This window comes from Myotis myotis, unplaced genomic scaffold (genome assembly GCF_014108235.1).
Source record: "Myotis myotis isolate mMyoMyo1 unplaced genomic scaffold, mMyoMyo1.p scaffold_m19_p_73, whole genome shotgun sequence".
Classification (NCBI taxonomy): Eukaryota; Metazoa; Chordata; class Mammalia; order Chiroptera; family Vespertilionidae; genus Myotis; species Myotis myotis.
This window is the reverse complement of record NW_023416383.1, coordinates 24,830-95,826: the sequence shown is the minus strand read 5'-3', so window position 1 is coordinate 95,826 and position 70,997 is coordinate 24,830. Positions and strand designations below refer to the sequence as shown.

At 46.3% G+C, this 70,997-nt stretch overlaps 3 protein-coding genes across 3 annotated transcripts; all 3 read left to right on the top strand.

Moving 5' to 3' along the window:
- Positions 1-15,150: 15,150 nt before the first annotated feature.
- LOC118660978 (zinc finger protein 416-like) lies at positions 15,151-21,317 on the top strand. Its single transcript, XM_036318522.1, has 3 exons — positions 15,151-15,403; positions 18,504-18,627; positions 19,567-21,317. The coding sequence occupies exons 1-3, from the start codon at positions 15,401-15,403 to the stop codon at positions 20,757-20,759; spliced, it is 1,320 nt and encodes a 439-aa protein (XP_036174415.1). The 5' UTR covers positions 15,151-15,400; the 3' UTR covers positions 20,760-21,317.
- Positions 21,318-35,378: 14,061 nt separating this feature from the next.
- On the top strand, positions 35,379-66,071 carry LOC118660975 (endophilin-A3-like). Its single transcript, XM_036318520.1, has 9 exons — positions 35,379-35,608; positions 41,511-41,579; positions 43,615-43,687; positions 47,877-48,020; positions 50,996-51,129; positions 56,839-56,997; positions 62,843-62,946; positions 64,058-64,164; positions 65,978-66,071. Exons 1-9 carry the CDS (start codon positions 35,387-35,389, stop codon positions 65,989-65,991), a joined length of 1,026 nt encoding a protein of 341 aa, XP_036174413.1. The 5' UTR covers positions 35,379-35,386; the 3' UTR covers positions 65,992-66,071.
- A 1,285-nt stretch (positions 66,072-67,356) lies between these two features.
- Positions 67,357-68,524, top strand: LOC118660976 (zinc finger protein 773-like). The gene is made up of 2 exons (XM_036318521.1): positions 67,357-67,459; positions 68,076-68,524. Exons 1-2 carry the CDS (start codon positions 67,357-67,359, stop codon positions 68,522-68,524), a joined length of 552 nt encoding a protein of 183 aa, XP_036174414.1.
- The last annotated feature ends 2,473 nt before the right edge of the window (positions 68,525-70,997 follow it).

The window sequence follows — 70,997 nt, the reverse complement described above, 5'->3', positions numbered from 1 at the left end:
TAACAATTAAAACATGCAAATAGCCAAAGCCGGTTTGGCTCAGCGGATAGAGCGTCGGCCTGCGGACTGAAAGGTCCCAGGTTCGATTCCGGTCAAGGGCATGTACCTGGGTTGCGGGCACTTCCCCAGTGGGGGATGTGCAGGAGGCAGCTGATCGATGTTTCTCTCTCATCGATGTTTCTAACTCTCTATCTCTCTCCCTTCCTCTCTGTAAAAAATCAATAAAATATATTTTAAAAAAAACATGCAAATCAAAAGTCTATAATAAAGTTTCTTACTTTTTTAAAGCCAAATCTACTTTTTTAAAACCAAATCTACTTTTTTAAAGCCAAATCCTGCCCCGTTAGCCTGGTTAAGAAAACATTCCCAGCATACTTACAGACCCGGGCTTCTGAAGTTGATCCTGGGCATTGCATGTGGTGAATTTCCCTCACCTTTTTTCGGTAAGTTTTCCACACTTTTTTGGTGAAAACTTCCTTTTTTCGCTCTAGCAAAACTTTCATTTCCAGATTACCACCTTGTTCGGGCGCCAGATTTCGTGTGTGTTTCCTGCCACATCCTGCGTGGATCAGGGTTCGGGATCTGAAAAGAGGAGCCGCACACAAATGAGAGAGAAATGACATGAGATAATTTTGAAATATTGGGGGACCAGGCGGGCAAGTCCAGAAGGACTTCCACTGATGCTCAGGCCGCTCCAATCTTTTATTGAGCTGGAGTAGCCCTTAGGTAAGGAGATTTCAATGACACACAGATTAGCTCATCAGCAGACAATTTCCAGAAATAGGCAGAATATCTAATCAACAAGGATTTACATAAGTATCTAAGGAATTAAGTGAACTAAGGTGGGGATGATGCTTCAGCTACCATTATCTAGATTAACTGGGTGGTATCTAGATTAACTGGGTGGTGCACAGCCCTGACCTTTGCTAGGGCTTCAAAGGTTACTAAGTTTTGGAGGTCTCTTCTATGCTCAGCTAGTGAAGACAATAAATAGTCTCTGGCACTTTCCTGTGTTGGTAGAGTGGCTTCGTGTGCTAGGTGTCCTATAGGGCCCAGTGGCTCAGCCTCCCCAATTACCTGAGGTGGACACTCTTGGTGTACCCCTTTGTGGGCTTTGTGCACAGTCTTGTTATAGTTAAGCCTTGATTGTTGCAGGTATCACTGGGGGGAATTGACCTTCAAGCCAATTGGCTGTGAGAATCAGCTGTGTCTGCAGTGGGAGAACTTCTGTGCTGAAGACACCCTTATGGGGCAAGACTTGCTTCAGTGGGGCTTTGGTGCTCACTGAGTCTGCCCCCTGAGTGTGTCCCTTATGGATCTGAGGAGTTGTAATCTGGATGGTCCCACTCTGACCACTGGGTACACTGGCTCTTGGATTTAAGGAGGTGCTAATTTAGCCTCTGCCTGAGGCTACTCAGCAGGAGCTACAAAGAGATCTGCAGATTCCCATTCCTTGTATCGGGTTTGGAGGTGCCCAGATGAGGCCCAGCTGTGAACAATGCAAGCTGCTGTGGGGCCTTAGGCCTTCTCTTGGAAGTTCTGGGTCTGTCTGGCCCAGCTGCAGTTTGTTAGGTACTTCTCAGATTGCAAAGGGCCAGGGCATTCATATGCAAAAGCCTCTTCCACAGCCTGGGTGGGGCAGGGTCTCAGGGGATCAACAGGGCAGAGCAAACAGCTATGGCTGATCCTCAGCCCTGCCATAAGGGGCCCCGCTTCTCAGTGTTCCGGTAATTGCTGCAAGCACCTCTGAGAGAAAGCCGCCCGCAAGTTCCAAGTTCTGCCCACTTCCAGACAGTCCAGTTTCTCCCCGTATGAGTCCTGGGTCCCCAGAGACTTCCTAGAACTGGAGTTCAGAGCAGTCGGGAGTTTGTGATTTCCTCCTGATTCAAAAAGACAGCCACATCCTCAAGTGCCAGCCCCTTGCCTCGCGCGCTCTCCAGCCTCTGTACCTCTGCACTTCCGCAGCTCCTCTGAGTCTCAGTGTGCTTTTTTCTTTCCTTCTAGTTGTAGAATTTCCACTCAGCCAGCCTTCCTGTAGTTCTGGATGATGTCTGCTTTGTCTTTTAGTTGTATTTTTGAAGTTGTTGTGGGAGGCAGCAATTTCCAGTGTTTACCTATGCCGCCATCTTGTTTTCTCCCTGTTTTTCATAATTTTATAGGCACTATTTGATGTTTACTCTTTAACAAGTACTGGTTTCCTCCATGCTACAGTTATTTTGAGATTCAATAGTGCTGCTTATTTGAATCCTTAATGATTTTTATTGCTGTGTATATTATAGCTAGTTTATCTATTGATCTGTCTATGATTTGGATTGTTTTCAAGTTTGGGGTATTATAAATAACTAGTGGCCCAGTGCATGAAATTAGTGCACAGGGGGTGTCCCTCAGCCTAGCCTGCACCCTCTCCAATCTGGGACCCCTCAGGGTATGTCCCACTGCTGTTTTAGGCCTAAACCAGCAGTGGGACATCTCTCTCACAATCCGGGACTGCTGGCTCAGAACCTGCTCACCTGTCTGCCTGCCTGATTGTCCCTAACCACTCTGCCTGCTGGCCTGCTCGCCCCCAACTGCCACCCCTGCCAGCCTGCTTTCCCCCACCTGCCCTCCCTGCTGGCCTGCTTGCCCCCAACTGCCCCCCTGCCAGCCTGCTCACCCACAACTGCCCCTCTCCACAGGCCTTGTCACCCCCAAAGCCCCCCCCCCACCAGCCTGATCACCCTCAACTGCCATCCCATTGTGGCCTGATCACCACAACTGCCCTCCCCTCTTGGCCTCTAACTGCCTCTACCTTGGCCCCACTACCATCGCTTTGTCCAGAAGAACATCCGGAAGGTCTCCTGGAAGGTCTCCCAGTCTAATTAGCATATTACCCTTTTATTAGTATAGATAGAGGCCTGGTACATGGGTGGGGGTTGGCTGGTTTGCCCTGAAGGGTGTCCTCTATCAGGGTTGGGGTTCCCTTGGAGGGCAGGGCGGCCTGGGAGATGAGCCTGTGGTGATTTGCAGGCCAGCCACGCCCCCATTGGGGTGGGAGTCCCCACTGGGGACGGTGCTTGCCTGGGCAAGGGGCTGAGCAGTTTGCAGTCCAGCCACACCTCCACGGGGTGAGAGTCCCCACTGGGGGGCATTGCTAAACTAGGTGAAAGGGGCTGAGGGCTGTTTTCAGGCTGGCCACACCCCCTTCAGGTGGGGGTCCCCGCTGGGGTGTCTGGCCAGCCTCGGTGAGGGCTGATGGCTGTTTGCAGGCTGGCAATGCCCCCAGCAGGGACCTTCACACCATGGGGGCATGGCCAGCCTTGGTAAGGGGCTAAGAGCCATTTTCAGGCTGGCCACACCCTCCAGAGGGGACCTTCACCCCCATGGTGGCATGGCCAGCCTGGGTAAGGGGATGAGGGCCATTTGCAGGCCCCTCCCTCGGCAGCCTGCCTGGGCGATCCAAGCCTCCTGTGCACTCAGGCTGGCTCGTGGCCACCGCCCACAGGACCCTCCTTCAGCAGCTGGCCAGGGTGGGTGGGAAGCTTGGGTTGCCCCCAGCAACCGAAGCCTCCCTCCCACTCTGGCTGGCTCCATAGCCTTTGCCATCTTTGTCCTGCTAACTTGCATATTCTCTCCTGATTGGCTGTGGGGCTTTGTGGAGGTACGGTCAATGTACATATTTGTCTATTATTAGTGTAGATCTGCTGGGAATATTTGTGTTCAATTCTCTATATAGACATGTTTTACTTCTCAAACTGTTGCACGGTAGATGAATTTTTTACATTTAAAATAGTGGAAATCTGACCCAAATGGGTAATTGATTTTGCCTTCCCACTAACCCACAGCATATAAAAATTCCAGTTTTTCTATAACCCTTCCAGCACATGCATTGGTTACCCTTTTTAAAAAGCAGCCCTGGAAATGAATATAGGGTTAACTCCTTTTAATTCCATCTACCTAAGAAATTTTTATAGTGAGTGTTTTTTCATGCATTTATTTAACTTGTCTTTATCTCCTTTGTTAACATGTCAGCTCAGAATCTTTTTCAAATTATTTAAATAAATTTATTATTTTAACCAGAAGGAGGACTGTGCAGCTTGTAAGACATAGGTTTGAATTTCATTCACTCCTCAATGACTCAAGTGACTTCTTTGCCCTATAGAACCATAGGTTTTGAATACTGGAATCAAAATTGTTTTTCTCAATTTTTATCCTATGTTTAATTTAAGCCAACTCATACCTTATACTGTTATGTTTAATCTGCATTGTTTACATTCTACACAACTATTTTTAGGTCTAAGAATTCAATAATACATTAAGGGAAGTATAGGTTTGTAGTATTTTTAAATTCCCCTGGTATAAATACTCTCATCATTACCAGGTTCAAACTGCCAGAATGATGGCACTGAGCATGGGCGCGATATTTCAATAACACATCATTATATTTAATTTTTAACATACTGATAAATTTGCTCATGAACATTCGTAATAAAACAGTAAAATAATAGGAAGTAGCAAGTTTTAAGCATTTTTTAAAAGTTTAAATATAATTGAGTATAAATGTAGCTTTTGATGATAATCCTCACAGGAGGATATTTTTCCATTGATTTATTTTTATTTATTTTATTTTATTTTATTTTATTTAACAAGCATGCAAGGGAGGAGTAGAAACAGAGAGAGTAAAACATCAGTGTGAGCAGGACACATCACTTGGTTGCCTCCTGTGTGCACCCTAACCAGTGCCTGTGAGGAACTCTGTAATGGAGGTACATACACTTGACCAGAGTCAACCCGCAACCCTTCAGTCCTGGGGCCAACACTCTATCCACTGAGCCAAACCAGGGAGGGCTAAAATGCACACTTTTTAAAATGCCCTTTTGATGTTTCTATACGTGCCTGCATTCCTGAAACCAAGTTCCTCCTGCTCTCCTCAGTGCTTGTTTCTTGGCATATAAAATAACTGATACATGGACACATTCTGACTTTAAAATAGCTTATTTGAAATATATCCATATGAATAAAATACTTATGAAACCCCATGAATCCTATTCCAGCCTTCTATTATTATCTACCATGATGGTTGTTCTTGTATCTATTTATCTGCAGGTACATTAGTGGGTTACCTAACCCAAAATCCCGGATATGTCTGGCCATGCCCAGATGGCTCAGTTGGTCAGAGCATCATCTCAATAATGCCAAGATTGCAGGTTCCATCTCAAGTCAGAGCACATGCAAGAACATTTCTGACCCAGGAAGGCCCAATCTAATCCACTGTATAAAATTATAGGAACAAAAAATTAATGTGTGTGTCTCTCCCTATTTCTCTCTAAAATCAATATACATGTTTTATTCACCCAATCAGTCCACACACATGTGAACACCAGCACAGCTCAGGGACCCCATAGTGACCAGCAGCCAAGGTCCTCATGAGGGTCAAGCGTGCACCAATCCAGACAACAGTATGGGAGGTGCCCCTGCTGTCAGTGTGGAAGGTGGGGAACCCAACCTGATCTGCACAATCACCCACAGGGGATGATGACATCTGTGCTCCCTGAGACTAAGAGGCTGGGAGTAGATCTGGGTCTTGACATGCCCCTTGTGATTTATCCACCTTCCAGACAGGGGTTGAGACAGGGCTGTTTCAGAATTCAAGTGGTTGAGGAGCTCATATTCCTTCAGGTGTCAAGGCTGGGAGCAGCAGTGGCAGCTGGGCATGTGGGTGTGGGCAGGAAAAAGCTCAGGGCAGTTGCAGGGAGAGTTGGTGCTGGGCCATGTGTGTGGCACTGAGGACCCCTCTAGTCCCAGTTCAGGCTGGTGACTCCTCTGGTCTTTTGGGGCCATGGTTAGTGGGAAATGGAATGTAAGTTACCAGGGTAGTCATGACCTAGGAGTCAGCATGTCCTTCAAGAAAACTTGTGCCGAAACCGGTTTGGCTCAGTGGATAGAGCGTCGGCCTGCGGACTGAGGGGTCCCGGGTTCGATTCCGGTCAGGGGCATGTACCTGGGTTGCGGGCACATCCCCAGTGGGAGATGTGCTGGAGGCAGCTGATCGATGTTTCTCTCTCATCGATGTTTCTAACTCTCTATCTCTCTCCCTTTCTCTCTGTAAAAAATCAATAAAATATAAAAAAAAAAAAAAAAAAAAAAAAAAAAAAAAAGAAAACTTGTGACCCAGGAAGGGCCAACCTAGTCCACTGTAATGAAGGCTCCAGGCATTGACCGGCCCAGGGAGGGAGAGGAGCTGTCTCTGTAGAGGCTCATGAACTATCTGCCCAGCATGATGTGCAGCAGGCTGCTGAGACTCAGGGTCCTCTCCTGGGATGCAAGTGTCTTGAAGTTTAGCCACTAAAAGTTGTAGATATTTATCAATCTAAGGGAAAATGGTCCTCTTCTTTCCTTATTGGGTAAACATCCACCATGGCCTGCCAGTGTGGTTTAAGGGTAAGAGTGTCAGCCTACACACATGAAGGATGGTGAATTAAATTCTTGGTCAAGGGCAAGTACCTGGGTTCAAGGTTTAACCCCTGGAAACTATTGCAGGCTCATGCAGATGAAATCTGTTAGGTCGGAGGGAGCCCAGGATGGGATGCATGCAGATGTGTGATGAGATAATGGACCCTCCCTGGACCAGATGGCCACACAGATACCAGCTCATGCCTGGAATCCACAACAACCCCCACACAAATACTGACTCCTTCCTGAATACTGTGCTGAACCCCACAGTGGGAACTTCTTCAGCTGAATACCTGAATACCGAGATGACCCCCGTGGCGGGAACTTCCTCAGCTCATGCCCCCCTCCCCTCATTAAACACCTGTATAAAAAGGAGCCCCTCCTTCCTGTTGGAGCGAATTCACTGGCCCCACCTTTGGGCTGGGGAGTCTCACCCTGGGACGTGGATTAAACTTTTTCCTTTTCTCCTCTCTGACCGGCTTGATTCTCTTTGTTTTCTGCGCCACCTCCTGAGCCACCTTACAAAATCCAATTGATGTGTGTCTCTTACTTCCAAGTCCCCCTCTTTCTCCATTTCCATACTTCCACTCTGAATAAAAATCAATGGAAAAATATCCTCCTTTGAGGATTATGAAAAACAAAAATAGAACCATCCACCACTGCTACCCTGACAAGGGGCCTCTGCCTGCACACCTCACCCCTCCTTGTGCTCTCTTGACTTTTCCTGGGATGGTCCCACTGCAGCTTGGACAAGTTCTGTTTTTCCCAGGAGTTGGTAGAAAGGAACCCCAGGCAAGGCCTGGGAGGGACATAGGTTCTGTGTCTGCCTGAGAGGAGCTGGCCAGGGCTCTTCTGTCTCCATCCAGAGGTGTCTCCAGCCTGCTCTTCCCCACCCCCCAGGCACCTGACTCACTGCAACTGCACCTACTTCTGTATTCGGGAGAAGCCACATGATACTTTGGGCCCACAACCCAGTTCACCTTTGGAAAGTCCTGCCTCTGGCCATCACACTCACACACCTGAAGTTTTGGTAATATTTGAGTCTCTGTTTTTGCATTTTGGGAGTAATTTTCCATTTTGATTTTATTAAAAATAAAGCTAGGAAACAAAAAAATAAAAATAAAAAATAAAAAAAAATAAAGCTACCCCCCCCTATACACACACACACACACACACACACACACACACACACACACACACACACAAAGCCAGTCCCAGAGGTAGCATGGATTCCCCAGGAAATGGTGCTGTGTTTGCAGTTACGAGAACATTCTGCTGTACATTGGCAGAGAATATACCCTAATGGTTTTGTGGATCATAAGCCCCTCTAGGATGTTCACCTTAAGGTTGATGCTCAACAGGCAAGAACTCAAAGGTAGAGGAAGGATAATCCCATAATCAATCCCAGGTTATACCAACAGCAGACTAAAAGATCACAAGAATCAAATCAAAAATTTGAAATATGAAGAAGCAAAACACACCCAACCAGAAAAACAAAAAGAAAAAAGAATCCAAAAATATGAAGATAGTGTAAGGAGCCTCTGAGACGACTTCAAACATACCAACATCCGAATTATGGGGGTGCCAGAAGAAGAGAGAGAGCAAGATATTGAAAACCTATTTGAAGAAATAATGACAGAAAACTTCCCCTACCTGGTGAAAGAAATAGACTTACAAGTCCAGGAAGCACAGAGAACCCCAAACAAAAGGAATCCAAAGAGGACCACACCAAGACACATCATAATTAAAATGCCAAGAGCAAAAGACAAAGAGAGAATCTTAAAAGCAGCAAGAGAAAAACAGTCAGTTACCTACAAGAGAGTACCCATACAACTGTCAGCTGATTTCTCAACAGAAACTTTGCAGGCCAGAAGGAGTGGCAAGAAATATTCAAAGTGATGAATGCCAAGAACCTACAACCAAGATTACTTTATCCAGCAAAGCTATCATTCAGAATTGAAGGTCAGATAAAGAGCTTCACAGATAAGGAAAAGCTAAAGGAGTTCACCACCACCAAACCAGTATTATATGAAATGCTGAAAGGTATCCTTTAAGAAGAGGAAGAAGAAAGTAAAGATACAAATTATGAACAACAAATTCACATCTATCAACAAGTGAATCTAAAAATCAAGTGAATAAATAATTTGATAAACAGAATAAACTGGTGAATATAATAGAATCAGGGGCATAGAAAGGAAGTGGACTGACTATTCTTGGGGGAGAAAGGAATGTGGGGGGTGCAGGAAGAGACTGGACAAAAATCGTACACCTATGGATGAGGACAGTGGGGGTGGGTAAGGGCAGAGGATGGGGTGGGAACCGGGTGGAGGGGAGCTATGGGGGGAAAAAAGAGGAACAACTGTAATAATCTGAACAATAAAGATTTAATTTAAAGAAAAAAAAAACATGGGTTTCACTGGGGAAAGCACAGTTTCTAGTTCACCATGGGTTCTGCTCACTCCAGTGTCTAAAGTTATGTTGGAATCCCTCAGAAACAGCTTCTTCTGTGGGAAAATTAATTTTTATCACTCAAAGACTAACCTAAGTTAAAAGCAAAAAGAGATGACTTTAATAAGAAACCGTCAGATTTAAGGGCTTAAATAAAAACAAGGTGGGGATTGTGACTATGACACTAATAATGTAGGGTTCTCTGAAATCCATGATATTAATTCTTTTAGCCTCTTACATGAAAGGAGACACATTTCCACTGAGTTCGTATGATTCTGATAACTGTTCTAGAGAGATAGCTTTAGATTTAACCCCATGTACTTGAAACATCAACACCTTGTTTAATTATCTCTTAGGAATTTGTTTATTATAAATTTTAGAGATAGAGAGGAAAGGTGGGAGAGAGAGAGAGAGATAGAGAGAGTGAGAGAGAGAGAGAGAGAGAGAGAGAGAGAGAGAGAGAGAGAAGCATCAATACGAAAGGAAACATGGATCGATTGCCTTCTCTATGCTTTCCAAACAAGCATCAAATTTGCAACCCAGTTATGTGCCCTTACCAGGATCAAAGACGCCATTCTTTAGTGGGGGTGCTTTATGGGAGGATGCTCCAACCCACTGAGCCACCTGAGCAGGGCAGCACCTTAATTCTTAACGTTTCCTTTAAGAGAGTAAATTAGGCCCTAGCTGACTTAGCTCAGTGGAAAGAGAGTCAGCCTGTAGACTGAAGGGTCCCAGGTTCGATTCTGGTCAATGGCACATGCCCAGGATTTGACTGTAGTCTAACCCCAGTAGGGGGCGTGCAGGAGGCAGTGGACCAATGATTGTCTCTTCATTGATGTTTCTATCTCCCAACTCTCTTTCTCTCTGAAGTATATATATTAAAGAGAGTAAATTATGACATTTGTGGGGTCTCAAACTTTATGTGCTTTGGAAGGCACATAATAATGGCAGAAAATCACTCTTTGTCCAATATTGGGTTATTTTGCATTGCTGACCAAGGCCTTGAAAGAAAGTCTGCATGACTTATAACTTTGTAGTTCTAATTTGCAGCCTGGTGCTTCTGTGATTGGTGAATTCAACGGTCACCCCGGATAGGAGTACTTTGTTGTGCCTGTGTGAATAATATGAATTATATTCTCTGTTCACAGTAAGTATTACATAATTCTCAGCAATGTTTAGGAGAATCCTTCCCCACATACTGTAAAGGAGCCATGTGCCATGATGTATGAAATTTCATAGGCTGCTGTCTCTTATTAAGGCTCTGAGGTTTAAATGGAACTAACATTAGAACAGAAACACTGTGTTCATAGTGAGCGGGAAAGACCAGTAAATTGGTTGAAAAGTGCCACTTCTGAACGTTTTTCCACAAATGATGAACGGTCTGTGGCTTCTGTGATGTTTGCTTACAACATTCTTAGGGCCTCCATTACTGTGTCATTGGCAGAGAAAATAAACAGTTTTTTGGAGTCCTCTGGCCCATTCTAGGGTATTCACCTCAAGGTTTCCTCAACTGGCAAGACCTCAGAGCTGAGGAAGGATAATCCTATAATCAGTCCCAGGTTTTATTTTTTGTAACCTGTCATCATTCCTGGGGATTCTGATGGCAAAAGCCTACACTGACTGCCAATATTTGTTCCCCTGAGGTAAGACTGGTCCTCCCAGGAGATTAGGAGAGAGATGGTAGAACCCATGTAAAGTTCCCATTTTAATTTCCCAACAAGACAGATATCCAGGCCTTTATTTGGAAGTGCATCTTAAGGCTTTATTAAGTATATTTAGCCGAAACCGGTTTGGCTCAGTGGATAGAGCGTCAGCCTGCAGACTGAAAGGTCCCAGGTTTGATTCTGGTCAAGGGCATGTACCTGGGTTGCAGGCACATCCCCAGTAGGAGATGTGCAGGAGGCAGCTGATCGATGTTTCTCTCTCATCGATGTTTCTAACTCTCTATCTCTCTCCCTTCCTCTCTGTAAAAACGCAATAAAATATATATTTAAAAAAAAAGAAAAAAAAAAAGAAAAGGGAGGTGGAATTCTTCGTTCTAAAAAAAAAAAAGTATATTTGTAACTGAAATGCAGCAAAATGCAGTTTTTCTAATGTGTACTATTTGGTGAGCTTGGACATATGGATATAGCTCTAAAAACATTACATGTGAAATAAATGTATCTGTCACCCATATACAGGTTAGAGCAAAAGAAACATTGAACTGCTGCCTCCTGTGCACCACCTACAGGGCATCCAGGTGGGCATGTGCCCTGACCTGGACTGGAACCAGTGACCTTTGAGGGCAAGGGATGGTGCCCAACCAACTGAAGTACAATGGCTTGACGGCCCCGGGGCCAGAGCAGCAAAGCCTGACGGTTCCGGGGCCATTTCCAGCCGGAGCCTGGCCAGAGCAAAGGCCTGGGTCCTGGGTACCAGAGGCAAACCGGTGCCAGCAGCCAAGGGAAGGGAAGGCCTATTGCACGAATCTCTTCATGCAACAGGCATCTAGTAGTAAAATAATTGGGAAGTGGCAACTTTTAATCATTTTTTAAACTTTGATGTAAGTATAATTGATTTAAAACACACATTCAAAAATATATATATATATATTTTTTAAATATATTTTATTGATTTTTTACAGAGAGGAGGGGAGAGGGATAGAGAGTTAGAAACATCGATGAAAGAGAAACATCAACCAGCCGCCTCCTGCACACCCTGGGACATCCTGTATAAAGACAGAACATGGCAGCCCTAGCCAGTTTGGCTCAGTGGATAGAGCATCAGCCTGTGGACTGAAAGGTCCCAGGTTCGATTCTGTTCAAGGGCACATGCCCAGGTTGTGGGCTCAATCCCTAGTAGGGGACGTGCAAGAGGCAGCTGATCAATGATTCTCTCTCATCATTGATGTTTTTATCTCTTTCTCTCTTTCTCCCTCTCCCTTCCTCTCTGAAATCAATAAAAAATATATTTTAAAAATAAAAGAGAACAAGGCATGATTGTGCTTACAAGACTTGGAAGATAACGTGATGGCCCACAATCACTTTCTTGTTATTGAGTCAATTCAGTCTTAACACTGTTCATTTTTTAAATGTTTTTATTGATTTTTTAGAGAGAAAGGCAAGGCAGAAACATCAGTGATGAGAGAGAATCATTGACCAGATGCCTCCAGCATTTCCCCTACTGGGATGGAGCCCCCAACCTGGGTATTTGCCTTGACCTGGAATTGAACCAGCAATATGTTGGTTGATGGGTACATGCCCAACCACTGAATCCCACTAGCTGTGCACACTATTATTTTTTACTAGAGGCCCAGTGCACGAATTAGTGCACAGGTGGGGTCCAGCTGGCCTGGCCCCAATCAGGGCAAATCAGGGCTGGGCCTATCAGGAGGAGGAGATGGCAGGAGGTTGCTGGTTGGCCCACCTGCTTCAGGGCCCCATCAGGGCCCCCAATCAGGGCTGGGCCAACCGAGTGAAGGGGCCTTGGGCAATTGGCCAGTGGGCCCTTCCCCTGATTCTCATTGGGGGGCCTATTGGAGGCTGGGAAGGCATGGGGAGGGGTGGGGGGTGCCAATCAGGGACAGTGGCCAGGGGGAGGAGCCATAGGTGGTTGGCTGGCCGGCCCTGCCCCTGATTTGGGGGGGGGGGGGCGATTTGGGATGGGGCCGAGTGGCAGGAGGGGTTGCAGGAGATTGGCCGGCCAGCCCCATGCCTTATTGGGAAGGGCAATCAGGGTTGGGACTGGGGTAGGGGCTTTAGGAGGTTGGCCATACAGCCCCACCCCCTATTGAGGTAGGGTGGTGATCAGGCTGGGGGGCTGGCCAGGTGGGGGCCAATGAGGGTGGTGGGGGACCATCGGGGGCATTGCTGGCAGGGGGGAGGGGCTACAGGACATTGGCCAGGCAGCCCCACCCCCTATTGAGGTGGAGGGGCAATCATGGGTGGGGCTGGATAGGGGGAGGAGCTGCAGGAGGTTGCCCGCCAAGCCCCATCCCCTATTGGGGTAGGGGGTGCTATCAGGGGCAGGCCAGCTAGGGGGAGGGGCTGTGGGCCTATTATGGTGGGGCAAGCTGATCAGGGGTGCAGCTGGCTGGGGGGGAAGGGCGGGGTCATTTGGCTGGCATGCCCTGCTCATGTTAAGGGGCAGGCCAGCAGAGGGAGTGGCCACAAGTTTGGCCACCAGTCCCACCCCCTGATCAGGCCTGTTTGCTGGCCACAGCGGGCATCATAGTGACCAGTTGTTAGATCGTTATGGTTGTTATGGTAGCTGCCTTTTTATATGAATAGACTAGTGGCCCAGGTGCACAAAATTCATGCACATTAAAAGGGAATTAATTGGAGGAAATATTTTAATATTGCTATTTGCCCTTTCTCTATCATAGAATTATCAGAGATGAAAGAAAAATAGTAAAATGATTATGAAAATCTCCCTCCTGTCAGAGTCTGGGGTGCGCCGTGGGACCCAGAGTCAAGTCTGCGCTCATCCGTGCACACCTCGAAATCACATGAGACCCAGACCCAGCTGGCCCCACCCCCGTCAAGCCCAGTAGGGCAGGGGTTGTGGCCTCAGGTCCCCCGGCCTGGCCTTAGGTCCCCCGGCCCTGGCATCAGTGCAAGGGGCGTGGCCTCAGGTCTCCAGGCACCAGTGCTGGGATAGGGGACGCAGTCTCAGGTCCCCATCAACCCCTGCCGGGGCTGGGGGCATGGCCTCAGGTCCCCTGCCCCTTCCTCAGGTCCCCCAGCCCTGGTGCCAGGGTCAGGGGTGCAGCCTCAGGTCCCCTGTCAAGCCGTGCCAGGGCTGGGGCTTGGCCTCAGGTACCCTGACCTAGCCTCAGGTCCCCCAAACCCAGTGCCAGAGGGGGTGCGCCCTTAGTCCCCCAGTCCAGCCTCAGGTCCTCTGGCCCCCGCGCCAGGGGGGGCAGCGCAACCTCAGGTCCCTTGGCCCTGGCCTCAGATCTCCCAGCCCTGACGCCAGAGGCAGGAGGCACGGTGTAGGTCCCCCAGCCTGTCCTCAGGTCCCCCGGACCTGGTGCTGGGGCAATGGGCACGGCCTCAGGTACCCTGGGCCCGGCGTGAGGGCACAAGGGCTCAAGGGCATGATGACCATTTGCATATTAGCTCTTTATTATATAGGATTGCTGACTCTATTACAGATGTTCCCAATTTCTGCCATACTCCTCCCACCCAGCTTTTCTCCCTCTACCCTGCCCCCTCTGCTTCTAGTCCCTCACTACATTATTGTCTATGCCCATGGCCTATATATATATATATATATATGTATGTATATACTTTGTTTAAAATATTTTTGTTGATTTTAGAGAGTGGAAGGGAGAGGGAGAGATAAAAACATCAATGATGAGAGAGAATTGCTGATTAGTTGCCTCATGCATGACTCCACCCCCACACTGGGAACTGAGCCTGCAAACCATGTATGTGCCCTGAACAGAAAAAGAAACAGTATCACATGACCTCATCATTTGTAGAATATAATAGCATAAATTGATGAACAAAAAATAGATTCAGAAACATAAGCGTCAAACAGACTGTCAAACTTCAGAGGGAAGTCAGGGGAGGGAGGGGTTAAGGGATCAACCAAAGAACCATAACCTCCTGGTTCACAGGCCAAGGCTCAACCACTGAGCTACACCAACTGGGCTACATTATTTTAAAATTTACGAAAATACATATATATACATTTTTAAATATATATTTTTTTGTTGATTTCAGAAAGGAAGGGAAAAGGAGAGATAGAAACATCAATGATGAGAGAGAATCATTGATTGGCTGCCTCCTGCACACCCACTACTGGGGAACGAGCCCGAAACCCAGGCATGTGCCCTGGGCCGGAATCGAACCTGGGACCCTTCAGTCTGCAGGCTGATGCTCTATCCACTGAGCCAAGCCGGCTAGGGCAATACATATATTTTTTATTGTTGATAGTATTATTGATGTCTCCCATTTCCCCCCTCTGTATATATTCTTTGGTGGATCTCTTGCATTCCTCCCACCTTCTTCCCCTCAGAGATCTGTCAGTCTGCTCCAGTTAGCCAGGCCTCTGGTCCCATCTAGTCCCTCCCGCAGGCGTCACTTGCTGGGCCACAACACCTTTATTCACTTAAATTAGGCGAAGTCATTGGCTGGGATGCCAGTACTCCCCTGGGCGGTTGAGAAAACTACATTACCCAGAAGGAACTACACACGTGTGGGCAGAGCTAAAGGGCATTTTGCTGTCTGCGCATCCAGTTAGGGCGGGATTTCCGCCTTCCTCTTTCCGTGGGTCATTTTAGCTTTTTAGGTCTTTTGTTCACAGACCCCCAGGCTTCAGGGCGCACTGGCTGTGAGTAGGAGGAAGCCTGGGAGGCAGCGCGCCTGCCGTGCGGGGTGTGTCTGAGGCTCCTTGAGCCCCAACAGCCTGAGATTGGGGTCCCCGTGCCTCCCGGACTCCTCTCTGCTCACAGCGTCCCCGCAGCCTGACCCCATTTCACCCTCCAGCCTTGGGGACCGGCCTCTCAGGTCCCGCCGCCCAGGTCCCAGCGCTCAGAATGGTGAGTCCCTCGTGGGTGACACATGGCTGACGCGGGGAGAGGGTGAAAGGCTGCAGTGCCACCTTGTAAGGACGTGATGGTGCGACTGAACTGGGAGAATTCGGAAACCCGGGCCTGTTTTGGGTGTAAAGCAGTGGTTCTCAACCTTCCTAATGCCGCGACCCTTTAATACAGTTCCTCATGTTGTGGTGACCCCCAATTTCATTCTTACAAATTGAACATAATTAAAGCATCATGATTAATCACAAAAATATGGAATTATATGTGTGTTTTCCGATGGTCTTAGGCGACCCCTGTGAAAGGGTCGTTTGACCCCCCAAAGGGGTGTGACCCACGGGTTGAGAACCGCTGGAAAGTCAACAAAGAGATGAGGTGTGGTTTTGCACGAGGAGGTTTACTTTCACTTTCAGAACGCTGGGAGCATAGATGGTTGTGAAAAAAGGAGGGACATTTTGTGGGGTAGGGTTCTAACTTTTCCTGACATTGCTCAGAGGAAGGACAGCCTAGAAGACAGAGGACAGGAAGGTGACGTCCTGTAAATGGTCAGGTAACTGACAAGAGTGAGCCCTGAGGACTGAGCCCTGAGATAACACAGGCATCTGGAGGGCACCTCTGGGCTGGGCAAGAGCACTGAGCAGCCTGACCCTTAGAGCCATGGTTCTCAATGTTGGCTGCACATTAGAATCACCTGGGAATCTTTTTAAAATCCTGATTTCTGGGCCTCATCCTCCGGAAATTCTGTTTCTTTGTTACTAATGTTGTGGCCCCACCCCATAACAAAGAAACAGAATTTCCGGAGGATGAGGCCCAGAAATCAGGATTTTAAAAAGGTTCCCAGGTGATTCTAACATGCAGCCAAGGTTGAGAACCACTGCCTTAGAGCCTGGTGGTTGCCAGGCTCTCAACAGACCATTTTCTTTACACGAATTCCTACAAATGCAGAATGAGTTGGGTGTACTGGACGGTGAAGATAATTTCAGGGCTTCACACTCTTGTGGCCTCTGAGATAGTTGTGTCCTGGGGCTGTCCCGCTGCTCTTGTATCCCTTGGACCTGGGGACTGTGAACAGACACTAATCCCAGACTCCTAAGGTCATGACTAGGGCTTCATGTAGTGGACCTTGTATTTGGCAACCATTGTAATGTGTGCGAGGTCCTCCAGACATAGGTTCCAGAATGTGCAGACTTGGAGTGAAGAGTGAGCTGATTCAGAAACCCATAGATAGATTTTTTAAAATACATATTTATTTTTATTGATATTAGATGTAGAAAGGAAGGGAGAGGGAGAGAGGGAAACAGGAAGGAGCAAGAAACAAGGATTGGTTGCCACCTCCACAATCTCTACTGTGGATCTAGCCCACAACTTAGGCATGTGAAGTTACCAGTGCATGGGTCTATGATCAATCAACTGAGACACATCAGCCAGGACTGTACATCACTTTAATACAGGGAATCATGGTCAGGTTGGTAGCTCAGAAGGGACAGTGTGAGCATAAGGACTGGCTTTCTTGCTGGGGCCACTGTTTGTGGGAGGTGGGTGTCACAACACAGCGTAGGGACAGAAGTTGTCATGTAGAGTGTGGGGGAGAGGTAGTCATTTTGCAGTGGCCAAGGCCTTTAAAAGATGAGTGGACCTGAGGTTAATTGGAGGCTGAAGAGTAATTCAAATAACATGAGACTAGGGCTGGTACAAAACTTTTCTAAACTCTTACCAGGATTTTGTTGTGACCCTTGTTGTGACCTGGCTGTGGGTATTTGCAGTCAGTCTTGTGGATTAGCTAAGAGGCTTGAGTGGTCATCTGTGAGACTCACTGGGCATGGTGCAGAGGGCCATCGGGGCTGGGCCTTGAGTGAAGGTTAAGTGAGAGATAAAGGTTGTGGTTTGTGAAGGGACATCAAGTGCAGCATAACAGGAGATGGGCTATGAATATCTGAGATCTGATTGTTGTTTTAATAGTTGTGGTTGAAGCCAAAACAAACAAACAAAAACAGTCATGGAGAGAGGCCTACATAGCAGGACTCAGGGCTGCCTCTATGAGTGTGTACTATCAGAGTCTGGGCAGTATTTGATTGTGATTCAATTTGGCAGCCGTCCTCTGGACAACATGTGCTGAGTAATAAGTAAAAGGCCAGGAGATGAATATGGGGGCTGGGGCTGTGGAAGTGCAGGTGTGAGTGAGGTGTGGTAGAAAGACTGATGTTCACTTGGAGAGGGAAGTGAATTCATGGCCTCAGAGCCATGACATTGACATAAGAGTGAATGAAGGAAGAGTCTATTTCTGGTGGTCCCTGGATGTAACAATAAGGTGAATTTTAGGGTAATTGCCTGTAAAGAGGAGGGGTATGGGTGCTACATTCTAGGTTAAGAGCTTAGGTGCCATTTAAATAACCACCTGCCTTTTGTTGTTGAGATTGAGTCACAGTTGATGGGAATGAGGTAGCATTCATCAGTGTTACCCAGGTTTGTAAATCTCCACTGGCATGGGTAAGGAAGAAGGGTAAGAGAGAATGAGATTTTGGAGGTGGTGAACTATAATTTTGGAAAAGAAGGTGATTGGGATAAAATTCATCCACGCCTCCGCATGTTTGCAGTACGTTTAAAGTTGTGCCTCTGGGAATGAAGCTGTGTGAGAGAATTGTTCAAAGAACTATGTGCAGCAGATTGTGAAAAGTGATGGCCTCAGCACTTTGGGATTGGGGTCAAGAGGGTGAAGTGTGATGCCATGTTTTTGGTGTCTTAGAGGAAAAATCAGAGGGACTATAAGGCTAATTCCTGAGAAGATCAGTATCAAATCACTCACACTCTCTTTATTGCTAACATCCTTCTCTAACCTATGCTTTTGACACCCACTCTATTGATAAGAGGCAGTGTGGTATACATGGGAGGTCCAGAGCTCAGGTATTGTCTATCTGCTCAACTGCCTTAATTGTTGTGGGAAGAAAAATATCAGCAGGAAAATAAGACAGTGGCTTTCATGGGATGAAGGCCTGGTATTTAATCTGATGTGAAGAGCAGATGGGTGTGGAGGGTGGGGATTATGACAGATTTATAATCTTAGGAGTGAATCTGATCATGGGCTCTACTGTCCCCATTATGCCAGGATATGAACTTTGAGGACGTGGCCATTGCCTTCTCTCAGGAGGAGTGGGGGCTCCTTGATGAGGCTCAGAGACTTCTATACCGCGATGTGATGCTGGAAGTGTTTGCACTTGTATCATCTCTAGGTAAGACCTTCACATTCTCCCAGTGTCCTCAGATGATGACCTCTCTTCCTTTATTCCTCAGCCATAGCTTTCTCTCTCCCACAGCCAGAACATGGCCTCTGCTAATTTCCTCCACTTTCCTGTCAAATGTGCAGTGGCTGCCAGGGATGAGCTGGAAGGTGATCCCTGAGCAAAGGACTCCACAAACATCCCTAACACCTGTAACCTCAAAAAGTGCAGGAAGTGTTAGGGAGTCCAGAGTCTGGCAGTGAGCTTAATGGGTCCCAGCTTGTATTTTCTCTTCATGGGAGGCTGACAGTGTCCACAAGCATGGCTTCCACTTCTGCCTTCTTTCTCTGGGTAAAGGTTCTTTGTGGCAACCTGTGCCATGTTATCGTCTTTACCTACATGAACCATTGGCTGTTCTTGTAAGGCCCCCATTCGAATGTTTGTAATATTTTCTTCCCTGAATACTATAGCAAGCTGTATTGCTCTGGCCCAGTGGTGACTGCTCATTTCTGTATCACCTGTTCCTCTGCGTCAGTGCCTCTGCAGTATTCTACAACATTGACTTGCACATGTGTTATGAAGTGCACATACATGCTCAAAACCAGCTACTCCGTTATTGAGTTTACTTGGAGTAAGAGAGAACCAACCTCTTGCACAGCTCGCCCTGGTTCCCAGCAGACAAGCCATGCTGAATGCTGTTAGTTGAAGTATTAGCTGGAGATCCATATTCTATTCCATGTGGTGCTTGCCATGTTTGTGTCATATTTCTGGTGAGGCCTCCCTGTGTTGTGATCTTTATTAGCCCAGAAAGTCACGAGAGCCTCTTATTAATCCTTCCTTCACATCACTTATTTTCAGACATTTTCATGGGAGCAGCATGTGATGTGTAACACACTTTTGCAATGGGACTTCCCCTGTCACACATTCAACATTCATTTCCTCACTTTTCAGGTTGTTGGCATAAAATGGAAGATGAGGAGGCCTGTTCTATTCAGAGTGTATCTATACAAGAAGAGTCACAGGTCAGGGCTTCTAAGACAGCTCCAGCCACCCAGAAGATTCCTCTGTGTAAGCGGTGTTTCTCTGTGTTAAAAGATATTTTACATCTGACTGGTTCACATGCAGCATACTTTGAGCAGAAAGCCTTCTGTAGTGACGCATGTGTTGGAGACTTCTGTTTCAGTGCAAACCCTCACCAACAACAGAGGAATGAATGTGGAGAGGAGCCCTGGAAAGAAGCTATGGACAGGGCCTCCTTTGTGAGCAGGTGCAGCTTCTCCTTATCTTTGGTGCCTTCAACCAGCAGGGAGGTTGGGGAAGACTTGCAGTATAACTCAGAGCTTCCCCAGCACCAGGCCACTCTCAACACTGAGGAGCTCCACTGTGGCAGTGAGATTTCACAGGAATTTCTCAGTGGAAAACGTCATCAGCAGTCGGGTGAATGTGAAAACGCTGCCAGCCACAACCTGAAAGTTGTTCAGTGTCATGGTATGTGTTCTGCAGAACTGATTTGTGAGTGTAACAAATGTAGGAAAGTGTTTATACGAAACTTGAATGTCATTCGACATAAGAGAGTTCACACTGGAAAAAAGCCGTATGAGTGTAATGAATGTGGGAAGTTCTTCAGAAAAAGACGTGCACTCATTAAACTCCAGAGATTTCACACTGGCGAGAAGCCATATGAGTGCAGACATTGTGGGAAGTTTTTCAGTTATGAGTTTACCCTCAAACAACACAACAAAGTTCACATAGGAGAAAGGCCATATAAGTGTAGAGAATGTGGGGTATCCTTTAGTCAAAGGCCTCACTTCAATGTACACCTCAGAGTTCACATTGGAGAGAAGCCATATGAGTGTACAGAATGTGGAAAGTCCTTTTGTCTAAGGGCTAACCTTGCTAGACACCTCAGAGTTCACACTGGAGAAAAGTTGTATGAGTGTAGAGAATGTGGGATATCCTTTCCTCGAAGGTATCACCTCATTGAACACCAGACTGTTCACACTGGAGAGAAGCCATATGAGTGTAGAGAATGTGGGATGTCCTTTCGTCGAAGGGCTCACCTCACTGATCACCTCAGAATTCACAATGGAGGGAAGCCATATGAATGTACTGAATGTGGAAAGTCTTTTACCCCAAAAAAATAGTCTTATTAAACATCTGAGAGTTCACACTGGAGAGAAGTTTTAAATGTGTGGGGAATGTTTTATTTTATTCACTTAGAATAACAACACTGATGGCGACTCTTTGGGACCTATTTTCCTGAATTTAAACCCCTTTTTAATGGAACATACACTCTGCTAGATTCCTCCTAAGTTTCTGGTACAAGTGAGGCTTGAAGGAGGTGCATTGCACTTGGTAAGATGCCCAGAACTAATACCTGATTGATTTGTGGCTGAAGAGATTTCACCTCTACCACCTGGCTCACCTGAAGACTGTGTATCAGTCCCAACCTCTGTGGCATCAGGGGAAATGTATTCTGTGTTCTCAGTTGTGCTTGACAACATTATGATAACTCCAGCTCCTGACAGGATCTTCATTCCTTTATCTCTGAGGAGGTAATACACCTGACCCAGGGTCATCAAGGGCACCCATCCTCAGCTAAGAAGTGCTGCCTCTGTCAGGGACATGTGGTTCTCACATTAAGCTGTGATGAATTGTTTCAGGTTCTAATTCAGCAACCTGCAAACCACTTGCTGTCCTCTGTTCTGGTTTATAATCTTTCAGTAAAAGTGTTTTTTTGTTTGTACCTTTAATTTGTTATATTCATTTCCAGGGATGATTTTCAAGCACAATTGTGATCTATCATCATGTAGAGTTAACAGATATTGTGTGGATCCAAACTTTCTGTGCTTTAGGAGGGATAGCATAATGCAAGAAAATAATTCCTTGACCAATATTAGTCATATTGCATTGCTGCTCAAGGCCTTGAAATAAAGACTGTGACTCTGTGGTTTTAATCTGCAGATTTGATCTTGCCCCTATGGGGCTATGTAGGAGACATCTAATTTTTTTTTCTCTCAATCTCTCTCTTTTTGTCCCCCTTCCCTTGCACTCTGTCTAAAAATCAATGGAAAAATATCCTCAGATGAGGATTACCAAAAAAAAACCCAAGCATTCACTCTGGTGCCCTGAGATGGGGCCTCTGCCTGCACCGCCCTCCTTTGCTCGCTCTTTCCTGCCCTTTCCTGGGATGTTCCCACTGCAGCTGGGCTCACTGTGCCCTTCCCAGGGTGTGGCAGAGAGGAGGCCCAGGCAAGGCCCTGGGAGGGATTTGGGTTCTGTGTCTGCCAGAGATGTGCTGGCCAGGGCTCTTCTGTCTCCATTCCAGTGGTCCCTCCAGCCTGCTCTTCCCCACCCCCAGGCACCTGGCCTGCTGCAAATGAACCTACTGTGGGAGAATCCACCTGATGCTTTGGGCCTCCAAATCAGTTCACCTTTAGAAAATCCTGCCTCCAGCCAACCCACTCACACCTCTGAGGCCCACTGGTGTTTGAGTCTCTTTTTTTCATTTTAGGGATTATTTTACACTTTAATTTTTTAAAAAGAAAGCATGCCACTCTCCCACCCCATTGCACAGCCAGTCCTGGAAGTAGCATGGGCTCTCCAGGATATGGTGTATATTTTCAATGGTGAGAACATTCTGCAATACCAGCATTTCCAGGAGAGGCTTGGTCTCCATAATAATTCCACATTCAGAGGATGAGTTGTGGTTGGCGTGCCCCTCCCTAAGTTTTGCCTGTGCATGGAAGACCTGAAATGAGGGGATAGTTCCTGGATTCTGGGGAATAGTGTGTTGCTGGGGTGTGTTTGAGGGGGCAGAGAGGTTGTGTGCCTGTGACCCGTGTTTCTGCCAGCTCATGGGCCAGGTTCCTTGAGTGTGTGGGCTGAGGGAAGGCTGTAGGGATAAGAACTTGAATCAGGCTGGATGGAGGGTCAGTAGCCATGGGTGGGCATGGGGGACACATATAAAGATTGAGGCTGTGGATACTGTTGAGTCCAGCTGTTTCAGACGCCCCAAATACAGAGTCCCCTGTCCTTGGGAACTGGCATCTAGTGGAGGACAGTCCACAAAAAAAGTGGACCAGGATACCTGAGACAGGTGACAGCAGGTATGGGGAAAGGTGAAACCAGCATTTGTCAGTGGGGTCTTCACTGAGGAAGTCTGGGAAGGGGTGGCAGGCTCCAGGTGGGTGCCTGCAGGGAGCATGCCCTGTGCATTTGAGAATTGTAAGGAGGTCACTCTGGCTGTTTTTAACAGCAAAGATCAGAAAGTGGTAAAAAAAAATTAAAATAAAATAAAAGGTGGTCGAATAGGCACAGGTTTGTGCATCTCGTCCTGAGCCAGACTGGAAATACAATTAAATTGAAGAACATCCGCCTGGTATTAACAATTACATGCAGCTGAGCAGACAGTGTACAACAAGGAAGGGCAGAGGACGCCTAGAGGACGGCAAGAACTGGGAAGTGGGCTTGAGAAGGACTGCCAGCCAGTGGGCCCAGAGGGTGAGGAGAAACCTGTGTTGCTCCAAAGCTGCGTCCCTTCATGACGTGGGTAACACCCAACTGTGTAAGGAAAAGCCACAGGACAGCTGGCTGCCAGGGAAACTGGACCAAAGACAAAAGCCCCAAAAGGCTGCCCCGTGAAAGGAGGCCCAAGCAGCGCGGTGCTGGGGAGAGACCAAAGAGCAGTTTCATTGTTTTGGTTTGGTTTTGTCTTTGTTTTTATTCTCTAAACCCAGACACAGGACTTTTCTGTTGCAAACACTCACTCGGGGCTTTGGAGCAGAGAGAGAGGCACAGACTTGAGGTGCGTGAGGAGAGGCTAGGAGGAAAGCTGGGGGGAGAGATGTGGACAAGAGTCCTGCATTGGGAAATCCTTTTGTAAAAAATTCTTTATTTTTTAAAATTATCACATAAGTCTCCCTTTTCCCCCACTGACCTCTCCCTGGCTGCCCCTACCCCCCAGCACATGCCCTCACCCCCTTACTATGTCCAATGGTTATGCTCATATGCAAGCATGCAAGTCCTTCGGTTGATCTTTTACCCCTTTCCCCTTCCCTGCCTTCCCTCTTAGTTTGGATGGTCTGTTCAATGCTTCTATGATGCTGGCTCTATTTTTATTCATCAGTTTATGTTTTACATTATAAACCACAAATGAGTGAGATCATATGATATTTATCTTTCTCTGACGGCCTTATTTCCCTTAGCATAATGCTCTGTAGTTCCATTCCTGCTGTTGCAAATGGTAAGAGTTCCTTCTTTTTTACCATAGTGTAGTATTCCATTGTGTAGATGTACCACAGGTGTTTTTTTTTTTTTTTTTTAATTCATGTGCTGATGGGCATTTAGGCTGTTTCCAAATCGTAGCTATTATAACTACGATTGTGCTGCTGTGAACATAGGGGTGCATATATCTTGGTGTTTCTGATTTCTTGGGATATATTGCTAGAAGTGTGACATTCTTAGCTTCCAAACCTAAGCAGCCATTTATCCCCAGGAGAGCTAGCCCCTCCCAGTAGGTTCAGGGCAGGAGATACTGCATGCCATACTGCATTTTGAGCTTTACAGAGGAAACAAAGGCAGAGACCAAGCTTATGGGTTTGAATAGTCCCAAAGAGCCCTCAGTGACTGGATTGGGAGAGGGGCTGGTCCACCCTGCTATTCAGGGAATCAGACTGATAAAAACTCCAAGTTGCCAGCTAACCTGACTGGTCTCCATATAAGGACTTATGATCAACCAAGACCAGAGTAATATTTTGGGACACACATGGAGGAGCAACTCTGGGTCAGGGAGAAAACACTGATCTTATTGCCTGAAAGAGAAACAGCCCCATTCCCACCTAAAGCCCTGCCACAAACGGATGCTTGAATGATTTAAGACTGACAGCCAGAAGACAGGAAAAGAGGGCAGATTGACCCTGCTTGTTTCAACCCAAAACCTTTGGAGACGGACACAAGCAGAGAACCTGTGGATCACTTGGAGCTTCAAGCAGGGAGTTCAAAGCCAAAAGGCAGTGACTGACAGTGTCCAGCACCTCAGTACCTAACAGGAAGCCCAGAATTAGCTGACAGAAGAGTGGGGTCCTACACCACCAGCCATGAGGCATTACTACTCAGCTGAAGTGAATGACACTTCGCTTTTTTATTTTATTTTATTTTATTTTTTAAAATATATTTTATTGATTTTTTTACAGAGAGGAAGGGAGAGAGATAGAGAGTTAGAAACATCGATGAGAGAGAAACATCGATCAGCTGCCTCCTGCACATCTCCTACTGGGGATGTGCCCGCAACCCAGGTACATGCCCTTGACCGGAATCGAAGCTGGGACCTTTCAGTCCGCAGGCTGACGCTCTATCCACTGAGCCAAACCGGTTTCGGGCACTTTTTTATTTTTATTATTTTAAAATGTTTATTATTGTTTTTACTTTCATCTTATTTTTTGGAACCTTTTTCTTTCTCACTTCTCTTATTCCCGTTTTTCATGTCTTTTAGCCATTTTAGTTTTTCTATTTCCTTTCTTTTTTCTTTTTTTAAAAATGGATCTACTTTACCTGCTTTATTGATGTGTTATTATTTTAGTCTCTGTTAGTTTATTCACATATCTAATTTCCTCTTCCCTGATCCTACTCCATTTCCCCTTCTCTTTTCTTTTTCTTTACTATGCTTTTTATTTTTTCTCTCTTGTCTTGCTCGTTTCTTCTCCTAATTTTTTAACTTGTTTCACTTCTTAAATTTAGGGCTTCCTGATGTCGCCTCTAATCTCCTTTGCAAAATAATTTATTTCATTTTATTTTTTTTAAATTTTCTTTTTACCTTCTCATTTCTTTTCTCCATCCTCTGTTCTAAACTGTGGTCCTTCACCTATTTATCCAACTCCTTAATCTTATTTTCTTTATTTAAGCTACAGATTCTGCCACCCCTATTTTTTCTGGGTGTTTCTTGTTTATGCCTTTTGGTTTGTTTGTTTTGTTGTGTTTTCTTCCCCGGTATTTTATCTTTCTTTCTTTCTTTCTTTCTTTAATCCTTCCTATCATTCTTGCTGTCTTTTCTCTTTGCTTATTATCTTTTCTATGGTGGTCACTTTTGTCAGGGTTATAGGTGTCTTGAGTACATTCGCGTTCTGTTCCTTCTGTGTTGTGTCTTATCCTGTTGTGTTTTGTGCATTTGGCTCAGTGCCTCCACATCCATTAGCACAATGTTGTAATGAGCAAGCCACATAATAAGACACCCTAAGAGGAGACTCCATTTATGAAATGGACAATAACATTCAAGACCTAATTGCATGAGAATAACCCAAATGTTTCAAGTAGGATGCCTCCCTCGAATACCCAGCCCTGATGACCTGAAAGACTGCCTCACTGGGTACTACAAAACATCTAGTACATCAGTATGGGTGGCACAGCAGTTTGATTAATGCATAGAATTAATTATAAGAGAACAGAAAAAATATGGAGCCAAAGAAACAACCCCCAAATGAAAGTCAAGGAGGAATCACTGGAAAAGGAACTAAATGAAATGGATGCAAGCAGTTTGTCAGAGAAATAGTTCAAAGTAATGGTTATAAGGATGCTGAAACGTCCTGATGAGAAATTCACCAACATGTGTAAGAATCGAGGGGAAATGAGGAATGACATAGATTCAACAAATAACACAATGGAAGTTTTTAATGGGAGACTAGAAGAAGCTAAGGACCAAATCAGCAAGATAGAAGACAAGGTAGAAAAAAACCCACCCAAGCAGTGCAACAACTGGAGAAAAATTAAGAAGCAGGAGGAGAGTCTAAGACTGCTCTGGGATAACATGAAATGAAACAACATGCACATAATAGGGGATCCAGAAGGAGAGGAAGCTGAGCAAGGAATAAAAAAAACTGTTTGAAGAAATAATGAGAGCCCTAACCGGTTTGGCTCAGTGGGTAGAGCATCGGCCTGCAGACTGAAAAGTCCCAGGTTCAATTCCGGCCAAGGATATGTACCTTGATTGTGGGCACATCCCCAGTAGGAGGTGTGCAGGAGACAGCTGATCAATGTTCCTCTCTCACTGATGTTTCTAACTCTCTATCCCTCTCCCTTCTGTTGTGTGAAAAATCAAATATATATATATATTTTATTGCTAAAAGTATTACAAAGGGTATTACATATGTGTCCCTTCCCCCCCCCCCCCAACCTGTAACAATCCCCTGGCCGCCCCTACCCCCCAGTGTCTTATGCCCATGGGTTATGCTTATATGCATGCATACAACTCTTTTGGTTGATCTCTTACCCCCCTCCCTCCTGCCCCGCAACCCTCCCCAGCCTTCCCGCCGCAGTTTGACAATCTGTTTGAGGCAGCTCTGCCTCTGTATCTATTGTTCAAAAGTTTATAATGGTCTCTATTATCCATGAATGAGTGAGATCATGTGGTATTTTTGCTTCATTGACTGGCTTATTTCACTTAGCATAATGCTCTCCAGCTCCATCCATGCCATTGCAAACGGCAAGAGTTCCTTCTTTTTTAGAGCAGCATAGTATTCCATCGTGTAGATGTACCACAGTTTTCTAATCCATTCAACTACTGATGGGCTTTTAGGCTGTTTCCAGATCTTAGCTATGGTGAATTGTGCTGCTATGAACATATGGGTGCATATATCCTTTCTGATTGGTGTTTCTGGTTTCTTGGGATATATTCCTAGAAGTAGGATCACAGGGTCAAATGGGAGTTCCATTTTTAGTTTTTTGAGGAAATTCCACACTGTCTTCCATAGTGGCTACACCAGTCTGCATTCCCAACAGCAGTGCATGAGTGTTCCTTTTTCTCCACATCCTCTCCAGCACTTGTCGTTTGTTGATTTCTTGATGATAGCCAGTCTGACAGGTGTGAGATGATACCTCATTGTTGTTTTGATTTGCATCTCTCCGATGATTAGTGACTTTGAGCATGTTTTCATATGTCTCTTGGCTTTCTGAATGTCTTCTTTTGAAAGGTGTCTATTTAGATCCTTTGCCCATTTTTTGATTGGATTGTTTATCTTCCTTTTGTTAAGTTGTATGAGTTCCCTATAAATTTTGGAGATTAGGCCCTTATCAGGTATGACATTGGCAAATATGTTTTCCCACACAGTGGGTTTTCTCGTTGTTTTGTTGATGGTTTCTTTTGCTGTGCAGAAGCTTTTTATTTTGATGTAGTCCCATTTGTTTATTTTCTCTTTAGTTTCAAGTGCCCTAGGAGCTGTATCAGTGAAGAAATTGCGTCGGCATATGTCTGAGATTTTGTTGCCTTTGGATTCTTCTAGAATTTTTATGGTTTCCTGTCGTACATTTAAGTCCTTTATCCATTTTGAGTTTATTTTTTTTGTATGGTGTAAGTTGGTGATCTAGTTTCATTTTCTTGCATAAATCTGTCCAATTTTCCCAACACCATTTATTGAAGAGACTATCTTGGCTCCATTTATGTTGTTGCCTCCTTTGTCAAATATTAATTGAGCATATTGGTTCGGGCTGATTTCTGGGCTCTCTATTCTATTCCATTGATCTATATGCCTGTTCTTGTGCCAGTACCAGGCAGTTTTGAGAACAGTGGCTTTGTAATACATCTTGATATCTGGTATTGTGATCCCACCTACTTTGTTCTATCTCAGGAATGCTGCAGGTATTCGAGGTCATTTTTTATTCCAGATGAATTTTTGGAGAGTTCGTTCTAGATCTATGAAGTATGCCATTGGTATTTTAATGGGAAGTGCATTGAATTTATAGATTGCTTTGGGTAGTATGGATATTTTAATGATTTTGATTCTATCAATCCATGAACATGGTATGTTCTTCCATCTGTTTATGTCTTCCTCTATCTCTTTTTTCTACATCCTGTAGTTTTCTGAGTAGAGGTCTTTTACCTCTTTATTTAAGTTTATTCCTAGGTAGCTTAATTTTTTTGGTGCGATGGTAAATGGGATTGTTTTTATAATCTCTCTTTCTGAAAGTTCACTATTGGTGTATAGAAATACCTCGTATTTCTTGGGGTTAATTTCGTATCCTGCTACATTGCCAAATTCATGTATTAAGTCTAGTAGCTTTTTGATGGAGTCTCTAGGGTTTTGTATGTATAATATCATGTTGTCTGCAATAAGGATAGTTTTACTTCCTCTTTTCCAATTTGGATGCCTTTTATTTCTTCTTCTTGCCTAATTGCAGTGGCTAATACTTCCAGTACTATGTTGAACAGGAGTGCTGAGAGTGGGCATCCCTGTCTTGTTCCTGTTCTTAGGGGAAATGGTTTTAGTTTTTGTCCATTGAGTATGATGTTGGCTGTGGGCCTGTCATATATGGCTTTTATTATGTTGAGGTATGATCCTTCTACTCCCGCCTTGCTGAGAGTTTTTATCAAAAATGGGTGTTGGATTTTGTCAAATGCTTTTTCTGCATCAATTGATATGACCATGTGGTTTTTTTCTTTCATTTTGTTTATGTGATGTATCACGTTTATTGATTTGCGGATATTGTACCATCCTTGCATCCCTGGGATAAATACTACTTGATCATGGTGTATGATCTTTCTGATGTACTGCTGGATCCGATTTGCTAAGATTTTGTTGAGGATTTTGGCATCTATGTTCATGAGGGATATTGGCCTGTAATTCTCTTTCATTGTATTGTCTTTACCTGGTTTTGGTATTAGGGTGATGCTGGCTTCATAGAATGAGCTTGGAAGTGTTCTTTCCTCTTGAATTTTTTGTAGTATTGTGAGAAGTATAGGTTTTAGTTCTTCCTTGAATGTTTGGTAAAACTCCCCTGTGAAGCCGTCTGGTCCTGGGCTTTTGTTTGCTGGAAGCTTTTTGATTACTGCTTCAATTTCTTCCTGAGAGGGAATTTTATAGTTCTACAGGTCTACCTCAAAAAAACAAGAAAAAAATGGTAGTAAATCATCTAACACTACAACTCAAAGAATTAGAAAGAGAGCAACAAGAAAAGCCCAGAGTGAGCAGAAGAAAGGTGATAATAAAGATCAGAGCAGAAATAAATGACATAGATAACAAAAAAAAATACATAAAATCAATGAAACCAAGAGCTGGTTCTTTGAAAGGATAAACAAGATTGATGAACATCTAGCCAGGCTCACCAAGAGGACCCAAATAAACAAAATCAGAAATGATAGAGGCAAAATAACAACAGACCTCACAGAAATACAGATGATTGTTAAAAAATACTATGGACAACTCTTCTCCAATAAACTAGACAACCTGGAGGAAATGGACATATTCCTAGAAAAATACAGCATTCCAAAACTCAATCAGGAAGAATCTAAAAATCTCAATAGGCCAATAACTATGGAAGAAATTGAAGCAGTCATCAAAAAGCTTCCAGCAAAGAAAAGCCCAGGACCAGATGGCTTCACAGGGGAATTTTACCAAACATTCAAGGAAGAACTAACACATATCCTCCTCAGACTATTACAGAAAATTCAAGAGGGAAGAACACTTCCAAGCTCATTCTATGAAGCCAGCATCACCCTAATACCAAAACCAGGTAAAGACAACACAATGAAAGAGTATTACAAGCCAATATCCCTCATGAACATAAATGCCAAAATCCTCAACAAAATCATAGCAAATCGGATCTAGCAGTAAGTACATCAGAAAGATCATACACCATGACCAAGTAGTATTTATCCCAGGGATGCAAGGCTGGTACCATATCTGCAAATCAATAAAAGTGATACATCACATAAACAAATTGAAAGAAGAAAACCACATAGTCATATCAATTAATGCAGAAAAAGCATTTGACAAAATCCAACACCCACTTTTGATAGAAACTCTCAGCAAGGTGGGAATAGAAGGATCATACCTCAACATAATAAAAGCCATATATGACAGGCCCACAGCCAACATCATACTCAATGGACAAAAACTAAAACCATTTCCCCTAAGAACAGGAACAAGACAGGGATGCCCACTCTCACCACTCCTGTTTGACATAGTAGTGGAAGTATTAGCCATTGCAATTAGACAAGAAGAAGAAATAAAAGGCATCCAAATTGGAAAAGAAGAAGTAAAATTGTTCTTATTTGCCCATGACATGATATTATATATAAAAAACCCTAAAGACTCCATCAAAAAAGTATTAGACTTAATAAATGAATTTGGCAATGTAGCACGGTACAAAATTAATGCCAAGAAATCTATGGCATTTCTATACAACAATAGTAAACTTACAGAAAGAGAGACTAAAAAAACAATCCCATTCACCATTGCACCAAAAAAATTAAGATACCTAGGAATAAACTTAACTAAAGAGGTAAAAGACCTCTACTCTAGAAAACTATAGGATGTTGAAAAAAGAGATAGAGGAAGACATAAACAGATGGAAGAACATACCATGTTCTTGGATTGGTAGAATCAACATCATTAAAATGCCCATACTACCTAAAGCAATCTATAAATTCAACGCACTTCCCATTAAAATACCAATGGCATATTTCACAGACCTAGAACGAACTCTCCAAAAATTCATCTGGAATAAAAAAAGACCCCAAATAGCTGCAGCGATCCTGAGAAAGAACAAAGTAGGTCAGATCTCAATATCAGATATCAAGCTGTATTACAAAGCCACTGTTCTCAAAACTGCCTGGTACTGGCACAAGAACAGACATATAGATCAATGGAATAGAATAGAGAACCCAGAAATCAGCCCGAACCAATGTGCTCAATTAATATTTGACAAAGGAGGCAAGAACATACAATGGAGTCAAGGTAGTCTCTCCAATAAATGGTGTTGGGAAAATTGGACAGATACATGCAAAAAAAATGAAACTAGATCACCAACTTACACCATACAAAAAAAAAATAAACTCAAAATGGATAAAGGACTTAAATGTACGACAGGAAACCATAAAAATACTAGAAGAATCCAAAGGCAACACAATCTCAGACATATGCCGAAGCAATTTCTTCACCGATACAGCTCCTAGGGCATTGGAAACTAAAGAGAAAATAAACAAATGGGACTACATCAAAATAAAAAGCTTCTGCACAGCAAAAGAAACAATCAACAAAACAACAAGAAAGCCCACTGCATGGGAGAACATATTTGCCAATGTTATCACCTATAAGGGTTTAATCTCCAACATTTATAGGGAACTCATACAACTTAACAAAAGGAAGATAACAATCCAATCAAAAAATGGGCAAAGGACCTAAATAGACACTTTTGAAAAGAGGACATTCAGAAAGCCAAGAGACATATAAAAACATGCTCAAAGTCATTAATCATCTGTGAAATGCAAATCAAAACAACAATGAGGTACCATCTCACACCTGTCAGACTGGCTATCATCAAGAAATCAACAAACGACAAGTGCTGGAGAGGATGTGGAGAAAAAGGAACACTTGTGCACTGCTGGTGGGAATGCAGACTGGTGCAGCCACTATGTAAGACAGTATGGAGTTTCCTCAATAAACTAAAAATGGAACTCCCATTTGACCGCGTGATCCCACTTCTATGAATATATCCCAGGAAAACAGAAACACCAATCTTGAATTTGGGGAGACTTTGTTTGTGGCCCAATATGTGGTCTATTTTTTAAATGTCCCTGTTCATGTGGCTGCTCCTCCTCGGACCTGGGCTGCTGCTTAGAAGTTTTTTTCTGATTAGAAGTTTTCTGATTAATTGTTCATAGCAGCACAATTCACGATAGCTAAGATCTGGAAACAGCCTAAGTGCCCATCAGCAGATGAATGGATTAGAAAACTGTGGTACATCTACATGATGGGATACTATTCTGCTGTAAAAAAAGAAGGAATTCTTACCATTTGCAACAGCATGGATGGAACTGGAGAGCATTATGCTGAGTGAAATAAGCCAGTCAATGAAGGAAAAATGCCACATGATCTCACTCATTTATGGATAATAAAGACCATTATAAACTTATGAACAAAAATAGATACAGAGGCAGAGCAGCCTCAAAGCGACTATCAAACTACATTGGGAAGGTGGGGGAGGGTTTGGGGGCTGGAGGAGGGCAGGTTAGAGATCAACCGAAGGACTTGTATGCATGCATATAAGCATAAGCAATGGAAATAAGATACTGGGGGGTAGGGGATGCCAAGGTTTTGTCAAGGGTGGGAAAAAAAAAGGAGACATATGTAATACTCTTTGTAATACTTTAAGCCAGGGGTCCTTAAACTTTTTAAACAGGGGCCATTTCACTGACCCTCAGACCTTTGGAGGGCCAGACTATAGTTTTTTAAAAAAAACGAGTCGGCTGCTAAGCAACAGGCAGTGGCGGCAAAAATACCCGGCGGGCCAGATAAATGTTTTCGGCGGGTCGTATGTGGCCCGCGGGCCGTAGCTTGAGGACCCCTGCTTTAAGCAATAAAACAATTACAAAAATAAAGTAAAATCCTATATAATAAAAGCCTAATATGCTCATTTTGCCCGGTTATCCAGTCAGCCATTCAACCAAAGTGTAATCCTATCTAATAAAAGACAAAAAGGTTAATTGACCGTACCTTCGTTATGCTTCCCATTGGCTAATCAGGATGATATGCAAATTAATTTGCATATGTAGGCTCCAAGTGGTGGAGCGAAGCCAAACAGCCCCCAAGCTGGCCGAGCAGCAAGGCCTCATGGCCCCATGATCAGCAGAGCCACGAGGCCTCCCAGCCCCGGGATCAGCAGAGCAGCGAAGCCTGATGGCTGGGAGGGGGGCTCTGGCCGGAGCCCAGCCAGAGCGAAGGCCTTGGTCCTGGGTGCCAGAGAAAAACTGGTGTCAGCAGCCAAGGGAAGGGAAGGCCTATTACAATAATCTCTTCGTGCAACAGGCCTCTAGTATGCTAATAATATGCTAAGGCCGCTCAACCGCTCACTATGACGTGCACTGACCACCACTGGGCAGATGCAACAACTGGTAGGTTAGCTTGCTGCTGGGGTTCGGCCAATTGGGACTGAGCGGGAGAGGCCGGACACACTCTGGAGCCTCCTGCAGTCCCTCCCCAGCTGACCAACCTCCTGCATCCCTCCCCAGCCATGATCATGCACTTGTGGCCTGGCCTGGCCTCTGCCCTCTCGAAATCGGGCTCACGGACCCTTGATCCCCCCCCCCCCCCCCGAGTGTTTGAACCGGGCCTCTACATTTAAGTAAATATATAAATAATTGCCCCTTCCCAAAGGGTAGAGAGTGGGATTGGTTTAGGGGGAAGTTTCTTCAAACCTGTGCTATTTAAACAACTCTTGGACACGGAGAAAAAAGACAGATGGACTGGTTCCAAGCAGCCCTGCCCAGGACAAGGGGAGCTGTGCCCCAGTCCTGACCCAGCTGCCCTTGAGGGTGGCTAGTCACCCAGTCAGGCCCATAGCACTCAGCCAAGCCATATTGATTCACCCTCAGGGTAGCTGCCTTCATCCCCTCAGCTAAACTGACCCATTTTCTCCCATCTCAGAGGAAGAATGCTCCTGTCTACCCCTCTAAGGGAACGTGGGGACACTGAGGCACAGGGAGGGGTGGTTCCCAGTGCAATCCTCACTTGGATGAAGTTAGGGATAAAGGAGCTGGGAGCTAAGGCAAAGGAGAGGCTGGGTGACTTCTCTCCTGGAGAAAACAGGACGCCAGGGTGGGCGCCAGGGAACAGGGGGGCCCTTGGCCATCCCTATGGATATGCTGAGGGCCCAGAAAGAGGAGTTCTTTGAGGTGGAGGCTGGAGGGGGAGGTGTTTCTTTATGGAGTGGGTGGTAGGTCTTGGGAGCCCTCAGGGCCTTTTGAGATCAGATGCCTCAAAGATGCTGACCTGCTGGGCTCTGCTTGGACACAGGCTCAATCAGGTTGCTCCAGGCCCCTCCTTGGCTGGTCTGGGCCATGGACTCGGAGACTTCTGGTCCCTGTGCGAAATGACACTGTCAGCGACACATCGAGGGAGCTGGGTCTCCAGTCTGGTGACTTGTCGGGGGGACTGAGTTGGGCTAATGCCTCCTTGGAGATAGTTTCTCTCTCTCTCTCTCTCTCTCTCTCTCTCTCTCTCTCTCTTTAGTTAATCCTCAAACGTGGATATTTTTCCATTGATTTTTAGAGAGAGTGGAAGGGAACAGAGAGAAACATGGATGTTAGAGAATCGTATTGATTGGTTGCCTCTGGCACACACCCGGAGTGGGGCCGGGGAACCTGCAACCAGGTACACAGCCTTCACCAGAATCGAACCTGGGACCTTTTAGTCCGCAGGCCGACGCTCTGAGACACACCAGCCAGGCCTGGGGAATAGTTGCTCTCAATGCAGGTGACAGTGGGCTCAGCTCTCCAGGGAGGCGAGCGAGATATTGATCAGACAAAGACGCAGTAACCCGGACTCCAGGCAGATGGCGCCCAGAGCACCGCCTGGGGACAGAAGGAACCACCCCACAGCCCATGGGCCTCTTCCTCCCATGGGGGGTCCCTGGGTCTCTTTGCTCCCCCCCACAGGCACCTCTTGGAGCGTCCCTTCCCCAATTGCGCCAGAGGGGGGCACTGTTGCTAGTGAATGAAACCAGGTTAAGTCCCAGAAGCGCGGATAAGTGGTGCCGGTCTCCCCACCCACAGCCATCACAAAGCCGGCGCATCTCAGCCTGCGGGCAACCAAAAGCGCGATTTGCCCTTCCCCCTCCCTCCTCCCCCCTCCCCCCATCCCCTGCCCCGCTTCCCAGGCGGGTCTTCCCAGTCTCCACGCAACAATGGAGCTGGGGCGGCGCCAGTGGCCTCATTTGCATACGCCGCGGCTCCGCCAATGGGCTGCGCTGGGGGCTTTGGAACGCGGTGTTGCCAACCGCCCTGATGCTCGGGTGCTGGAGTGACCCCGGCGAGGCCGTGGCTGTGCCCGCGGCCCTGGAGGCGGGCCCGGCGGAGCCCAGCGCCGGGGGACCGGCCCTGGCTCCCGTTCCCCCGGCGCTGCGCGTCCGCGAGTCCCGGCCCAGCTTTGACACGACGGAGTTCCGGGGGCGCCCGCCATCGTTGTCGGTGGGGACGCTGAAGAAGCAGTTACTCCAAGCCAGCCAGGTGGGGGCGCGGAGCGGGGCGCAGGAAAGTGGGGGGCTGGGTCCCCGACGCTCCGGGACCTGAAGGCTCCAGATCTGCCGGCCTAGAGTGCGCGGGGGTGGAGTCAGGGTCTCGGGGCTGAGAATGTGGCGGGCCGCAGCGTCTCCGCGCGGAGAGGGGGGCGACCGGGGACCCCGCTTGTGCCTCTCCCCCCTTCCCACGTGCTGGGAGGAGGACACAGGGAGTGCCGGGTCCCCGCGGGCATATGCGGGCCGGGGACCCCGCGTCCTGCCCTCGGGCTCGGCGCTCCACGCGCGTGCGCCTGGCGGTGGACCCACTGGCCTGTGCCTCCCTCTGGGCCAGGGTTCCCACCGCCGTCCTTCCTCCCACTTGGTCTCTCCAGGTCGCCCGGGCCTGGCCCCCAGGTGGGGGGACACCTAGGCGGGTGAGTCAATAGTGTTAGACACACCCCCACGCACGCGCAGAGGATAACAGACAACACCGCGGGGGCGTCCCGGAAACTTCCGGGAGGAGGAGGCGAGGTCTTGGTCCTGGGAGAATGAAGTAGGAGGAGCAATTGGGGGTCGGGGACTGGGAGGAAAGGAGGAAGGGCGTTCTGTGCTGAGGAAGCAGGACAACTGGCCTGGAGGCGTGAGGTTGTGTGTGTGTGTGTGTGTGTGTGTACGTGGACGTTGGTGTGTGTGGAGAAGCCAGTTTGTATTCCAATCCTGCAGCCTCTTCCGGCCACGGCAGGGCTCTCCCTGTAAAACCTGTCGTATCCTGCACCCCTGGACCTGCACTCCGGCTCCCTCTCCCCACCGCCCCCCAATGTTGCTAGAAGCAGGTGAGGGACAGCCTTTGGAATACCCATTCCTGAGGTCTCACCCTGCGCCTCCACACATTGGCTCCTGAAAAGCTGCTGGGATGAGCGGATTCTCTTCTTGTTGCCTCAGTCCCAGGCCTAGGCTCTCTCTGCCCTCCATCTCTCCCCTTCCCTGGATGCTGCCTGGGTGATGTCGGGGTTCCTGCTGGGAGCCCTGGGGGACAGGAGTGCCCTTCTGGGAGATAGTCCTACAGGAGGATCAGATGGGGAGGGGAGATGGACTCCCTGCTGATCCTGGGCGCTCTGAGGGGTCTCTGAGGGCAGGCGCATCTCCTGACCTGGGATGCAGTCTGTGAGGCCAAGGCAGGGGCTACAGACCTTTTGGCCTTTCCAGCCTAAATGGAGATTTAAAAATATAAGTGCAGCCCTCGCTGGTTTGGCTCAGTGGATAGAGCGGCAGCCTGCAGACTGAAGGATCCCGGGTTCCATTCCTGGCCAGGACACATGCCTGGGTGCTGGATCCCCAGTGTGGGGCGTGCAGGAGGAATCTGATCCATGATTCTCTGTCATCATTGATATTTCTGTTCTCTTTCCTTCTCCCTTCCTCTCTGAAATCAATTAAAAAAATACGTTTAAAAATATCTATTTTTTATTTTTTATTGAAACATCAGTGATGGGAGACTATCATGGATTGGCCGCCTCCTGCACACCCCACACTAGGGATCAAGCCCACAAATGTGCCCCGACTGGGTTCATAGATTGACGCGCAACCACTGAGGCACACGGCCGGGCTCACCTCCTCTTTTGAAAACTTTGCCTTTACTGGGTATGGATGTATTAGGAACAGATCTTAGAGATGACCAAGACATAGCTATGGGATAATTCAGGTTGGTTTCTGACCACTGACCCAGCGTGACAAATGGTTAAAATCAGGGGTCCTCAAACTTTTTAAACGGGGCCAGTTTACTGTCCCTCAGACCGTTGGAGGGCCGGACTATAGTTAAAAAAAAAAAAAACCAACTATGAACAAATTCCTATGCACACTGCACATATCTTATTTTGAAGTAAAAAAACAAAACGGGAACAAATACAATATTTGTATTTGCATGTGGCCCGTGGGGCGTAGTTTGAGGACCCCTGGTTAAAATGTTAGGAAATCATTGGTATTGGAGAAATACTAGACTAAGTGATGAAGTGGTTTGGTTTAAGCCCCCATAATCTTGCAATGTTCAGATTTGGTGAAGAAATTTGGCTGGGTTTAATATCATAAGAGGGAGCAGGGTAATAAAGAATGGTAGATGTTGCCCTAGCTGGATTGGCTCAGTGGATAGGGCGTCAGCCTGTGGACTAAATGATCCCAGGTTCAATTCTGGTCAAGGGCACATGCCTGGGTTGTGGGCTCGATCCCCAGTAGGGGGTATACAGGAGGCAGTCCATCTATGATTCTCTCTCATCATTGATGTTTCTCTCTCTCCCTCTCCCTTCCTCTCTGAAATCAATAAAAATATATTAAGAAATAAATGGTAGATGTCTCTCTTAGACATTTTGTTGTTGTTAATCTTTTCCCAAGGATATTTTTCCATTGATTTTAAGAGAGAGTAGAAGGGGGGAGAGAGAGAGAAACATGGATGTGAGAAACATACATCAATTAGTAGCCTCCCGAATGCACCCCAATCTGGGGCCAGGGATCAAGTCTGCAACCGAGGTATGTGGCCCTTGACCAGAATCGAACCCGGAATCCTTCAGTATGCTGATGCTCTACCCACTGAGCCAAACCAACTAGGGCTGTGGTGCCTTCTCACCCCTGTCATTTGCTGCCTCGGAGCAGGGTTCTGATGGCAAATTCTGCCTCCCTTGTGGGAAAGTGCCTGTCTCATCGCCATGTTAGGGCCTCTGCCTCCACCTCTGCAGCTCAGGGAGCCACCTAGAAACTGTCAGGTGGAGGCTTTGACCTTTGACCTTTGTGTCTGCTTAGTGGTGCAGGTGGCAGGCTGTCAGGTGTTTGGTCACTCAGTCGGAATGACATTGTGTCACTTTGAAACTTTGAGTGAAGTGTTGGATTTTTTTTTAGAAATGAATTTGGGGTCCTACGTTGATTTCTAAATACTGCTTTTGCTGCATTCCCCATAGGTTGTGATGTGTTGTATTTCTATTGTTAAATTAATTTTTTTATGTTTAAATAAATAATTTATGTTCTGGCCAGGTAGGTCAGTTGCTATGGTTTCGGGTTCAATCCCCTCTCAGAACCCGAATAAACCAATGACAGCATAAATAAGTGGAACAACAAATCAGTGTTTCTTTCTCTCCCTTCCTCCCTCCTGCCTCTCTCTCTCTCTCTCTCTCTCAAATCAATAAAATAAAAAAATTAAAAAAGAATTTTTAATAATTTTTATTAGGGCATTTTTTTTCTTCAGTCCTCACCTGAAGATATTTTTTCCATTGATTTTTTAGAGAGAGCGGAAGGGAAGAAGGGAGGGAGGAATGAAAAGAGGAGGGGAGAGAGAGAAACATCGATTGATTGCCTCCCACATTCCCCCCAATCAGGGGATCCAACTTGAATCTGCAACCTAGTATGTGTCCTTAATGGAAAATGGGACCTGCGACCCTTTGGCACATGCGTTGATGCTCCAACCACTGAGCACATGGGCCAGGGCTTGTTGTGCCCAGATTTTGGGATCCCCAAATATTGACCACCAGGGAGCCATGTCCGATGTAAAAGCAGAGAGTCTTTATTCAAGCCCAGGCTTGGCTCCCCCAGCCTCCTTACTGACGCAGCGGCGAGACGAGAGAGCGCGAGCCCCAGGAGAACAAAGGTTATATAGGGCTAGTCATTTAGGTGGGCTTAGGTAAGTGACGTGGGTTACAGAGATTGGTCACTTTAGTCAGGGTTTTTCAGCAGGGTCTTACAGCACAATGGTCAGGAAGTGACCAACACATTCTGAGGTTTGAGCCATCCCCCATTATTTCCTGATTGGTCAACAGCGACGCATAGGGAATATCCTATGGTATAGCCTTATTAGGACCTTAGCTGCCTTCCTGGAGCTTCATTGGCCCACTCAGGCAGTGGTTGGGGGAGTTAGGATATTTCTGGCGTTCCTGTGGTCACTCCCAGTGGGGGGGGGGGGGGTGGTCAGGCTGAAGACCCAGCTCTACAAGTATGGAAATCGTTCTGCTTTGTTCTTTCAGGCTGCAGACATCTTTAAAAAATTTATTGATTAGAGAGAGAGAGAAACAGTGAGTTGTTGTTCCACCTATGGATGCACTCATTGGTTGATTCTTGTCTGTGCCCTGACCAGGGATCCAACCCCCAACTTTGGTGTGTGGGGACCATGCTCTGACCAACTGAGCTGCCTGGCCAGGGCCTGGGGAATTGTTTGGTTGTCACGAGGGGGTGTGGGCACTGCCAGCATCTAGTAGGTGGAAGCCAGGGAGGCGGTTAACCATCCCGCAATGCACAGGCCAGCTCCCACCACAAAGGAAGTTCTGGTCACCCGGCCGGCTACATGTCTCAGTGGCTGAGGGTCGACCTATGAATCAGGAGATCAGGGTTTGATTCCCTATCAGGGCACATGCCCGGGTTGCCGGCTTCATCCCCAGTAGGGGGCATGCGGGAGGCAGCTGATCTCTGATTCTCTCTCATCACTGATGTTTCTCTCTCTCTCTCCCTTCCTCTCTGCAATCAATAAAAATATTTTTTTTAAAAAAGAATGTTAGGTCTAAGTATCCAAGTGCCAAGATCCAGAAACTCTGCCTCACAGCCATGTTTTTCCTCCTGCCTCCTGCTGGAAGACCTTTCCCTCCAGACTGCCCTTTAAATGCCCTCCTTCCTTAACAAGCCAGCTCAGATGCCCCGCCTCCTGGGAGCCAGGCCCCCAGTGATCCCCACCCCCACCTCCCAGGCTCTCAGAATCCCTCTGAGGAGTCCCCGAAATGCCCATCACAGGGGATGTTTGCAATAGTATGAATCAAAGACTAGTCTCTTCCATCGTTTTCATTGTCCCTCGTTCTTTACTTGAATGTCTTTATAGCAACTCTGATGGAACTCTGGCTTCAGGGATGACAAGGGTCCCTCTTACTTGTTTTATTTTTGGTTGTTTTTTGCTTTGTTTTGTTGGTGTGTGTGTATTTTAAATATATTTTATTGATTTTTTACAGAGAGGAAGGGAGAGCGATAGAGAGTTAGAAACATCGATGAGAGAGAAACATCTATCAGCTGCTTCCTCACACTCCATACTGGGGATGTGCCTACACATGCCCTTGACCGGAATTGAACCTGGGACCTTTCAGTCCGCAGGCCGACGCTCTATCCACTGAGCCAAACTGGTCAGGGTGGTGTGTTGTTTTTTTAATGTACTTTTATTGATTCCAGAGAGGAAGGGAGAGAGAGAGAGAGAGAGAAACATCAATGATGAGAGAGAGTCATGGATCAGCTGCCTCCTTCATGCCCCACACTGGGGATCGAGCTTGAAACCTGGGCATCGAGCCCGAAACCTGGGCATCTGCCCTGACTGGGAATGGAACTGTGACCTCCTGGTTCTTAGGTCGGCCCTCAACCACTGAGCCACACCAGATGGGCAATCTATTTGTTTTTGTTTCTACTGGAGCCTAAATGTGCTTTCACCTACAGTAGGAGCATAATAAACATCTGTTGAGCGAGTGATATTGTGTACCTTAATATGTCCTCAGATATGGTTACTCCTTCCAGTAATTTTCCTAAAGGACTGAGTCCAAAAAAAATCCAACAGGCCTGGCTAGAGTGACTCTGTGGTTGAACGTGGACTGTTGAACCAGGAGGTCTGGGTTCAATTCCCAGTCAGGGCACATGCCCAGGTTGGGGGCTCCATCCCCAGTGTGGGGCATGCAGGAGGCAGCTGATTCATGGTTTCTCTCATCATTGATGTTTCTCTCTCCCTCTCCCTTCCTCTCTGAAGCCAATAAAAATACATTTAAAAAACAAAGAAAAAACAAATACAAAAAAGGCTGAATCTGAGAGTGTTTGTGTGTGTGTGTGTGTGTGTGTGTGTGTCTGTGAGAGATAATTTGTTTCAGATACTGTGATCACAAATCATATATTATAATTATTTGTCTTTATTTCTGCAGCTAATTAGGGAAAAAATAAATGACATTGAAGGCACGAAACTAGATGACCACTTTCTTGACTTAGAAAGGGTAAGAGCATTTTAATGTCAATTGTGTGAAGAATGTGTCTCATCACATTATCTCACTCCTATGTGGAGTCTAAGTAACAAAATAAACTGATGATCAGAGTGGATGCAGAGACAGGGAAGCATGGAACAGAGTGTGGAACCTCGGAGGCAAGGCAGGGGAGGGTGGGTGGTGGGAGGTAATCAACCAAGGACCTTGTATGCGTCTGTGCATGGCCCAGGGACACAGACAATGGGGTGGTGAGGGCCTGAGTCAGGAGGCAGAGGTGGGTTGGAGAGGTGCAATGGGGGAAAAAAGGGACATATGTTTTACTTTCCACAATAATGAATTTTTTTAAAAAAGAGAGAAAGAAATCTGGTAGGAAAAATTTTTAAAAAAGGAAACAAATTTTGACTGTAGTTGTGAGATGAGACATGCCGATCCTTGGAAGAGAGTGGAGTCTAGGATGCTCATACACAGGAGTGCATCCTGAAACCCAAAAGGCAGTTTATTCCCAGGTCTCAGTCCAAATGATGACTCTTGATTATGAAGGATCCTGGATACGGCTTGCTGGTTTCCTCTAGTGGACAAAACTCAGAATGTTCGAAAGATGGGCAGTTTTTTTTTTTTTCCATCTAATACTAGAGGCCTGGTACACAAAATTTGTGCACAAGTAGGGTACCGAGGCCTGGCCGGTGATCAGGACCAATGTGTGGGGCTACCAGCAGGGTGATCAGGGGGCCCTTGCTGGCACCACTTTGGGTGGCCTGGGGCCTGCGGGCTGGGGACAGCTACTGCGTTGAGCATCTGCCCCCTGGTGGTCAGTGCGTGTCATAGTGACCGGTCGTTCTGCTGGTTGTTCCGAAAATTCAGTAAATTTGCATATTAGGCTTTATTTTATAGGATATATATTTTTATTGACTTCAGAGAGGAAGGGAGAAGGAGATAGAAACATGAATGATAAAATAGAATCATGGATTGGCTGCCTCCTGCATGCCCCTCACTGAGGATCAAGCCCACAACCCTGGCATGTGTCCTGACCGAGAATCAAACTGTGACCTCCTGGTTCATGGGTCAGTCGATGTCAAACACTGAGGCACATTGGCTGGACAAGATGGGCAGTCTTGGCAAGCAGTTAAATAGCCCAAGTATTGTGGTTATGCGCCTTGGAGAGTCAAGAGTGTGTTTCTGGGCAGAGATCCTCATATGCATACATATTGATGCCCCACATGGAAGCCCTTGGTGCATTCCCTGGGCACAACAGCTGTGTGGTGCATCACCAGGTCCTGGCACTGTCCTCCAACCGGCCTGAGGGCCTGGTGGGCAGGTTCATGTTTTCTGACTATGACACAGGGTGACACCCAGCCCTGCTCACCTTGCATTTCTGTTGTGACAGTTATGCAGAACATTTATGCATATGAGAGCGTTGGGGAAGTATGATGGGACTCTTTTTTTTTTTAATGTGTTTTGCCTGATTGGTCTAAACCAGGAGGTCATGGTTTGATTCAGGTCAGGGCTCAGTCCCCAGTAGGGGTCATGCCGGAGGCAGCCGATCCATGATTCTTTCTCATCGTTGATGTTTCTCTTTCTCCCTCTCCCTTCCTCTCTGAAATCAATAAAAAAAAATATATATATTTTAAAATGTGTGTTTTTTTTTAATCCTCAGCTGAGGATATGTTTTATTGATTTTAGAGAGAAAGGAAGAAAGAGAGTAAGAGAGAAACATCAATGTGAGAGAGAAACATCTCACTACCTCCCATATGCACCCTAAGGTCACAGGGATTGAACCTGTGACCTTTCGGTGTCCAGGATGACCCTCCAAACCACTGAGCCACCAGCCAGGTCATGTCAGGACCCTTAACAGAAATGATTGTGATGTTGTCCCTGGTCCCCTGTTTGGAGCATCCCTGGGGCCCCCAGGAATCGCCAAGGTCCTTTGTTTCCTTCCCTTTGTCACTGTCAAAAATCATGTCTGTGTTTTCCTGTGAATTCACCTTCCTGTGAATTCACCGTTTGTCACTTACCAACATTTTATGTGATTTTTTTTTTTCTTTTTTAGAAAATAGATATCACCAATAAAGCTGTTACAGAAATTCTTTTGAAAGCCACAGAATACATTCAGCCCAATCCAGGTAACATGGGACAATTTCTGGAACTGTCCTATGGCCCATCCACGGTGACCCATGCTGACCACCCATGTCAGCTGGGCCCTCCCTCGATGTGATCTAGAAACAATGCCCTAAGGGTTTCAATCATGAAATGTGGTTTTGGGTGTGTTTTTTTAAAAATATCTTTTTATTGGAGAAACCAAGATGGCAGCATAGGTAAACACCGGAGATTGCTGCCTCACACAACCACTTCTAAAATACAACTAAAAGATGGAACGGACATCATCCAGAACCACAGGAAGGCTGGCTGAGTGGAAATTCTACAACTAGAAAGAGAAAAGCATACCGAGACTCAGAGGAGGTGCGGTGCGCAAGTGAAATACAAAGATGTGGAGGTGCATGCAGAGAGGGGCTGGCGGCTGAGGACAAGATTGTCTTTTTCAATTGGGAGCGAGTCTCAAGCTCTGAGCTCCAATTCTGGGCGAGTCTTTGGGGACCCAGACTTATACAGGAGAAGCGGGACTGTCTGGCATCGGTCAGAACTCGAGGGCAGCTTTCTCTCGAGGCGCTCGCAGCGATTGCCGGGGTCTCTGAGGGCAGGACTGAGAGCAGCCATAACTGCTCACTCCGCCCACCCTGTTGATCCCCTGGGACCCTGCCCCGCCCAAGCCCTGCACGAAGACTCTTGCATATGAAAGGCCCAGCCCTTTGTAATCTGAAAATTACTTAACAAACTGCAGTTGGCCTTAGGCCCCAGGGCAACTTGCATTGCTTTACAGCTGGCTTCTTCAGGGTAGCCTCAGGCAGAGGCTAGATTAGCACCTCCTTATGTCCAAGAGCCAGTGTACCCAGTGTTCAGAGTGGGACCATCCAATTACAACTCCTCAGATCCATTAGGGACACACTCAGGGGGCAGACTCAGTGAGCACCAAAGCCCCACTGAAGCAAGTCTTGCCCCAGAAGGGTGTCTTCAGCACAGAAGTTCTCCCACCGTAGACACAGCTGATTCTCACAGCCAATTGGCCTGAAGGTCAATTCCTCCCAGTGTTACCTACAACAATCAAGGCTTAACTACAACCAGACTGTGCACAAAGCCCACAAGGGGGTGCACCAAGAGTGTCTACCTCAGGTAATTGGGGAGGCTGAGCCCCTGGGCCCTATAGGACACTTAGCACAGAAAGCCACTCTATCGACACAGCGAAGCATAAAAAATGCAGAGACAAAGAAACAGGACACAAGTGACAGAAATGGAGGAAAGAAAACTACTGGATATAGAGTTCAAAAACCACACTTTTAAGGTTTTTCAAGAATTTTCTAGAGACCACCGATAAACTTAATGAGACCCTCAAGAAATCTAGTGAGACCCTCGATGTTGTGATAAAGGACCAACTAGAAATTAAGCATACACTGACTGAAATAAAGAGTATTATACAGACTCCCAACAGCAGGCCAGAGGATCACAAGAATCGTCAAAGACTTGAAATACAAGGAAGCAAAAACCACCCAACTGGAAAAGCTAACTGAAAAAAGAATCCAAAAATACGAAGATAGTGTAAGGAGCCTCTGGGACAGCTTCAAGCGTACCAACATCCGAATTATAGGGGTGCCAGAAGAAGAGAGAGAGCAAGATATTGGAAACCTATTTGAAGAAATAATGACAGAAAACTTCCCCTACCTGGTGAAAGAAATAGACTTACAAGTCCAGGAAGCACAGAGAACCCCAAACAAAAGGAATCCAAAGAGGACCACTGCCGGGGTCCAACCCCAGCAGGTCCAGGGGTCCCCAAAGGTGTAGACGGAGTCGGCGAAGAAGGAAAGACACAGAGACAGTGTTCAGTTGATCAGCAGCCTAGCCAGGATCTCCAGCCAGGATCTCCAGCCAAGTTCTAGTCTGGATCTCCAGAGAGGTTCTGCTGTTTATTGTTTTGTTACATCCGCATTTATACCAGTTGATTTTAATCCTGTTAATTTCTATTACAAAGGTTAGGGCGTTTCTTATCTGCATTCCAGGGAGTAAAGATTATGTAGCTTAAGCATGATTGTTTGTAGTGATTAACTACCCGCCTGGCACTTAGTTAAGGAGTTTCATCCCCTCCCTGACTTCAGGGAAAAATTCCTACCTGGGGAAACAACCTTTCTTGGAGAGGTGACCTTGGTTAAAACACACAGCGCTAAGGGGAGCAAACATATTAAGAACAGTATGCTATATACGCCAGGTCCCTTGAAACATATGCTGTGCAGATGTTTCTTTCCTGCAGCGACTGTGTCAAGCAGCAAGGATGGACCGGCTTCCGGCAGACCACACCAAGACACATCATCATTAAAATGCCAAGAGCAAAAGACAAAGAGAGAATCTTAAAAGCAGCAAGAGAAAGACAGTCAATTACCTACAAGGGAGTACCCATACGACTGTCAGTTGGTTTTTCAACAGAAACTTTGCAGGCCAGAAGGGAATGGCAAGAAATATTCAAAGTGATGAATACCAAGAATCTACAACCAAGATTACTTTACCCAGCAAAACTATCATTCAGAATTGAAGGTCAGATAAAGAGCTTCACGGGTAAGGAAAAGCTAAAGGGGTTCATCACCACTAAACCAGTATTATATGAAATGCTGAAAGGTATCCTTTAAGAAGAGGAAGAAGAAGAAAAGGGTAAAGATACAAATTATGAACAACAAATACACATCCATCAACAAGTGAATCTAAAAATCAAGTGAATAAATAATCTGATGATCAGAATAAACTGGTGATTATAATAGAATTGGGGGCATAGAAAGGGAGTGGACTGACTATTCTTGGGGGGGAAAGGGGTGTGGAGGATGCGGGAAGAGACTGGACAAAAATCGTGCACCTATGAATGAGGACAGTGGTAGGGGAGGTGAGGGCGGAGGGTGGGGTTGGAACCGGGTGGAGGGGATCTATGGGGGGAAAAAAGAGGAACAACTGTAATAATCTGAACAATAAAGATTTAATTAAAAATATATATACATATTTTTATTTACTTCAAAGAGGAAGGGAGAGGGAGAGAGAGAGAGAGAAACATCAATGATGAGAGATAATCATTGGTCCGTTGCCTCCTGCATGCTCCCCACTGGGTTTCGAGCCCACAACCTGGGCATGTGCCCTGACCAGGAATCAAACTGTGACCTCCTGGTTGACAGGTTGACTCTCAATCCCTGAGCCACACCAGCTGGGCCCGAAATTCGGTTTTTTATGTCTACTCTCCAGTGACTCTGTGATTGCCTGGGCTGATGAGTGCAGAGTGGATAATCCTGGGACCCGTTGGGAGGGCTCCTGGGCCAGCAGCTGGGCACTGTTCAGCAAAGACATGTAGGAGACTCTTCAGAAATCTACTCAGCGTTTTGTAAATGCTTGCTGCTTACTTAGTCATTTCCACCTTTTTTACTTATCTTTGTTGTTAATCCTCACCCAAGGATAGTTTTCCATTCATTTTTAGAGAGAGTGGAAGGGAGAGAGAGTGGAAGGGAGAAACACATCGATGGGTTGCCTCCTGCATGTGCCCCGACCAGGGCCGAGGAGCCTGCAACCAAGGTTTGTGCCCTTGACCAGAATCGAACCCTGGACCCTGCAGTCTGCAGGCTGACACTGTATCCACTGAGCCAGACTGGCTAGGGCTCATTTACTTTTTAAAATATATTTTTATTGATTTCAGAGAGGAAGGGAGAGGGAGAGAGAGAGATAGAAACATCAATGATGAGAGAGAATCATGGATCGGCTGCCTCCTGCATGCCCCACACTGGGGATCTGCCCACAACCTCGGCATGTCCCCTGACCCCAATCGAACTCGGGACCCTTCAGTCCGCAGGCAGGCCAATGCCCTATCCACTGAGACATACAGGCTAGGTATAAATTAATTTTGAGAGAGGAAGAGAGAGAGAGAGGGAGGGAGAGAGAGAGAGAGAGAGAGAGAGAGAGAGAGGAAGAGCAAGAGAGAGCGAGGTCCTGATATAGGCTGGTTGCAAGGTGTGCACAATTTCCGTTTCCCACGAGACTGCAACCAATCAGTAGGCACCCTGACAAATCTGCCAATCATGGGAAAGACTAAATAGGTCACTGGGGCCCTTTGGCACCTCGGCTCTCTGACATGTTGCCGAGGGTGCCCTTGATCTTGCCAGCTGCATTTGTTGCATGCTCTGTGCCTGTCCCTCTGCCTTGTCCCTTGAAGGAATTACAAATGACCCTGTCTTGAAGCATGCAGAGTGAAGCTGGGAATGCTGAGCCCGATGTTGAAGATCCACAATCAGAGGAAGGCCTCAGAGTGCCTGCAGCCAGAGGGCCTGCTGGGCGACTGCATGCTCAAGTACGGCCAGGAGCTGGGCGAGGACTCCATCTTCGGTGAGTGCACAGGGCCCGGAGGATGGGACACAGCCTGTACCGCCTATAGGTTATACATGAAGCCTTTCTTTTTTCTTTTCTTTTTTTTTTTTTTGGATTGATTTCAGAGAGGAAAGGAGAGGGAGAGAGAAACATCAATGATGAGAATCATGGATTGGTTGCCTCTTGTGTGCCCCTTTACTGGGGATCCCGGGCATGTGCCCTGACCAGTCATCAAACCGTGACCTCCTGACCTCCTGGTTCATAGGTCGACGCTCAACCATTGAGCCATGTAGGCTGGCCAAGAGATTTTTTTGTTTGTTTTTGTTAATTCTCACCTGAGGATATTTTTCCCATTGATTTTTAAGGAGAGTGGAAGAGAGAGGGAAAGACAGAAACTTCGATGTGAGAGAAACACATCGATTGGTTGACTCCTTCATGGCCAGGTCCCTGCCTGAGAAGTGTGCAACCCAGGTACTTGCCCTTGACCAGAATCGAACCTGGGACTCTGGTCCGAAGGCCGACGCTCTACGCACTGAACAACACCGGCTAGGGCCGGGAGATGTTTTAAAAAGAATCTTCAACCTCATTGTGCACAGCTTCAAGGTCGCCCACTTGCAAATTAATGTGGATTAGCTGTTGCCCAGGCACTGGGGGTCATTCAGGAAGAGCTACCCTTCGCTGTCCACACTCAGCATGGCTGCCTGCCCTGCTGGGAGCTACCCATGTGACACTGCCAGGCTTCTTCCACAGCAGGGAGGATCAGGTCGCCTTGCCCTTGGAAGGATCCAGGGTGCGGCCCCAGGAGGACCTGGCAGCAAAAGCTGAGATGAGACAGTTCATTCATTCCTATTGTCATCTTCATTGTTGGTGCTTAGCCCCGAGGAGGACTCAATCCTTTTATTGTTTACAAAGAGGGACTTTTTTCTGCAGCTTCTAAAAACCCTAGCGGTTCTCAACCTGTGGGTTGCGACCATCGGAAAACACATATAGCATATCAGATATTTACATTACGATTCATAACAGTAGCAAAATTACAGTTATGAAGTAGCAAAGAAAATAATTTTATGGTTGGGGGTCACCATAACATGAGGAACTGTATTAAAGTGTCGCAGCATTAGGAAGGTTGAGAACCACTGCTAGGGCCAGTTGACAAAAACACATTGTGGTTTGTTTTTTTAAAAAATTGATCTTTATCTCCATCTAGTGGCCAGATTGGAAAGTGCCTCGGTATGTCAGCTGCCAGGTGAGTTTGATGTAGAAAAGGAGGGAGTAGAGAAGAAATGTAGAAAGTTTTTATTTTTAGCCCGGCTTGCGAGGCTCAGTTGTTGAGTTTCATTTTTTTACAAGAAAAAATCTTTTAAATATAACAATGTTACATCCAATAAACATTAGTATCTTAAGAGAAATGATCTTTTTTTAAAAATATATTTTATTGATTTTTTACAGAGAGGAAGGGAGAGGGATAGAGAGCCAGAAACATCGATGAGAGAGAAACATCGATCAGCTGCCTCCTGCACACCCCCCACAGGGGATGTGCCCGCAACCAAGGTACATGCCCCTGACCGGAATCGAACCCGGGACCCTTCAGTCCGCAGGCCGATGCTCTATCCACTGATCCAAACCGGTTCTGGCAGAAACGATCTTTTTTTAAAAATATATATATTTTATTGATTTTTTACAGAGAGGAAGGGAGAGGGTTAGAGAGTTAGAAACATCGATGAGAGAGAAACATCGATCAGCTGCTTCCTGCACACCCCCTACTGGAGATGTGCCTATAAACAAGGTACATGCACTTGACCCGAATCGAACCTGGGACCCTTCGGTCTGCAGGCCGACACTCTATCCACTGAGCCAAACCAGTTAGGGCAAGAAAAACGATCTTAAATATAATAGTACATGCAATAAACATTACTATTTCAAGAAAAAAAGGATTTTAATTATTATCATTATTACTAGGGGCCAAGTGCACGAATTTGTGCACCTTGAAAGGAACTGTGGGCTGTGAGGCTGTAGTGGGCACAGGGGTGGGTCTCAACCCATCCTCCATGCCCCCTCCCGGCCCCTCCTGCCACGGCCCCCAAAGGCGCCTAGTGATTGGGGCTGGCGCTGGCAGTGGGTGCGAGCGGCGGCTCTGGCACCAGCAGCGGATGGGAGTGGGGCTGTCACCGGCAGCGGGTGTGAGTTGCAGCTGCCAGCCTGGATCGCCCCTTAGGAGCAGGGGGAGGTGGAGAAGCCCTGAGGGGTGATTGCTGCTGGAAGCTACTGCTCGCACCTGCTGAAAGCACCAAGCGATGAGGACCAGCGCCGGCCACCAGCCGTGGGTGCCAGCAGTGGCTCCAGCACTGGCAGTGGGTGTGAGTGTGGCCAGCGCTGGCAGTAGGTGTGAGTGCCAGGTGGGACCGCGGCACGCAGGAGCAAAGAATTTTTAGTAACTACCAGCGGCTTGCCCTGATGACAGTGACTGGCACCCTGCCTTGGTCTGGTGCTCACCTCTGCACCATCCCGCCATGGATGATGCCCTCCATGTTCCACACATGAACTCTGGTGATCAGCACACATCATAGCAACTGGTTGTTCCTGTTGTTCCACTGGTCTACTGGCATATTAGCCTTTTATTATATAGGATATTCAATGGTTGAGTTTTGACCTAAGAACCAAGAGGTCACGGTTCAATTCCAGTCAAGCGCACTTGCCTGGGTTGTGGGCTTGATCCCCAGTAGGGGCCATGCAGGAGGCAGCTGATCCATGATTCTCTCTCATCATTGATGTTTGTCTCTCTCTCCCTCTCTCTCTCCCTTCCTCTCTGAAATCCATGAATATATGTTTTTTAAAAAAAAAGGAAGTTTTTGTTTGTATTTTTTTCCTCGTCAGTCCCTGAGTGAAGCCCTTGTTAAATAAACCATCACCCACATACCTTGGGCAAGAAGTGAATAGCGCCGCCAACCTCCGGGTGCTCTGTGAACAAGCACTTTTTATTTGTTTTTCTGTGCCAGGCAGCGCACTGACTGATATGGGCGAAGCTATGAAGCTGATGGCGGAGGTGAAAGAATCCTTTGATATTAATGTCAAGGAAACCTTTATTGATCCACTCCAGTTAGTACACGACGAAGATTTAAATCAGATTTCGGTAAGTTTTCTCGGCTGTGAACCCCGCTTTGTTACTTAAAATGATGTTTGTAGTTAAAACCATGGGGACATGTCTCTGTAGGGACCCAGTGAAAGCATCATCTTAGTGTGAGCGGCAAAACAGATAATCACTCAGTGATGTTCACCTGGCCCCCTGGGCAGGAGCCCCAGGAACCATGAGCCCTTTATCCTGTAGTTTTTTTGTGTGTGCATGTGTGTTTTTTAAGGTAAAGGTGTTTATTTATTTTAATACTTATCTGAGGATATTTGTTCCATTGATTTTTTAATTTTAATTTTTAAAAATATTTTTATTTTTATTGACTTCAGAGAGGAAGGGAGAGGGAGAAGTAGAAAGATCAGTCGGCCTGAACCAATATGCTCAATTAATATTTGACAAAGGAGGCAAGAACATACAATGGAGCCAAGATAGTCTCTTCAATAAATGGTGTTGGGAAAATTGGACAGATATATGCAAGAAAATGAAACTAGACCACCAACTTACACCATACACAAAAATAAACTCAAAATGGATAAAGGACTTAAATGTACGACAGGAAACAATAAAAATTCTAGAAGAATCCAAAGGCAACAAAATCTCAGACATATGCCGAAGCAATTTCTTCACTGATACAGCTCCTAGGGCACTTGAAACTAAAGAGAAAATGAACAAATGGGACTACATCAAAATAAAAAGCTTCTGCACAGCAAAAGAAACCATCAACAAAACAACGAGAAAACCCACTGTGTGGGAAAACATATTTGCCAATGTCATATCTGATAAGGGCCTAATGTCCAAAATTTATAGGGAACTCATACAACTTAACAAAAGGAAGATAAACAATCCAATCAAAAAATGGGCAAAGGATCTAAATAGACACCTTTCAAAAGAGGACATTCAGAAAGCCAAGAGACATATGAAAACATGCTCAAAGTCACTAATCATCTGAGAGATGCAAATCAAAACAACAATGAGGTACCATTTCACACCTGTCAGACTGGCTATCATCAACAAATCAACAAACGACAAGTGTTGGAGAGGATGTGGAGAAAAAGGAACACTTGTGCACTGCTGGTGGGAATGCAGACTGGTGCAGCCACTATGGAAGACAGTATGGAGTTTCCTCAAAAAACTACAAATGGAACTCCCATTTGACCCTGTGATCCCACTTCTAGGAATATATCCCAAGAAACCAGAAATACCAATCAGAAAGGATATATGCACCCCTATGTTCATAGCAGCACAATTCACCATAGCTAAGATCTGGAAACAGCCTAAGTGCCCATCAGTAGATGAATGGATTAGAAAACTGTGGTACATCTACACGATGGAATACTATGCTGCTCTAAAAAGGAAGGAACTCTTACCATTTGCAACGGCATGGATGGAACTAGAGAGCATTATGCTAAGTGAAATAAGCCAGTCAATGAAGGAAAAATACCACATGATCTCACTCATTCATGGATAATAGAGACCATTATAAACTTTTGAACAATAATAGATACAGAGGCAGAGCTGCCTCAAACAGATTGTCAAACTGCAGCGGGAAGGCCGGGGAGGGTTGGGGGACAGGAGGTAGGGGGGTAAGAGATCAACCAAAGGACTTGTATGCATGCATATAAGCATAACCAATGGACATAAGACACTGGGGGATAGGGGAGGCTAGGGGACTGTCTAGGGCGGGGGGGAAAAAATGGGCACATATGTAATACCCTTTGTATTACTTTAAGCAATAAAAAAAATAAAATAAAATAGAAAAAAAAAAGAAAGATCAGTGAGGAGAGAGAATCATTAATTGGCTGCCTCCTGCATGCCTCGCACTGGGGAGTGAGCCTGCCATCTGGCATGTGCTCTTGGCTGATTTGAACCCAACACCCTTCAGTCCACAGGCCAGTGCTCTAGCCACTGGGCCAAACCAGCTAAGGCTGTTCCATTGGTTTTTATAATGGAAGAGAGAGGGAGAGACAGAGAGAAACATCCATGTGAGAAAAACACATCGCCTGGTTGCCTTCTGTTCACACACTGACCAGTACCCCTGCTGAGGAGGAGACTACAACCAGAATGGAACGCGAGACCCTTAGGTCTAAAGGCCAATGCTTTATCCACTGAGCCACACAGGCTAGGGCTAGCCTGTGGCTTATTGAAGCCAGCAAGAAACCAAGCTAAAGGTACTTATTTCCACAGCCATTACAGCAAATGATTCTAAAACTGTGGAGTGGGTTTTCGACAGTGAAAATCATACTCATTGCATCTTCTTTTAAAAAATATATATTTTATTCATTTTTTACAGAGAGGAAGGGAGAGGATAGAGAGTTAGAAACATCGATGAGAGAGAAACATCGATCAGCTGCCTCCTGAATACTCCCCACTGGGGATGTGCCCGCAACCAAGGTACATGCCCTTGACTGGAATCGGACCCGGGACCCTTCAGTCCGCAGGCGGACGCTCTATCCACTGAGCCAAACTGGTTAGGGCTCATTGCATCTTTTTAAAAAAAATATATTTTTATTGATTTAAGAGAGAGAGAGAAACATCAATGATGAGAGAGAGAATCATTGATCCACTGCCTCCTGCACAACCCCTACTGGGATTGAGCCCACAACCCAGGCATGGGAATCAAACTGTGACCTGTTTCCTAGGTCAATGCTTGCCACTGAGCCACAATGGCTGGCCTCATTGCCTCTTTTGATACATGGCACACGTGGTCATTAATTTCCAGGACTTCATTTTATATTTGGAAAGCTTTCTAAAATGGCCACATGGAGCTCACATAAAAGAGGGTGTGTGTGTTTCTTTCATGGTAGTGTTTACTCAACTCATTCTGTAATTGTTGAGGAGCCTTATGGAAGACATATAAGTACTCCAGAACAAGCATGTCAAACTCAAAGCTAACACGGGCCAAATAAACAAGGTTTAAGTATATGTGGGCCACAAAAAAAAAAAAAGAAAAAAGCTTCAATTTTTATAGAAATGTAGGTTTATTTCGATAGAGACATATTGAATACAAAGGACTGAAATAAATGAGTCATCATTCACATAAAATAATAGAACATTTTAATAAAAATTAATATTTTTTTCTTGAACATTGACTTAGCAGGCACTGAATAACTGCACAAATGAATAAGCGTAATGCAAATAAACCCAGTTTTCTTGTTCTCTGAAAGCGAGATATTTTCTGTTGTGAACACCAAATAACTCAGTCCAAGAGTAATGATGTGGCCACCGGCTGCTAAAATATTTGCTGCTAGTATCAGTGGAGAGAAATGGTGTGCCTGCGCGTAAGCTGCATAAGGGAAATGAATGCAAAACGATGATAGTAATCAGTCATTAACAAACATTGTAGTTCGTTATTAAGAATTATCTCTAACAGGATATTGTAAAAGTTAAGTTGCGAATTTTTTATCAAAACATTTATATTGGCTGGGCCGCAAAAATATTCGTTGTGGGCCACATGCGGCCCGCGGGCCACAAGTTTGACATGCTTGCTCTAGAAGATACTAGAGATTTGTGTTTTTATCATCTGCTTCTTAATAAGGATTTGACAATAGTGCCAGAAGACATATCCCTTTTTTTGGTATAGATAATTTGTTTGGAAATTATGGACATTAACAGAGCTGGTGAGGGGTCCTGTAAAGAACTTTGAAAATGGAATCTGAGTGACAATATTGTGTCCTTATGTTCCATATTAACTATCTGTCATCCATTTAATCCATCCATCCATTCATCCATTTATGTCATTATCCATCCATCCATCTACTCATTTATGTTATCATCCAACCATCCATCCATCCATCCATCCATCCATCCATCCATCCATCCATCTATCCATTTACTAGAAGCCCAATGCACAAAATTTGTGCAAGGGGCTCGGCCCTCATACCTTCAGCCAGCCCTCACAGCCCCAACTTCATCAGGAAGCTTGTCCAGACAGTCGTCTGGAATGTCAATGTCATTCGGATGGTCATTCTGCTGTTCGGTCTAATTAGCATATTAGCTCTTTATTATATAGGACTAGAGGCCCAGTGCACAAAAATTTTTGCACTCGGGTGGGAGGGGGGTCCCTCAGGCCAGCCTATGCCCTCTTGCAGACCCCTCGGGGGATGACTACCTGCTGTCTTAGGCCTGCTCCCCAGGGGATTGGGCCTAAGTTGGCAATCAGACATCCCTCTGGCAGCCCGGCAGCCCTCAGGGGATGTCCACTTACCAGCAGGGAGCAGACCTAAGCTGTAGTTGGACATCCTTAGCGCTGCTGAGGAGGCAGGAGAGGCTCCCACCACCACCGCTGTACTGGCAGCCATCAGCCTGGCTTGTGGCTGAGCAGAGCTCCCCCATGTGGGAGCGCACTGACCACCAGAGGGCAGCTCCTGCATTGAGCGTCTGCCCCCTGGTGGTCAGTGTGTATCATAGTGACCAGTCATTCCCAGTCTTTCTGCTGTTAGGGTCAGTTTGCATATTACCCTTTTACTATATAGGATAGAGGCCTGGTGCACGGGTGGGGGCCAGCTGGTTTGCCCTGAAGGGTGTCCCGGATCAGGGTGGGGGTCCCGCTGGGGTGCCTGGTCAGCCTGGATGAGGGGCTGATGGCTGTTTTCAGGCTGCCTGCAACCCCTTTAGGGTGGGGGTCCCCACTGGGGTGCCTGGCCAGCCTGGATAAGGGGCTGATGGCTGTTTTTAGGCTGCCCGCAACCCCTTCAAGGTGGGGGTCCCCACTGGGGTGCCTGGCCAGTCTGGGTTAGGGGCAGAGGGCCGTTTTCAGGCTGGCCTGCGACTGAAGCTCCCAGCCTCTCCTTTTTTTCTTTTTATTCTGGGATTTATTTACCTCTATAATTGAAACTCTGTTGCCGTTACTGGCGCTCCCAGCTCTGAGGCCGCAGCTGGCTGAAGGCAAGTATCTGGGGTTTGTTTGGCTTCTATAATTGAAACTTTGTTGCTGTCCTGCTCGCTCCAGCTCTGAGGCCGTGGCTGGCTGAAAGCAGGTATCTGGGATTTGTTTAGCTTCTATAATTGAAACTTTGTTGCTTTTGGAGCTGTTGCTTTCGGAGCTTAGAGCAGGCCACGGCAGGCGGGGAACCTTGGCTTCCTCCATCACTGGAGCAAGCAAGCCTCCTGCTTGCTTCAGCTGCATGGCTGCCGGCCGCCATCTTTGTTGGCAGTTAATTTGCATATCTCGCTGTTTAGCCAATGGGAAGCGTAGCAGAGGTACAGTTAATTACCTTTTTTGTCTTTTATTAGATAGGATGCTATCATCCATCTATCCATTTATTTATGCTATTATTCATCCATCCATCTATCCATCCATCCATCCATCCATCCATTTATGCTATTATTCATCCATCTGTCCATCAATCCATCCATCCATCCATCCATCCATCCATCCATCCATCCATCCATCCATTTATGGTATCATCCCTCCATGCATCCATCCATTCATCCATTTATACTATCATCTATCCATCTATCAATCTATTCATCCATTTATGCTATCATCCATCCACCCATCCATTTGTTCATTTCATAAATATTCCTTGATAATTTATAGTGAAAGAAGCCTCTAATAGATGCTAAGGTGCCCACCAAAAAGAAAGGTAATTGGGTCCCTGCCCCCTAAAATGTAAGCCGAGAAAAAGTAATGACCTTCCTTGTAGAGGTGCGGCAGGCCTCCCTGTGTCACTTGCCGAGATAGCAGCTCCAGGTCTGTCTCCTCTCCCTCAGCACCACCTGAAGAGGCTGGAGGGCCGCCGCCTGGACTACGATTATAAAAGGAAGCACGTTGGAAAGATCCCCGACAATGAGATCACACAAGCAATGGAAAAGTTTAAGGAGTCCAAGGACTTGGCGGAGAGGTGCATGTTTAATTTTTTAGAAAATGACGTAAGTATTGACTCCAAGGAGACCCTCCTGGGAGTGGAAACATTGACTGTGTGTTTGAGGGGAAGCTCTGGGAGCCTTTGTTGTTATAAAAGTTTCCAGAAATTTCTTTTATTTATATACTTGTGGCTGGGTGCATGGATTCATGCACATTGAGAGGAAATTAATTAGAAGAAAGATTCATGCTGTACTTATGTTACTGCAAATAATTACATATCAAAATAGTATATATAATATAGTATTATAAAATTAAAACACGCATGCGATTGGCACCAGCGAGAGCTTTATATGTATTGTGCATGCGTCAGTCAACATTTATTTTTAAATTGCCAGTGCATGTCATATGTACTGGCCAGTCGGTCGGACAGATGTACAGTCAGTCACTTAGCCTTTTATATATATAGATCTATTTAATTGAATTTGGAGGGAAAGGGAGGGAAAGAAAGAAACATCAATGATGAGAGAGAATCATAGATCAGCTGCCTCCTGCACGCCCATTACTGGGGATTGAGCCCACAACCCGGGCATGTGCCCTAACTGGAATCGAACTGTCACCTCCTGGTTCCTAGGTTGGCACTCAACCACTGATCCATGCGGCCGTGTCCAGGTATTTCATTCTAAGTGTGGTTTGGGAAACAGAGGCCACAACACACAGCTGGCTGCTCGTGGCCTGGACACAGCTGGGGGCCTCCACATGACAAGTGACTCAGCTTAGTAACTACCTCTCCCCTGGTTGCAGGGAGCACCTACTATGTGTGTGCACAGCCCAGATTGGAAGGGGTCCAGGGATGCATGTCTTTCCTGATGTCAGCCAGTAAGGGAGGAAGTGACTAATGACAAATGCATCTTTCCATGACATAATCTTGTATTTTAGCCACATGAGAGAGAAGAGCTGCTGATGTCCCCTCCGCCCATCCCAACCCCATAGTGTTTCAAAGAATGTTCATTTAGCCCTAGTGGGTTTGGCTCAGTGAAAAGAGTATAGGCCTGTGGACTGAAGGGTCCCAGGTTCAGGCACATACCTCGGTTGCAGGCTTGATCCCATGCCCTGGTTGGGTCGTGTGCGAAGACAAACCAATCGATGTGCCTCTCTCTGTCTCTCTCTCTCTCCCACTGTGCCACGTCAGCACGACCAAGGGTGATCCCGAGTGGGGGGTGAAAGGATTAAGGAAAGACAGACAAGAGAATGAAAGCTGGGTCTCAGTGGGACGCTGCTCCCTGATGAGGAGACAACAGCAGCACCCACAAGCTGTGCCTTTATTTTATAGCAGATGCCATGAGGCAAAGTAGGGGCGTGATCACATTGTTTACAGCATTCTCATGAGTTTCAACCTCACTCAACAACATGCACCCGAACTCTATCACAAGGCACGTGGGGCTACGTGTTTGGACCATAGGTTCAAGCTTACAACCACAGCCATTGGCTATAATTGTGCTGGGAGGGCCCTGCCCTCCAGCTGGGACTTGCACGTGGCAATGAGAGGACCCTGTCCTTTCATTAGTCTGAGGCTTGAACCTGGCCAAAACACCGTCACCGTGCCCCACAGCGCCCCCTTTACTTTCGTTTTTAAACACGCCTATCTACTTTATCCAAAAAGCTCTAAATAAATTATTCAACATAATCAAAACATCAAAACAAACTTCTGGTTATTAACAAAACTATAGACACAGCAATGTTTCTCGGTGGGACAAGGAGCTTCTCTGGGTCCATTGTGGTGTCGCACATACCGTTCTGGCACCCAAATTGGCTGCACTGCTCCTTCTGGAAAGACACAAACACAACCTCTTCTCCCCCTTTTTGTTTTAGTAATTGCATTTTAAGAGTTTGGCTACTAAATCCTGAAGTGTCTTCCCCAGCCTGCCTAGCCTCATACAGAGACCACTGGAATAGAGACAGAGATCCCACTCTTGTTCTTGCTTGTTTAGAAGGTGACTTGAGAGGCTTACAAGTAACAGTAAGCTTCCCGAAGGCTTGTCTTAGACCCCCATCATCCCAGTCCTGCCTGCATTGTTCCCTCTCTGCCTCCTCCTTTTCTCCTTCTTTTTTGGGAGGAAGCACCTTATCCAGAGGGCTTTCCCCCATAGGAATGCTAGCCCCAGGGACTGGAGGAGGTAATGGAGGTGCAGAAGGTATAAGTGGAATCGGCAGCCTCTGGTCACTTTCTACTATTTGTCTTACATCTCCTGCCACATTCTTCCATCCTCCCTCCGGAAGGGGCTCCAAGTGGTCCCGAATCATGGACCACAAACTGAAGATAGAACTAGGAATCTTCTCTGGGCCTCCGGCTATATAGCAATCTTTAAGTTGCTTCCATACCTTTTCCCATATTTCCATATTTACCTCTCCATCCTCAGGAAACCAAGGACAAATCTTCTTTACAACATTTAACAACTCAAGGAGCTGTTGCTGTTTTACGGAACAGCCTCATGCTCTGAGCATGGCTTTAAGCATAGATATATATATATATATTTTTATCTTGTGATCCTGTATTTCGCATATTTTACACCGAGCTAATATTACCACACTTCGGCTCCCCACCTTTTTGTTTTTTGGCCTTGTCTCACTTTTGCTCTTTAAGCTTACTTTCTTTTCTTTCTTTTTTCTTTTGAGCTTACCTTATGCGCACACCTTTGGAGCCTCCTTTCACCTGACCACCTTTTTAAAATTCCCCCGAACTCAGGCCTGTTTGGACGCCATTTGTGTCTCGCCATTTGTTACAGCCAAAGGGGCCTGCTCAGACGTCACTTCTTACGGCCAAAACTCAGGCCCTGGTCCCAGAACTCAGTCCCTGGTCGGGCACCATTTGTGCCACGTCAGCACGACCAAGGGTGATCCCGAGTGGGGGGTGAAAGGATTAAGGAAAGACAGAGAAGAGAATAATAACTGGGTCTCAGTGGGACGCTGCTCCCTGATGAGGAGACAACGACAGCGCCCACAAGCTGTGCCTTTATTTTATAGCAGATTCCATGAGGCAAAGTAGGGGCGTGATCACATTGTTTACAGCATTCTCATGAGTTTCAACCTCACTCAACTACATGCACCCGAACTCTATCACAAGGCACGTGGGGCTACGTGTTTGGACCATAGGTTCAAGCTTACAACCACAGCCGTTGGCTATAATTGTGCTGGGAGGGCCCTGCCCTCCAGCTGGAACTTGCACGTGGCAATGAGAGGACCCTGTCCTTTCATTAGTCCGAAGCTTGAACCTGGCCAAAACACCATAACCGCGCCCCACATCCCACTTTCTAAAAACCAATAGAAGAAATACCCTCACGTGAGGATTCAAAACAACAAAACAAAAAGAATGTTCAATTAAAAACAACAAAACAAAAAGAATGTTCATTTAGTTCTCTTCCATGATTCCTTTTCACATTCTGTAATGCCATGCATATTGCGAAGTGGGTGTTAAAATAGAAGTTCGCTTTCCTGAGGACAGAGGTGGCAGTCTAGAGCGCCAGCCTGCAGACTGAAGGGTCCCGGGTTCGATTCTGGTCAAGGGCACATACCTGGGTTGTGTGTTCAATCCCCAGTAGGGGGCATGTAGAAGGCAGCCGATACAAGATTCTTTCTCATCATTGACGTTTCTCTCTCTCCCTCTCCCTTCCTCTCTGAAATCAGTAAAAATATATTAAAATAAAAAGTATGTGTCAGAGCCAAAGAGGTGAAACTGAAGAAATCCATAGGATTTCACAGGGTCCAGGCTGTCTATGTTTTGTGTATTGGGTTTTGACCTTGAGGCCCAGCGTGTGCTCTTGCCCCACAGACTTGGCATACGCATGTGGTGTGGTTTCCTTGTTCCGATGCCCGTCCTGGTGTGTCTGAGTTGCCCTGGGAATCCGTGGTTGAAATGGTCTAAGTGGGTAAGGAAAGTGAACACATAGCAGAGAAAGCGTGGTGTGTGACACCAAATGAAGCCACTTTGTAATGTATTTTTTATTTTATTTTAACTTAAAAAAAATATATTTTATTGATTTTCCACAGAAAGGAAGGGAAAGGGAGAGAGTTCGAAACATCGATGAGAGAGAGACATAGATCAGTCGCCTCCTGCACACCTCCCACTGGGTAGGTGCCTGTAACCAAGGTGTATGTCCTTGACCGGAATCGAACCTGGGACCTTTCAGTACGCAGGCCGACGCTCTATCCACTGAGCAAAACTGCTCAGGGCTATAAGGTACTTTTTATTGATTTCAGAGAAGAAGGGAGAGGGAGAGAGAGAAACATCAGTGATGAGAGGAAATCATGGATCGGCTGCCTCCTACATGCCCCCTACTGGGGATTGAACCCGAGACCCTTCAGTCTGCAGGCTGGCACTCTATCCACTGAGCCAAACTGGCCAGGGCACAAATGGAGCCACTTTGGTTCTCTGAGGCAGACCTGTCCTGGTGGGTGTTGCGGGGTGAGTCACAGGGCAGGCTTTGCCCACAGCCAATGAGCAAGGGGACTAAGGAAGTGATGCAGAGGCTCTGGGGAGCTGGGGAAGGGGGTGGGGTTTTATCTTGTTTTGTGTCTTTGTTTGGATTTGGAGTGTGTGGGATTGTGCTGGGGGCCCCCAGCCCCTCCAGCCAGTGAGCTTGCCTCTGTGGCCCCCAGAAATGAGCTCAGTGAGCCCCTCTTTTCCATGGCAGCACCTCGGACAGGTGGGGAACCTGGGCAGCTGGCGGGCCTGCTTGAGATTCCTCTCCCCCAAATGATGCATTTCCAGGGCTTCCTTAGGGGACATGGCCTTTTGATTTTTTTTTTAACCTTTTGATTTTTTAAAATATATTTATATTTTTATTGATTTCAGAGAGGAAAGGAGAAGGAGAGAAACATCAATGATGAGAGAGAATCATGGATCGGCTGCCTCCTGCACACCCCATACTGGGGAGCAAGCCCGCACCCCAGGCATGTGCCTTGACTGGGAATTGGACCCTGACCTCCTGGTTCCTAGGTCAAGGCTCAACCACTGAGCCATGCCGGCTGGGCTGATGTGATTTTTTTGTGTGTCCATTGATGTTTGGTCACAGCTTCCACAAATGTCTGGATGGTGGGAAAGAGAGATGCCACCATCTTTAGAATTTATTCCTTTCAGCTGTTTGTCTTAGGGAAGGCTGTCATAGCGGCAAGAACCTACAGGAGGTGCTGCACTAGGTCCCTCTTGTCTGAGAAGAGCAGGATGTGCTTAGTCTCCTGACTGGACTTAAGTAGAAAGGACACAAAGAGACACTTTAGTAAGGGAACCATTCATTCGCTCAGTGTCAGTTCCCCTTGTCATAGAAAAAGCTTGATCTCTGTTTCAGATGGACGATGAACCTTAATTTTTTTAAAGAAACATTATTTTATTTATTTGTTCATTTTTGGTTAATCCTCACCCAAGAATATTTCCCATTGATTTTTAGAGAGAGTGAAAGCGAGAGGGAGAGACAGAGAGAAACATCCATGTGAGAGAAACGTCAATTGGTTGCCTCTTGCAGGAGCACCAACCTGGGCCCGGCCGGGGAGGAGCCTGCAACCAAGGCACGTGCCCTTGACCAGAATCCAACCCGGGACCCTTTGGTCCCCAGGCTGATGCTCTCAGATTGATGAACTTTATAGCATAAAAGAAAATCTCCCGAGAATATCCTCTCCGTGGGCTAATCGGCGTTTGATTGAGTTAAAGCACATTTATAATCAGAACTCAATGTGCACATGTGCGGCCGGCATCACTAGCTCTATGCACCTGGACCTGCGTGATGATCACCTGCTCCTTGTGATATTAAATGAGCCGAGGCTGATGCGGCTTCCCTGCAAGGCCTGGTCCCTGGGCTCATGTCTGCCTCCGGCTCCCACGGGCTCTGGCCGCCAGGGATAATGTCCCCTTCCCTGCAGGTAGAGCAAGTTGGCCAGTTGGCGCTGTTTATCCAGGCGGCTCTAGAGTATCACCAGCAGTCCGCCAACATCCTGCAGCCACTGCAGAGGAAGCTGAGGATGCGGTAAGAGCCTCCCGCCCCCACCCGTTCTGATGTGGGATCAGAACCAGTGGGAACCACTCTCTCTGGCTCTCTGATTCTCCAACTCCCCCATCCCATTGTTCCATTCTTTTTTTAAAATATATTGTTATTGATTTCAGAAAGGAAGGGAGAGGGAGAGAGAGAGAAATATCAATGATGAGTGGAATCTTGGACTGGCTGCCTCCTGCATGCCCCCCACTGGGGATGGAGCCTGTAACCTAGGCATTTGACCTGAAGGGGAATCGAACCCTGACCGCCTGGTTCATAGTCGATGCTCAACTGCTGAGCCACGCCGGCCTGCCTGCTCTAGACTTTTTTGAAAATGAGTGATATCCAATGGAGTATGCACGGTAACCCTGTGCATTAAAGCGAGGGGTGAACAAAAAACCTACCCCTGTTGGCCGGGGTTGGATAACAGAAAATTGTCTTATACAGGACTAGGATAATGAATTAATGTTCAAGGGTTTTGGCTTATATCAACGCCCTTCTGACAAAGGGAAAAGTGGTGTCGGGTCAGCAAGGTGTCCCCTCTGTAGTCGGTGGTCACTGGGAGCTCACGGGGGCAGCATTTCATTTTCTGTCTCTGTTTCCGGGAGAAAAAGAGACAGAAAATGAAAGCCCCTCCCACTGACAGGATCCTGCTGGTCACACAGGAGCTAAGCCCCACCCACTGACAGGATCCTGCTGGTCACTCAGGAGTTAAGCCCCACCCACTGACAGTGTCCTGCTGGTCACACAAGGCATTATGCCCCTCCCTTATGAGCTAAGCTCCTCCCACATGACCTAAGCCCCTTCCACTGACAGGATCCTGTTAGTCACAAAGAAGGTAAGCCCTTCCCACTGGCAGGGTCCTGCTGGAGCTTAACTCCCGGGTGACCACTGCCCACTGCCAAGACCAACTTCGCAATAGACGCTCTTCCAACACCTGGTTGAACAGCAACATCTCAGGGTGTCACCTCTAGCACTTTGGGCTACTCCAGAGTCAGGATGTAAAAGTCACACCCCTCAGTGTGTAGGCTCCTCAAGGCAGAACCAGGGTGTGTGGGAGGCTATTTGGCTTCAGCCGACACATCTTCCTACGTGTGTGTTACAGAATCGAGGCTGCCTCCTCTCTGGGTGGAAATGACTTCATGCCGCAGCCCCTGAAAAGGTGTCCCAAAGCACTCGACCTGACCACCACCTCCTCAGCCAAGTCCAGAGGTGAGATGCCCGCGCTGGGGCCAGGTGCGCCCTGCGGGAGGTTCTGCTGGAAGCCTGTGCTCACTGCATGTGGCCCGTGCTCACCCTCTGCCATTGAAGGCACTGACACCCTGAATTTCCTTCTTCCCCACCCCTCCCACCTTCCCCGGGAATGCCCCTTACCCTGCTTCCTAGGTTCAGGTACTTAATGTCAATTTTTAAAAACCAGCAACAGGGCCCTGGCCAGTTTGGCTCAGTGCATAGAACATCAGTCTGCAAACTGAAGGGTCCCAGGTTCGATTCCAGTCAAGGGCAGGTACCTCAGTTGCCTTGGTCATCTGTAAGACTCACTGGGCATGGGTTAGAGCAGTGGTTCTCAACCTTAGCTGCACATTAGAATCACCTGGGAATCTTTTTAAAATCCTGATTTCTGGGCCCCATCCTCTGGAAATTCTCTTTCTTTGTTATGGGGTGGGACCACAACATTAGTAACAAAGAAACAGAATTTCTGGAGGATGAGGCCCAGAAATCAGGATTTTTAAAAGATTCCCAGGTGATTCTAATGTGCAGCCAAGGTTGAGAACCACTGCGTTAGAGGGACACAAGCTATGAGACTTGAGTTATGAAGGCTGGGACTCATGAAGGGACATCAAGTGCAGCACCAATGAAGGTGGGCTCTGGATATCTGTGAGCTGATGTGGTTTCATTAGGTGAGGTTGAAGTAAAAACCAATCAGGGAGGGAGGGCTTTGGAGCAGGATGCAAGGCTGCCTCTATGAGTGTGGACTGTCAGAGTTGGGGTAGTACTTCATCCAGTTTGAATTTGCCAGGCATTCATTCTCTGAGCCACACATGCTGAGTAATGAGTAGGAGGTCAAGGAGATGGTTATGGTGGTTGGGGCTGTTGGAGTGCAGGTGCAAGAGAGGTGTGGTAGAAAGACTGAGGTGCAGTTGGAGAGGGCATGCTAATTCATGGTCACAGGGCCCTGAAATTGACTTAAGAGTGAATGAAAGGTGAATTCAGTTTTGGTGGTGACTGGATGTTAATATGTGGAATTTTAGTGTAATTGTCTGAAAAGAGGTGTATTGTCATGCTACATGCTATGTCCAGAGCTTAGGTGTTATAGATGTGCACACCTGTCAGTTGTTGAGGGCAGATACAGTGATCATTAGGAACACGATAGCATACATCAGTGTCTCCTGGGCTTGAAAATCCTTACTAGTATAGGGAAGGCAGCGGGAAGGAGAGAATACATTATAAAGTGGTGAGTTAGTATTTTGGAAAAGAAGGTGATTAGGAAAAATCCTGACCACAACAAGGCATATTGGTGTTATTTTTGAAATTGTAACTCTGGGAAAGAGGCTGTGAGAGGAGTGTGTTTTGAAGAATTATGTGACTGTTAGTGAAAGGTGATGGACTCAGCATCCTAGGATTGAGTTCCAAAGAGTGAAGTGTGATCCCATACTTTTCTGGGACTTTGAGGGATATTCTGGGGCACTACATGGGGAATGCCTGTTAAGACCAGTGTCAAATCAATCATACTCTCTTTATGGTCAACATTTCTCCCTCAGCTGTATTGAGAAGAGGCTGCGTGACCTACATGTGAGGCCCAGGATTCAGATACCTTTTATTTGCTCATCAAACTTTATTGTTGTGGGTAGATGTGGTATCAGTTGGCATATAAGGGGAGAGTTACTTTGATTGGACTAAGGCGTGGTACTACTCTGATAAAGGTAGTAGAGGGGAAGGATGGATGTGTAGGGTGGGCAGTATGATGAACAGAAAATCATAGGAGAGATGCTGATCGTGGGCTGAACTGTCCCCATTATACCAGGATATGAATTTTGATAATGTGGCCGTTGCCTTCTCTCAGAAGGAATGGGGGCTCCTTGATGAGGATCAGAGACATCTATACTGCAATGTGATGCTGTAAGTGTTTGCACTTGTAGGTAAGATTTTCACATTTTCTAGTGTCCTGATGTGGTGGCCCCTCTTCCTTTATTTTCCAGACATAACTTTCTTTATTCCACAGCCAAACCGTGGGCTCTCTGTGGATACATGTGCTGAGCTGTGTGGAGAGCCCTGAACAATGGACTCACCAAACACCCCTAACACCCATTGCCTCAGAGAGTGCAGGAAGTGTGTGGAAGTCATGAGTCTTGCAGACAGTTTAAAGGGACCCTCCTTAACTTCCTCTTCCTGGGGGAGTGACTATGTCCAGATCCATGGCTTCCACTTCTGTACCCTTCCTCCCCCTAGGGTCATTGGTGACTGCCTGAGCCTGGTTATGGTCTTCATTTAAACGAACCATGGGCGATTATTGTGATATTCTCCTTCCATTATTTGTAGTATTCTCTTCCCTGAATACTGTTGCATGCTGAGCTGCTTGGGCCAGTGCTGGCTGCTCACCTCTGGTGTCTTTCATTAATTCTTTGAATATTTAGGTTTTACATACTTGTACCTCAGAAAGTGCAGGGAGAACACTGGTTTCTTTTACAGGGTGAACATGCAGCATGATTTCAGAGGAGATCTGGCCCCGTTGAGTGGCAACTGGGAAAAGTATGACATAAGGGCTGTGTTCAGATCATACAAGGGACCTGCTAATTTCCATCAATGTTTCGGTGCAACTGCCACTGGAAGGAGCTCATTTCTACCTTTTCTATCCCATACATGAAACTTTGCTGACTTGTCATTTCATCTGTGACTTCCTGGCTTTTGGCTACCTTTACTTTCTGGCCTTTTTGCATCACCTGGCCCCTGCAAGGCTTTCTCTGCAGTATTCTCCAACATTGACCTGTGCATGTGTTATGAGATGTGCATACTTGCTTAAGTAGACCTCATACACAAGCTATTCATTTATTAAATTTTACTTGGGATAAGGTGTACCCAACATTCTGCACAGCTTGCCCATGTTACCAGCAGACAAGCTCTGCTGAATGCTGATAGCAGAGGAATGAGCAGGTGATCCCTTTTCTGTTCCATGTGGTGCTTGCCATGCTTGTGTCATATTTCATTTGAGGTCTACCTTGTTCTTGATCTTCAGTAGCCAGAACTTCAGTAGCCTATAAATCCTTCCTGGAAATCTTTTATTTTCAGCCATTTGCATGAAGCCAAGGTAATATGTACAACACACTTTTTTAATGGGACATCCCTGTGTCACTGGTCAACATTTACTTCTTCACCATATTTCTGTTTTCAGGATGTTGGCATAAAATGTATGATGAAGAGGCCTGTTCTGATGAGAGTGTATCTGTACAAGTGGGAGCAAAATTCATGGCTTCTAAGACAGCTCCACCAGCCCAGACGACCTATCTCTGTAAGCGGTGTTTCTCAGTTTTAAAAGATATTCTGCACCTGACTGAGTCACAAGCAGCATACTTTGAACAGAAAGCCTTCTTTAGTGACACGTGTTAGAGGTTCAGTTTCCATGTAAACCATCACCAGCAACAGAGGGATGTCAGTGGAGACAAGTCCTGGAAAGAAGCTATGGACAGGGCCTTGTTTGTGAGCAGGTGCACCTTCTACATCTTAGGGGTGCCTTCAGCCACTAGTGAGCCTGGGAAAGACTTCTCAGCCATTTCAGGCCTGTTGCAGCCCCAGGCACCTCTTAGCACAGGAAGCCTCACACAGTGGTAGTGAGTTTTCACAGAAATTCTCAGTGGAAAATTACTAATCACCAGTAAGGCAAACGTAAAAATGCTGCAAGCTACAGACATAAATTTGTTCAACACCAGGATATCTGCTCTGGTGAAGTGAAATATGAGTATAAGAATATGGAAGAGTTTTTAGGTGTAACATTAACCTCAATCGACATAGGAGAGTTCACAGTGGAAAAAATTCCTGTGAGTGTGATGATTGTAGAAAGCCCTTTCATCAAAGTTCTTCTCTCACTGAACACCATAGAGTTCATACTGTTGAAAAACCTTTTGAAGTTAGTGAATGTGGGAAATCATTTAGGCATAAGAATCTCCTCTTTACCCAAAAGAAAGTCCACACTGGAAAAAAGCCATATGAGTGTACTGATAGCAGTAAGTCATTAAGCATAAGCTGTAATCTCATTGAACTTCAAGAAGTTCATTCTAGAGGAAAACCTTATGAGTGTAGTGAATGTGGAAAATCTTTTAGGTACAACAGTCAACTCCTTAACCCCCAAAGAGTTCACACTGGTGATAAGCCGTATCAATGTAGTGAATGTGGGAAGTCTTTCAGTCAAAATTGTAACCTCATTCAACACCACAGAGTTCACACTGGAGAAAAGCCATATGACTGCAGTTATTGTGGGAAGTTATTTAAGCAAATCACTACTCTCACTGAGCATCAGAGAGTTCACAGTGGAGAAAAGTCGTATCAATGTACTGATTGTGGGAAGTCATTTAAGTAAATCACTACTCTCACTGAGCGTCAGAGAGTTCACAGTGGAGAAAAGTAGTATCAATGTACTGATTGTGGGAAGTCCTTCAGATATAAGTCTAACCTCAACCAACACCATAGAGTTCACACTGGAGAAAAACCATATGAGTGTAGTGAATGTGGAAAGTCTTTCAGGTACAATAATAAACTCCTTAACCACAAAAGATTTTATACTGTTGAAAAGCCGTATCAATGTGGTGACTCTGGGAAATCTTTTAGTTACAGTACTCAACTCCTTAACCGCAAAAGAATTCACACTGGTGAAAAGCCATATCAGTGTAGTGATTGTGGGGAGTTCTTCAGTCAAAATTGTAACCTCATTCAACACCACAGAGTTCACACTGGAGAAAAGCCATATGAGTGTAATGTATGTGGGAAATATTTTATCCACAAACATATCCTGGTTAGACATCTGAAAATTTGCCGAGGTCCTGCCCCAGCAGGTCCAGGGGTTCCCCATAGGTGAGGATGGAGTCGGCGAAGAAGGAAGGACACGGAGACAGTGTTCAGCTGATCAGCAGCCTAGCCAGGATCTCCAGCCAGGTTCTCCAGCCAAGTTCTGGTCTGGATCTCCAGAGAGGTTCTGCTTCAGATCTCCAGCCAGGTTGTGTGTCCATGTTCTCTTGCTAGGTTCTCCAGCCAGGTTCTGTCCAGGTTCTCCAGCCAGGTTCAGTCACCAGGTTCTAGTCAGGTTCTCTTGCCAATTTCTGTAGTCAGGTTCAGTCCAGGATCTTTTGCCATGTTCTCTCCAGCGAAGTTCTTCTGTCTCTAGAGAACGTTCTGTGTAGGTTCTGTGCCTCCTGGTTCTCTCTTCTTAGTTCTGTGTTCTAAGCTCTGTATTCTAAGTTCTGTGTTCTAAGTTCTGTGTTCTAAGTTCTGTGTTCTAAGTTCTGTCTCTTGCTGTTCTTGTTGCATCTGTATTTATACCAGTTGATTCAATCCTATCAATCTCTATTACAAAGGTTAGGGCGTTTCTTATCTTCATTCCAGGGAGTAAAGATTATGTAGCTTAAGCACGATTGTTCGTAGTTAAAGTGATTAATTACCCGCCTGGCACTTAGTTAAGAGGTTTTATTCCCTCCCTAACTTCAGGGGAAAATCCCTACCTGGGGAAACAACCTTTCTCAGAGACCTTGGTTAAAACACATAGTGCCAAGAAGGTGAGCAAACATATTAAGAACAGTATGCCATATATGCCAGGTCCCTTGAAACAGCAAGTATGGACCGGCTCCCGGCAAAAATTCACAATGCAGAAAAGCCTTAAATGTCCAGAGAATATTTTATGAAGGAGATACTTTGGGACTTTCTTACCTGAATATCATCTCCTTTTATAGAATCTCTAAAGGCCCGATGCACGAAATTCATGCAGGGCAGGGGGGGGTCCCCTCAGCCCAGCCTGCACCCTCTCCAATCTGGGACATCCTTCTCATAATCTGGGACTTCTGACTCCTAACCGCTTGCCTGCCTGCCTGCCTAATTGCTCCTAACCACTTCTGCCTGCCAGCCTGATCACCCACTAACTGCTTCCCTGCCCGCCTGATCTTGCCCCCAGCTGCCCTCCCCTGCCGGCCTGGTTGTCCCCAACTGCCCTCCTCTGCCAGCCTGATGGCCCCCAACTGCCCTCACCTGCTGGCCCGGTTGCCTCCAAATGCCCTCCCCTGTAGGCCCATTCGCCCTCAACTGCCCTCCCCTACTGGCTTGATCGCCCACCCCTGCCAGCCATCTTGTGGCTGCCATCCTGTGAGGGCAGCCATATTGTGGTGGCCGTCTTGTGGCCATCTTGTGATGACGTGAGGGCATCGTGTGAGGGCATGAGGACCACCTAGGCTTTTATTAGTATATATACTGGTACACTCTTAGAGATTCCTCATAAGTTTCAGGTACAAGTGAGACTTTAAGAATCTTCATTTCCCAACCTGCCCATACCTCATACCCCATTAATATCACTGAATATTTTTGGCTGAATCAATTTCACTTCTACGACCTGAAGGATGTGCATCAGTCAATCATCTGTGTGCTCAGGAGAAATAACTTTGGTGTTCTTACGTGTGCTTGAGGAAATAATTACTCTGAGCTCTTAGCAGTATCTTCATTCCTTTATCTCTCACTAGGGAATGCACATGACCCAGGGTTTTTTCAGAGCACCTGTCCTCAGCTAAGAAGTCCTATCTCTGTCAGGGACTATGTGATTCTCACATATGCTGTCATTAATTGTGTCAGGTTCTGATTCATCAACCTGCATACTGCTTGCTGTCCTCTGCTCTAGTTTATGTTTTTGTAAAGGCATTTTTTTCTTTTATACCTGTAATTTTTGGTTCTATTCACTGCCTGGGATGATTTGAAAGGAAAGTTGTGAACTGTCAGCATGGAGAGGTAAATGGATATGGTCGGTTACCAAACTTTGTGTGCTTTGGAAGAAACAGCATGATTGCAGAAAATCACTG

What these genes read in the sequence shown, in the direction of transcription:
- LOC118660978 (XM_036318522.1), top strand. An exon ending in TGCACTTGTATCATCTCTAG is followed by an intron (nt 18,628 to 19,566) that starts GTAAGACCTTCA and finishes CTCACTTTTCAG; the next exon opens with GTTGTTGGCATAAAATGGAA.
- LOC118660975 (XM_036318520.1), top strand. Translation starts at nt 35,387, where the DNA reads ATGCTCGGGTGCTGGAGTGACCCCGGCGAGGCCGTGGCTGTGCCCGCG. An exon ending in GGGCGAGGACTCCATCTTCG is followed by an intron (nt 48,021 to 50,995) that starts GTGAGTGCACAG and finishes TTTCTGTGCCAG; the next exon opens with GCAGCGCACTGACTGATATG. An exon ending in TTAATTTTTTAGAAAATGAC is followed by an intron (nt 56,998 to 62,842) that starts GTAAGTATTGAC and finishes CCTTCCCTGCAG; the next exon opens with GTAGAGCAAGTTGGCCAGTT.
- LOC118660976 (XM_036318521.1), top strand. Translation starts at nt 67,357, where the DNA reads ATGTATGATGAAGAGGCCTGTTCTGATGAGAGTGTATCTGTACAAGTG. An exon ending in AGCCCAGACGACCTATCTCT is followed by an intron (nt 67,460 to 68,075) that starts GTAAGCGGTGTT and finishes AACCTTTTGAAG; the next exon opens with TTAGTGAATGTGGGAAATCA.